We start from the raw sequence: 72,089 nt of genomic DNA, 5'->3' as shown, positions 1-72,089 counted from the left end.
TTCTAGTAATAGTAAAAAATATAAGCCAGGACAGGTATGATCTAGAAAAAAGTTATTTTCTGCAATTTTTCCTTGTATGTTACATGGTTGACAGCATAGCTAATTCAACATTGCTACTAAAGCATCTTTCAATAAGTTACCTTGAATATTATACATTAATTTTTGCTGTATTCACCTCACAGAGCTATAAGATGAAATAAAGCATGTGAAAGTGATTTATAAACTTTGAAGAACTGTATAGATATCAAGTATTTTTTTAATACTATCAATCAATCATTAATTACTGAGTATCCACTGTGTACAAGTTGACAGGCTAAGTATAAATACAAAGATATAAAAAGTCCATCTCTGCTCTTAAGTAATTTATAGACAATTTTGGGGAAACCAAGCAGAGAAATGATAAACTATCAGCAAAACTCAGTGTGCAGTGGGGAGCCAGGAGCTGGCCTAGCCTGCCAGAATGGGAGCGCCAGTTATGACAGCTTCTTCAAGGAATTAGAGCTCCTGCTCTTAAAACAAATGGGATATAGACAGTATTTATCTGTGGTCTAGCATATGGAATTCTAAGATGGTCCCCAAGACCCCAGTCCTCTGGTGTCGTCTACACCCTGTACGGTCTCCTATCCTTGAGTATGGAGGGGCTCTGATTAAGAAGGCACATCACTCCTGTGATTAGGGTCTGTGATAGGGCAAAGGTGAGGGATTCTGAAAATGTAAGTAAAGCCCCAGGTCACTTGGGACCTTGATCAAGTTTGAGATTATCCTGGGTGGGCCTGGCCTAATCAGGTGAAACCCCCTTCCTAAAGAGAGACCCTTCAGTGGGCCTTAAGGAAGCAAGCAACCATGAGCTCCACAACGCCCAGGACTGAATTAGGAGGGAGCTCGGAAACAGATCTCTTCCGATGTAAGCAGCTAATGAGAAAGCAGCCTGGCTGACATTTTGGATACAGCCTTGTGAGATGTGGAGCAGAGGGCTCAACTTAGCTCTACCTGGATTGCTGATGCACAGAAACTGTGAGATAAGAAATGCCAATTATGAAGTTTGTGGTAGTTTGTTATGCAGCCATAGAAAGCAAGTACAACCACAATTGCTCAGGATTCTTCAACTTGAAATTGTCCCAGAGCTACTGTTTCGGGCTTCACAAGCCAGCATTCTCTACAGAACGCCTTCATCATCTGAGCTGCTCAGAGACAGGCAGAAGGAGTTGCTGTCAGTCAAATCCTGCAGGAGTGGGCATCTTCCCCTAGAAGATGGTCAGGCTGTGGGCCCAGAGGAGAGACTGTGGAATGTAATACAGTGCGCACCCAGGTTTCCACCTCTCCGGAGAATCACAGACTCCATCTCTGGAAGGGACCTTCAGGTTTCCATTTCCTTCCTCTCCACTTACCCTTGAGGCTCAGGGTGGCCCAGCTGGCTACTGGAAGAGCTGGAAGTCGACGCCAAGTCTTCTGACACCCACACCAGCATTCTCAGCACTATCTGAATGTCCGCTGAGTGAAGGCAAGATCCCACCCATGGACTACAATCATTATAATCACATCCCCTCGGTATCCCCTCAAGGTCCAAAAGAACAACATGAGAAATTACCCAGCTTTCCTTGCTTATATCACACTGGTGGTTGCTTTTTTCATGATAAATTAGTAATAACTCTCAGGCACATTTGGCAAGCCGAGGAAAAATGGATTTTTTTGCAGTGCATTGAATAAGCATCTTCTGCTTGAATATCTCCTATACTTCACTGGCTTCAATACACTGGAAGTTTATTGACGTATGTACTGCAAGCTATGTTTGAATGATTGCTTCATATACTATGCTGTACTACATTGCATTGTGTTCCTCTTCTGCTTCCATAGCCCAAAGACTTATTGGCATCAGTAGTTTCAGACTCATAAAATATATATGACTTAGAAAAAACAAAGATTATTGTACTAAGAATTCCACCAGTCTTTAGAAACTGCATCCTTAATTATTTGTTGAAATTCATTTCATTTTTTTATCATCATCCCAGTGCATGTCAGGTCCTACCATAGATTATAAACATACAACCTGCTCAGGGAAGCAGTCTGTAACAAGACAGCATGAAACAACATTTTCTGTGTTATGGTTTGTTGACTTTTTTTTTTTTTTAAAGAAATGAGCACCCATAAAGCAGAAAGTTTGTTTGAAAGTGTGAATTCTAAAATGAGCCTTTTTCCAAAGCAATTCCGTCTAAAATTTAATTAACCTTCCCTGTCTTTATCTATAAACCATCTACATTCGACGGAGCAGACATTTTTAACAGGAAGATTTATGAGTCTGTTGAAGCTGCAGGGTTGAGGAGAAAATGCAAACAATTGGAGGCTGGAATAAATGCCTGGGATGTCTTCCTTTAGCCCTTCCAGACCTGCTCCCCAGCCTCTCCACTCTGCGCTGTGCCGGAGGCCCATGTACGTGGTCCTGAGAATGGGCTCCTTCATCTCCTGCCTTCCAGCTAAGTTTGACAACTGGGAGGTGAGAGTAAGAGATGAGGGTTGGGGGGATGGGTGGTGAGATGGGGGAATTCACATGTCCAGCTCCCTTCCTGGCAGGTGGCTGCAGGGTGCTAACTCCTTCTACCAAGGTCCAGAGCTCTTCTCAGGGGGCTCTCTCCACATGGTGACTTCTCAGGGTTTAGCATCCACTCCAGTGTGGTATAGTTCCTCACCCCAGGGTCTGCTTCATCCTTGTTTTCCCTAGACACTACCCACATCATTGTAAACAGTCCCTTTGTAAACTCTCCTCGATATCCAATTGGAATGCACCAATTATTTTTTGCCGTGACCCAAGATGGAGCAGTTATGGTTCTTGAATGTGCCATTTGCAATTCCTGTATGTGTGTCCTCTTTTTCCTCTTCTAAAAATAAGGGGGGATATTCCTGCTCAAACTGCTTCATAAGCCTTTTAGGAATATAAAATGTGAAAATATATGCTTAAATGCTTTTCAAGGTTTAACATTTTCACTGAATACATGTCTACTGAAGAGTTAGTTTGTGCTAGGAGGGTGGAGGTCACTACATAAGATACAACAATGAATCAGGCATAATCTTTGTGAACTGATAACTGTAATAGGAAGACCATGGTGAAACTGATGCTGAGACTAATAAGATGCCTTGAGAGTTGAGCATAGCTCGAATTCCAGCTGGGGGAAGAGGGATAGTGGACATTTCCAACAGAGGGTGCCATTTGAATTGGATGTCAAAGACGGAAGGGATTTGGATGCAGGACTGGATTTGCCAGTCCAGGATGAGACAGGATGGTGAGTAAGAGCAGGGGGCTTTGATAAGCCTGGGAGTTATGCAACCAGAGTATTTGAGGCACTTCTGCATATGTCAGATTTCAAAAACTTGAGCCACACTCATCACACCATTTTCTGTGCTCTGGCTCGGTAGCTGATAGCTGGTTCTCAGAGTGTGGTCCTGGGGCCAGTAGTGACAGCATCACCTGAGAATTTTTTAGAAATGCAAATCCTCAGCCCCATCCAGACCGGCTGAATCACAAACTCTGGGGGTGGAGCCCAGCAATCTTTGAACTAGTCGTCCAGGCAATGCCCATGCTTGGGGAAGTTGGAAAGCTACCTGTGCAGCTGTGCAGCGATTGGCTGCAGGTTGGGAACAGTGTAGCCTGAAACTGGTGGAGGCGTGCTGGACCACAAAGGACACTGATATGGAGGCAGGAAATCACGCTGCTTCTGTCCCAAACTCCATGTGTGACTGAAACCCATTCCTCTTTGATCTTAGTTCTTTCATTTCTACACATAACGTGAGGAAGTTAAACTATTTCTTCTTTAAGATCTCTTCCAGTTCAGACACCTGTCGCCCAAATCACTTTTCTCATACAAAATAATGATGAGGTAGTCAAGATAGAGATCTGGACTCACCAAAGACCAAGGTATGAATCCAATCTGCTACTTCCTGCTTTATGACCCTTAGCTTCAGCTTCCCCCTCTAAATTGCTAATAATGCCATCCACCTTGCAGGGTCACTGGGAGTATGAAATGGGATCTACTGCTCCAAGGGTGAAAACAAAACACTTCTTCTGCGTTAGTTACATCCTAGTCATTGTCATGGTCTCAGTGCACAGGGCGAATTTCACAGACCTTCTCTCTAACTGCCTCATCTGGGTGAGATTTCTCTATTACCCATTGTGGTAGTCTCACACGGCCGTCCTCCATAGCCCACTGGTCATTTCACCTAGCTGGGAGATTATGTGGTTAATGTCTATTCACCTATTTGACAAAAGGCCCCGTGATGGAAACACCATGGCATTTTTTTTTTTTATCCACGGCATAAGTAGTGACTACAACATAGAATCACTCAGTAAATACTTCTTGAATGAATGCATGAGAAGTCCTTGAAAACAATTTCCAAGCTTTTAAAACAATCCTACAAACAGAAACCAAAGGGCAGTAACAAAATACCTCCTAAGTCTTTACAAATGAACATTTCTGAGTACCTGGAATGAAGAAGGCTGCATCTTAAGTCACTTTCCTCAGGGAATTTTTCACCAATAAAACATGTGAAGGGGAGAGCCTTGGTCTTTACATACTGCTTCAGCCAGCCAAGCTGTCTTGTCATCATTTAATCACAGCGCCCTGTGTTTTATCCTTGTCTCTATCTCCCTGCCACCTTGTCTCTATCTCTCTGCCACCCGAGGTGTCTTGCCGAGCTCCGGCTTTAACTCTGGGATCATCGCACCTGTTCTGCCACCTGCCCCCACTGTGGGTTTACTGTTTCTAAGGTCCTAAAGCCTGAGCCTGCCTTGATTTGGACCTTTCTGTTTTATCTTTGGCTGCCATGGAACATTCTCAAATTCTCTCTCATATTAATACAGATATATAACAATATCAATATATATATCACTATATATTGATGTATCTTATCTATCAATATATATTATTATCTATCATCTATCTATCTGCTTCTCTGTATCAGTAAAAAATGTCCATGTCCATGTTTCCATTTTTTCTCTCAGTGGTAGAAAAGCCAGGACTTCCCAGTTCACTTCTGTGTGTTGGGAGATGCCTGTCACATATTAGTAATGAGCAAAAGGCATTTGCATCATTTGACTATCACTGACTTCAAAATGCCCAGGGCTTGAGAAATCAGATGTGACGTGGAACCGCAAGACTGCACATCAGTGCTGATAATATATGCTTAGGACAGTCAGGCTTTGGCGCTTCCCGGGGAAGTACCAACCCGTGCAGAGCTGCCAGAGGCTTGGAGTTGGTACACGCCCAGCCTGGCGGTTCTCTCGATGTGGCCCTAGATGAGCCACACCAGCATCACCCAAAATTGTCAGAAGTGCAGGCTCGGAGAGAGCACGGGGAACTAGATTCAATATCTTGTAATAACTATAAGGGAAAAGAATCTGAAAACGAATAGACATATATATGTATATGTATAACTGAATCACTTTGCTGTACACATGAAACATTGTAAATCAACTATACTTCAATTTAAAAAAATAAAATTAAAAAAAATAAGAAGTGCAGGCTCTGGACCCTTCTCCAGACCTGATGAATCAGACACTGTAGGGCTGGGACCAGCCTTGAAGGGTTGCATCTGCAGACAATGCTGATGCTGATGCAGACTGTCCCAGCAGTGTTTGGTCCTGGAGAGTGTCCCACTGGTCTTGTCGATTGCAGAGCAGAAGCTGCATGCACACCATCTAGCTAATTAGCTATGCCAGGGTGAGAGAGATAAACTGACATCAGCAGGACCCTCAGCAGATTTGGTCCTGATCTCACGGTCACCACCCCTGCACAGAGCAGGTGTGTGGACCACTAGGATGGGCAGGGGACCCAGTCCACATCTGCGCGTGGCCTCCTCGGGACCCTCGGTGACTCTATGTCAGGGGTGGCACCCAGTTGTCCGTATCAGTGGATGAACATTTACTCATCCATGGGAGAGCTACTTAGAAAGGGAATCAGAGCTCACTGTGCAACCATCCAGAGAGGACACAGCCCTCTGTACTCACACGCCCAGGCCCTCATTTGTTCCTCACCACACTGTGGGTAGAACAGTTCTCACTCCTTTTATGCCCCATCGGCTCTCCTGACTGGTTTATATAAGAGACAGACAAATGGTCAAAAGGCACATGAAAAGATGCTTAACCTCGTTAATTATTAGAGAAATGCAAATCAAAACTACAGTGAGGTATCACCTCACACGGGTCAGAATGGCCGTCATTAGGAGTTCCCTGGTGGCCTAGTGGTTAGGATTCCAGGCTTTCACTGCTGTGGCCCGGGTTCAGCCCCTGGTTGGGGAACTGAGGTCCCGCAAACCACGCAGCATCACCAAAAATGAAATAAAATAAAAAGAATGACTATCATCAAAAAGTCTACAAATGATAAATGCTGGGGAGGGCATGGAGAAAAAGGGGCCCTCCTACACTGTTGGTGGGAATGTAAGTTGGTGTACCCACTATGCAGAACAGTATGGAGATTCCTTAAAAAGCTAAAAATAGAGCTGCCGTACAATCCTGCAATCCCACTACTGGGCATATATCTGGAGAAAACCATAATTTGAAAAGATACATGTACCACAATGTTCATTGCAGAACTCTTTACAATAGCTAAGACATGGAAGCAACCTAAATGTCCAACGCAGATGAATGGATAAAGATGTGGTACATGTATACAATGGAGTATTAGCCATGGAAAGAATGAAATAATGTCATTTGCAGCAACAGGGATGGACCTAGAGATTATCATACTAAGTGAAGTAAGCCAGACAAAGACAAATACCATATGATATCGCTTGTATGTGGAATCTAAAAAAAAAAAAAATGATATAAATAAACTTACATGCAAAACATAAATAGACTCACAGACATAGAAAACAAACTTATGGTTACCAAAGGGGAAGGGGGGAGGGATAAATTAGGAGTTGGAATTGACATATACACACTACTATATATAAAATATTGATAGATAACCAACAAGGACCTACTGTATAGCACAGGGAACTATACTCAATATTTTGTAATAACCTATAAGGGAAAAGAATCTGAAAAAGAGTTACATATTTATAAACTACTGAATCACTTTGCTGTACACCTGAAACTAACACAACATTGTAAATCAACTACTTCAATTAAAAAAGTTAAGGTGGGAACTTTCCTGGTGGTACAGTGGTTAAGACTCCATGCTTCCACTGCAGGGGACATGGGTTTTATCCCTGGTTGGGGAAATAACATCCTACGTGCCTCACAGTGCAGCAAAAAAAAAAAAAAAAAAAAAAAGTTAAGGTGCAGTCCCCTTGCTGTCAGAGCCCTGACCTTTCTCCCACTCCCACTCGCACCAGGCTGACACCTTCTAAACTGTAGTCTTGGCCTCGGGGAAGGGCTGACATGGCGGCGGGGAGGCAGGAAGAAGCACGTTTCCCCCCAGCACCAGAGTCATGGGGCCTCTAAACTCTGAAAGGATAGCAATCAACTTAACTAGAATGCAGACCCATTGCCACTTCTGAACTCCCTGCTTCCTGGGAACTTCAGCCCAAAGACAGCTGGACCTGGGCACATTAGGCAGGTCTGGATTTCACAGTCTCTCCCTTTAAGAGCCGTGTGAAATCAGGCAGTTTGCTGGCCTCCTTGAGTCTCAGTTTTCTCATCTGTGAAATGGAGACAATATACAGCTCGGAGGGTGAGTGTGACATGATTGACAGGGCCTGGGAACAACTCTGCCATTGCAGTAGGAGCACATAAATGTCACCTTCCCTCTCTTTCAGAAGTTACCTGATCGCTATACAAACGAGGTAGGAGTTGATCAAATCACTTCCAAATATTTTCTCTCATGTTGCAAGCAGCCGATTCTAACCAAATCAGTGAATCATCTGTTCCTTCATCTACCCGTTCATCATCCACCAATCCACCCATCCTTTCACCTGTCTCTAAAGGGTGGACGCAGCATGTACTGTGTGTCTGAGGGGTCTCAGGAGAGGGACACAGGTGAAAACTCTCCTCTCCCACATCTGTCACCCTGCCTTTCAGATTTTCCCTTTCCCCTTAGGGTTTATCTCCCATACGCCATCTCATGAGTCCCCAGACAGAATTTATATAGAGACAGAATTTTTTGTACTCAGTAGTCTCTAATGAAAATAGAATATATTATAATTAAATTTTTAAGACATTTACCTGTGTATATGTTTTAATACATTTATCTGTGCACATCTCTCTCCCCTACTAGAAACCAATAAACCTCCCCCTCTCTTTCTCTCCCTCTCCCCCCTACACACAACATCTAATAGAATGCTCTGCATTTAGGAAGCCATCAGTTTTTTTTTTCATTATAATGTGGATTACAAAACTGAGAAATGGGGTTCACCTGCTGCCCTGAAAAATTCAACAATCTGGTTGAAAAGATACAAGTATGAAGTTGTTCACTCCCTCAGGCTGGTGGTTGTCCTTTTCTAAGCCTTGCTTGCAACTGTCACCTGTAACCCATCACAAAACCTCCACTTGTTGGATAGTTTTAGCTTTATGTTAAGTTTAAAGTGCTACATTTTCCTTTAAAAATACTTAAAGTAAATGCAGAGAAGGATCCAGAAGTTGCAAAGTTTATTAGAACATCGGATCTTAAAGTTGGAGCAGTTTTAAGGACGCCCTGAATGGCTGCAGCTCTATCCCCCAGCCCGCTGCCCCTGTGCTCATGGAAGTCCTGGCATGAAGTTGTCATACTACTTGGTCACACTGATAAGGGTTCATTGGACCAGGATATGGAAGATGGGTAATAACAGATCATTTGGGAGAGCATAAGGTTTCATTGCTTCAAACTCATAAATGTGAACAGTTCGCAGAGTGAAGCAGTAAATTCATGTACCTTCAGAGACCCCATTCCTGGTTAGAGAATTTCTCCCAGCGGGAACTTTGGGGTGCAGTCACATTTCTGCTTTGTCTGCTGTACATGGTCACCTTATGTCCACAATATTTTTCTCCTGAGGTTGAGCACAGCAAATGCTGGATAATGCAAGATGGACTTCATGTTTAATCAATATATCCTTCAATGCCCCAACCCATGTGCCAGACCAACAGAAGTACAGTTTCCAAGTGGCTACCAAGAATTTGCATATTCGGTTTCGACATCCTACAACTTTTTTGTTTGTATTAATTTGATGAGCTGTTTCTTGGTCCATAAGATACTGTGCGGAAGTCCTCCATTTCAGGAAGATCCAGCACCCACCCTCCCACATCAGCCAGACTCAAGGCACTTTCTTCTCAGGCTCTCCGGTGTCTTTCATAGCGATTGTCACACTGTATCATGTCACCATTTACATTTATGTCTATCCAACTAGACTATGAACCTCATGAAGGCAGAGAATAGAATTCTCTTGTCATCTTATCCCCGGTAAATTCTTAATGAATGATGAACAAATAAAAGGGAGTTTAAACTCATAGCTGGTGATATTCAAATGGCCATTTTCAGCACAGGTCAAGAAGACCCAAATGTTTCATCAAAGAGCGTTATTTGTCATTCCTAAGTGGTTTTCAGTCTTGTTCCTTCCATCTGAGTGATCCATCTGGTCACAGATTCTACAGAAACGTAGGTAATATAGGAAGCTAGCCTTCCACGTACAGGAACAGGAAGGCAAGACATGATTTGAAGGATTCCTCAGCTGTCTCATTCAATGTCCTGCACATCTCTCCTCTCGCCTATCTTTTCATCATTAGATCCTCAGTGCTTGGTGTGAAATTCCCTGCACACTGGGGAAGAAGACCTGGACACTCCAGCAGTGAAGGAGTTAGAATCACAGCAGGGCAGTTGGAAATCATGCCCCACCCCCCTTACCCTAAAAATATCATCTCTCAGTGTTGCCCCTTTCCCAAAAATACCACTCAACCTCTCTCCTTTCTCATTTTCAGCTTTTGGTAGGATTAATAATAGCTACCACGAGTTGAGTTTACCATTGGGGAGACAATGTCTCAAGCACTTTGCATATATTTACTTATTTACTGTTTGCAAAAACCTAGGAAATAAATTATCATTATCATAATTGTCATCATGGTTTTTGTCACTTTACAGATGAGGACACTGGGTCACAGAGAGGTTAAGTAATTTGCTAAAGGTTACAGAACTAAAAATTGACAGAGCCAAGATTACACATAGGCAGCTCAACTTGAGAGCTCATAATCACTACACTCTGCTTATAAAATTCTCTGACTCTGTTTCATCTAGATTCTTCTATTCTTTACCAAAATTCTTGAAAAAATGGTTTTTATTACTTCTCCCATTTCTCACATCTGATTATTCTGTAATCAACCCCAATGTAGGCAATTTCAGCTCCTCTTGCTTTGGGGCTCCATAGTGCCCAATCCTGTGGGCAACACCCACCAGGCCATTGGGTATCACCATCTTCATTTGTGACAGTTAAGGCACACTCGACATGAGAGAAATTGAGAGTGCCATTTCCCCCCAAGCCTACTGCTGTTTATCCACCCCTATCTCTAAGGATGGTGCCCTTGTCCACCAGGTACCTGGGCCAGGCACTGGAGAACATGATCTTCATCCACTTCTAATGATGTCAAGACTGAGGCTAGGAGACTTCCCTGGTGGTCCAGTGGTAAAGAATCCACCTTCCAATGCAGGGGATGCGGGTTCTATGCCTGGTTGTGGAACTAGTCACACAGGCTGCAGTAAAACTAAGCCCGCACGCCACAACTACTGAGCCCGTGCACCTCAGTGAGAGAGAAGCCCAAGCGCCACAACTAGAGAGAAACCCGAGCAGACTGTGTGCCGTAATGGAAGGATCCCACACGCCTCAACAAAGATCCCATGTGCTGCACCTACGACCCGACGCAGCCAAAAGAAGAAAGGAAAATAAATAAATAAGATAAATATTAAAGGAAAAACACGGAGGCTAATGATTTTCAAGCTTGCAAACATAATTTTTACCTTCCCACTTAGTTTCACTTTCTTTTTTTCTTTGTTTTAGAGAAGACTGAAATTTAGTAATTTGTTCAAAACGTCACGGGTTGTTATTTTCTGTCCATGCTCTTCCAGAGACAGAAGCATTAATTCAGTTCTCAGATTGTTATCCTGGGAGAACACACAAAAGGAGATGTTTATAAAAGATGTGTGACCTTCCAGGTGTGCCCCAAAGGTGGACCATTACTTCCCTGGCTGGGAACCACGTCCCTCTACTTGAAGGCAGTACTGTGGCATGGAGAGAGCTCTCCCCTGTGACCCAGAGAGCTGGATTCCAAACCCCACCCTTCTGCTGTGACTAGCAGGGGGAAGTCCAGCTGGCCATCGGTCTCTCTGAACTTCAGTTCCCTTTTCTGTGACATGTGGGCACTAACTCTCATGAATGCTTCACTGCAGGCTATACTAAGTGTTTTGTGAATTTCAAGGAGAACTCCAAGTGTAGGGGGTTCCTTGATGGAAGGCTGTGGACTGCTGGCAGTGTCCAGGACTGCCATCTCCTCAGGTGGGAGTGATAAGAACAAGGCTGTGGACACCCGGCAGAATAGTGGATTTTTCTCTCCCATTTTCCTAATGACTTGTCCTAATACAGAGGGAAACCAAGGAACATGTGGGGAATTTGCTGAGATCTTTCCTCTGCTGATGGAGATCTGTGCTTTCCTGTTCTCCCATGTCCCCTTATGCACTCACAAGTACACTTAGATTAAAGATTAAAGACTAAAGAAAATGTGAGTCCCTTCTCCTGGGAGTCACCCTGCAGGTGATGCCCTCAGCCCCCTGCTCTCCACCCCTTTCACTCTCATCATTCCTACTTCTGTGTAAAGCTTTCCAGGTCACCGTAGTTTAAGTCATTGCTATGGATGGAATTGTACCTGCCCCCTGCCCCAAGTTCATATGTTGAAGCCCAAACCCCCATTGTGATGGTATGTAGAGGTGGGGCCTTTGGGAGGTGATTAGAGTTAAATGAGGTGATGAGGGTGGGAGCCCCTTGATGGGATTAGTGTCCTGATAAGAAGAAACATCAGACAGCCTGCTCTCTGAGGGACGCTGAAAACACACCAAAGGAAGGCCACGGAAGCACATGGTGAAATGGCAGCATCTAGTTACTCAGAAGAGATCCTCTCACCAGAACCCAAACCAGGCTGGCACCCTGAGCTTGGGCTTCCAGCCTCCAGAGCTGCAAGAAATAAATTTCTGTTGTTTAAGCCACCCAGTATATGGCATTTTGTTATGCCAGCTGGAGCTGAGTAAGACAGTCATCATTCTCTTGAAACCAGATGTCACTGATGTATACATCTACACATTGCTCTGTGAAAGCCCTGTAGCATGTGTTTTGAACAGAACAGAAGTTTTATGGGTGCTTATGTTCACAGAAAGTTCTGAGTACCTGCTTTCTGCTGGCCACTGGGTTAGGCACCGAGGATAATGAGATGAACCCACCAACGAGAGTCCCTGCTTCATACTAAGAACTAGAAAATGATCTATTGAATGCCACGTATCCTCCACTATGTGTGCTGGGAAGAGACTGAGCCACAGAAGCTCCTTATTAAGTTTGCTTTATTGATTGAGAAATAAGCTAGAATACCAGTCTTTTTAAAAAATGATTTAGGGATACATGAGAGTTTCAGCTGACAGAAAGTCGAGGGCACAGTCCCCAAAGTCTCCCTCACTTCTGACACCAACTGCAAGGTTGGGGGTTCCCAAAGTTACCCTCAGTTTCAATAATTCCCTAGAAGGACTCAGAACTCACTGATAGCTGTTATACTCACAGTTATAGTTTATTGAAGAAAAGGATACAGATTAAAATCAGCCAGGAAAGAGATGCACAGGGCAGAATCTGAGAGGGTTTCAAGGCAAAGCTTCCATTCCCCTCTCCCCATGGACTCAGGACATGTTACCCGCTGACATGGATACGTGTTGATACACAAGTATTGTCAATCAGGTAAGCTCCCCGAGACCCACATTTCAGAGCTGTCATTGATGCTTCATTAAGTAACCATGATTGATTAATCACCCACATGTTTGATCTCAGCTTCCAGGTCTAGTGCTACTCTGTGGTCCAAAGCTCCACCCTACATTGCATGGTCATCTTCTTGTGTGGCTAGTTCCCATCCTAAGACTATCAGGTGTAGCTGTCCCACCCTCAGGCCAGACTGTGCCCTGATCAATAAAGATCCTATCAAATATAACACAGGTTACCTCCCAAAAGCCAAGGGCAAAGACCAGACCTATCTTTGGGCAAGACCAAATTCTTTACTTCACAGAGAACATTGCAGCAGCCAGTAGCTACGGGGCTCAAGGATGATTTGACACAACCTGGAGAATATAAAGTGGTGGAAATAATATTGCATTCAGTGCCAGACAGACCGAGATTTGAGATGCAGGTCAGCCAGTCAGTGACTGCAAAATTCTAGACTGGCCACTTCCTTTCTCTGAACCTCAGTTTCCTCATCTACAAAGTGGAGAAAATTTTTTATGTCAAAGTTGGGGATTAGCTTAGAAACTGATTTTTCAGCATCTATCATCCTCCCCAGCACCAAGCAGGTGGCTAATAAATGACAATGTCCTCCCACTTCTTTCTTTCTCTGCACCTTACTCTTCACTGACAAGAAGCGGCTGCTGAGGCCCCTCTCCTTTATCGAGCAGCTGCTCCTGTCTCCAGCAGGATGGTTCTAACAGGAGAGATCATTTTTTTAAAAACACACACTTTAAAAAAAAATCCACTCTCCCAGGCTATGTTAGTGATTTCAACAGCTGTGAGTCAAAAGAAACTATCACAGGGTGTGATTTCCATGGCAACTGCCATGGTTACAGAGGAGAAAGGAAGGGAACAAGGGAGACTGCCTTCTTGTCCGCTGTCCTCCCATGGTGTCCACCAAGGGTCATTCCACACCCCTTACAGAATGATGACCTGCTTACTGCTTTTAGTGAGATGATCCTTAAGTGATGTTGCTGGGCCACTTGGATGAAGACTTGGAAGCCTCTGGTTTTCCCTGCCTGTTCTCTCAATTTAGAAAACCAACAATGAAATGAATCACTTCAAGTGGTGATTGTTTTATCACTGAATCACAGGATCTGGATGACCAGCTACCAAAAATGCTGAAGGGAGTGGGGAGTGGATATGTGGGAGAGGCGTGGGGTAGGGAGGTTGAGGGGGTGATTTTGATGAGTTTGAGGTATGATTCAATTGCCTTTTAAGGCTCATCCCACCCCAAGTCAAGAATAATCATTGTCAGGGGTGTATCTACGCCTGTAGTAGGGTAAATCCAATAGGCTAGATGAAGAAACAGGCTTTACTTCCCAGAGTTCAAGTACTCTTGAAGTAGGCACAAAATACAACTATTTAACTAAGTGTTCTAGATATATAGTAAAAAAAAAAAAAAAAAAAAGATGTAAAATATTTTAAGTCTAGAAAGGAAGTCAGGACATTTATGCAACCAGAGAAACATGGGAACACGACAACAGTCACAGAAGCCTCCACTCTATTAGAAAAGGCTCGCCATGAGCTCCACAAAGATCCAGACAATTTATGTTCCCCCTGAAGACTTTCATGATCTGGCCTCTGCTCACTCTTGCTGAGGGCTGCTTGCTTTCTCTTGCCTCTCTGCTTCTTTTTATTCTTTTTTTTTTTTCATTTTATCTAAAATGAAATGGCAGCCAACACTACCACCACCATCTTCTACCTTCAACTGTCACGTCTTCTTAAGTGTTGGTTCAAGCGTCTCTCATTTGTAAGCCATCCCTCATTTATCCAGGTTGTCTTGGGCACCTGTCCCTATATAGATGTTCTCAATCTACTTTCCCCAACCTCCATGGAGTCAACTGCCACCTCTGGCATGTCCAATACCACCCCTTCCCTGAAGCCCCCATGGTTTTCCCAGCCGGCACTCCTGTCACACTTGGTCTGTGCCTCTCCTGACTACTTAATACTCTCTCCCATGTGAACTCCTTTATACAGAGGGCTTAACTCCACTGCCAGCCTGTGATTCTTGAGAATAAATGTAGATACTTGACTTACTGTTGTATGCCCTTAATGACTGGCACCTGATAAGAAAACAATCTTTTGTTCAAAGATAGAGCAATTTGGGAAAAATACATGTGGAATAAGTATTTGTTGGATGAATAATATAATATTATCAAAGAATATACATTTTACAGCTATTTATAGAGAGGATATTTTATTGTGGTTGTACTCGCATTACACAAGTTTCCTACAGTTGCCTTAACAAAAAACCACAGGCTGGGTGGTTTCAAACAACAGATTTCATCTCTCACGATGTTAGAGGCCAGAAGTCTGAAATCGAAGTGTTTGCTGGGTCATGCTCTCTCCGAGACCTCTAGAGGATACACCCTTGTCTCTTCTACCTTCTGGCAGCTCCAGGCTTTCCTTACCTTGTGATGCATCATCCAAGTCTCATCTTCCATTGGCACAAGTCCACCTTCACCCAGTGTCTTCACATGGCCTTCTCTCTGTGCATGTCTGTGTCCAAATGTCCCTCCTCTTATACGGACACTCATTATATTGGATTAGGGGCGCACCTGCTCCAGTACGATCTCATTTTAACTCAATCCATTATCTACATCAATGACCCTATTTCCAATACGATTACATTTTGAGGTAGTGGCGGTTAGGACTTCAGTGTATATTTCTGGGGGACACAATTTGACCTATAACATGCTCACGTCCTGTGCAAGAACACAGTGATTTGTCTGTACTTGTAGCAATTTGGGAACTCAAAGCCTTAATCCCTAAGGATTGGGAGCATGTTGTTTTGTGGTTTTATTTTCCTCTACTTGTTTTTCTTTGGTTACTTTAAAAATGTATTTTAAAGTTGGATTTTAATCTATTTTAAGTCGTTCCTTTAAGATGTAGTGTATTGTATTGTAAATGTAGTTTAAATGTAGCCCCCAGTTCAGGTGGCCTCTTGGCCCTTCAGATGGGCAGGTGTCAGCGGTGATGCCAAGAGAAGGCGGGCTCACACGCGCGTGCCCGCCCAGCCTCGTATCGGAGCAGGAGAGGCAGGAATATCTTCATGGCAGATGGAGAGCGGGGAGATGCAGAGGTGTCCAGGGAGCTGGGATGCAGCGAGAGCTTGTTGGGGCTTTGGCTTGCAGGGAAGGGGACAGAAATAGCCAGCAAATCCCTTCTCTGTGGAGAACCACCCGGGAGAAGGCTCGACAGACAAGGGACAGGAGCCAACAGGACACGGATCCAGGCTTGCAAACCGGACAGGTTGTGGCTCCAGATGGCAGAAAAAGAAGAAAAGGAACCATGAACGACCACACTTTTATTCAGTTTGAACATTTTCAAAGTTCTCTTGAGTGATTACTCCCTTCTGGGACTCCAGCTGTGCAGAGTCGAGGGGTGGACTCAGGAGAGAGGCTGAGAGCTGGCATCCAGCTGACCCTGGGCCTGGACGCTTGGGCTCCAGGCCGGGAGGCATGTCCTGGCTGTGTTCTCCAAGGGGCTCAGGCTGTCAGGCGTGTGGCCTGGGTTTCTCTCCCTCCAGGTATGAGTGCTTTGAGCTCTGGTGACGAGACAGCTGTGCTGGGAGTGTCTAGTTCCTCGGTCAGTCCCCACCCTTGGGTGCAGCTGAGGGAACAGCCTGGCAGGACGGTCCATGGTGCTGGCCAAGAGCCAGAGCCTGAGCCTGCTGGGAGGGAGTGTGGGCAGAGCAATGGAGGATGTTTTCAAAATATCCTTCTGCAAAGACGGAACCGTCCAGGGTAACATCATCTCCCTCATGTGGAGTTCAGTCCGTGTGTGTTGAAATGTAGGAAGTGTGCCTTGAAAGAAGCAGACCGGGGAGGGCAGGATTGGGAAGCCAGCCATGGCCTGGCAAGTCCCTGCTGTGGACCAGGGAAAGGCGCTGGACCTGTCTGAGCCTTGCTTGCTCTTAGACCCGGCGCGTCCCTTCCTTCTCTGGAGGGAGGTCTGAGGTGCACATGTACATGCAAAGGACACAGCTGTTGCAGGCACATACTGAGAGCACATTCCTCGCCACCCACGTGGTGGGTCTCCTGACAGGCCTGGGCTTCTCTCCTAGTGGAGAGAAAGACAAGTCATGTTCACAGGGGTGGATGCCAACACACTCTAAACCAACGAGAGAGTCCTTCTCTCCCTGTCAGCTTTACAAGGAACTGTGATCACCCCGTGCAACTTCTGATGGGATAAAAATTGGCTCTGTCTCTGAGAAGAGAGGTGTGTACCACACTATTACCTGAGCGCTGCACCGAGCTCTCCTCGGGAAAGAGATCGTAGACACACTTTCTTCTTGCGTGTTTTTTCTTTAAGACTTCATAGAATTCGTTTAAGCAATCCAGTAAATATAACAACAAACTTTCTAAATCCATTTTGCCTTAAATACAAAAAAAAAAAAGAAAAAAATTATAACAGTGGATCTGAGGTGACCAGTAGCTGCAGGGCAGTGAGGGCCAGTAGCAACGGTATGGATGGACATCAGGAAGGCTGGCAGAAATTCTTGGTCTCTTTTTGGGGGGACCTTAGGACTTTCTTCACTTGCTGGCCACCTCTGTGGCCCTGTGGCCCCAACTTGAGTATGAAGCCTCAAGGAAAAAGTGGCTTTGAGGCCAAATGGATACACTGATGAAACAAAATGCTTTGACTTGCTTAAAATGCTGCTCTCCGTACACCTTTGATGTAAGCATGCATGGGCACATGCATGCACGTCCATCGGCAGGGGTGCACCTCTTCTTTGTCACAGAACAGACTTCTGTGGTATAAAATGATGTTATCCTTGAGTAACTATGCCTTGATTTAACTGAGTGTGCTTGTTTGAGAGGCCAAAGATTCCAGTTCCTTAAGGGAATTATTTCCTGGGTTAGATGAGTTCCTGAAGAATATTCTTGTTTCTCCCCAGCACCTGTAGATGTGTCACTACCCGTGAGAGCCTTGAAAATATGGCCCAACCTTAGCTCGCTCTGCCTCTGCCTCACCCAGACAGGCCCGGTACACAGGACGCGTCGGTGGTTCTTTGTGGGACTGTCACAGCGAATGTGAGAAGACCAAGGGAAGTCCCCGGGGGTGAAGTGGACAAGACTTCAGAAGTGAAGTTGATGCTGTGAGTGGTCACACCACCTCTGGGAGTCTCAGAGAGTGCCAGGTAAGCTCGGCAGCCTGAGGGCAGGCAGGGCCTGAGTTCCCTGAGTCTCCACGGGGCGCGGCCGGTGCAGTGCTCGGCCCTGGGAAATACTGGCTGAGTGGAGAGTGGGAGCGAGGAGGGAAGCCAGGGGGTCCTCCTGGATGGGTGTGGCTGGCAGCCATGCCTGTCCCCAGTGACAGAGTCGGTGATCTGGGGTACATCTCCTGGTCCATCAGGAAAGACGTCCCAGGGGGAGAGTCTCCCAGGACAAAATTCAAGAGGCATCATTTCTGATTAGTCGATGGGGAGACCGATTTGCAAGAGTAAAAGTACTTTGGGAAAGGAGCATGTCAGCTTCCAGCAGAATCTTCTCCACCGACTAGGGCAGATGCCTCAGAGCTTCGGCTGGAAGCAGCAGGCTGTTGGACCCTCCTGATGGAATAAACAAAATCACCACCTTAGTGAGGCTCATTATCTTTCAGCTGAAAAAAAAAAAGCGGAATGAGATTTTAAGAAAGGTGTTGTATGTGACGAACCGTTCGGGCTGTTATCACATCAAGCCTCCGGGGGCCTCTGGGAATGTCGAGTGGTCTTAGGAGCAGAGCACGAGCAGCCGTGCTCTCCACACAGGTTGTTTAGAGAAAAGAGAGAAACACTCCCACAGGCCACCAGGATGCACCTGCCATGGAGCAGCGTTCATGGGCAGGCGAGTCGATTCCAGTGTGGCCTCTGTGGTGTCCTGTCTCTCACACGCCCTGGAACCCAAGCCCTGTTGATCACGGGACCTCCCGTACTGACCTCCCTTCGGCCTTCCCCACAGACCAGCAGGGGTGTAGGCTCAGAGGTCTGCTCTCCCACAGTTACGTCAAACAAGCTGGAGTCCCATCAGATTAAATTCCCCAGAAATGATGGATGCATTCTCCAGGCCAGCCCATCAGCTTCTCTGTCAGCAAATAGATGGATGAAGGTTAGAAGCTGTGTCTTCACAAAGGAAACGGAGGCCTTGGAGGGGTGGGATGCACCAGGATTACGCTGAACGGAAGGCAAGGCAGCATCTGGAAGGCAGGGCAGCCAGTCTTGCTGGCTCCCAATGCAGTGGCTTTGACTCCAGATCACACCAACCACATGTTCACTGGGAGGGCACCGCTTCCCAGGAAAGGCTCGCAGGCATCACAACTAATTAAAGGTTCACATGAGGTTGGGGCGTTGGCATTGAGCCTCTAATGTTTTCGACATTTGTCCAGATTAAACATAATCCACCCTTCATTGTATCAGAGATTTTCCCAGGGCTGCCTGTTCTCACGGTGATCCCAGTTTTGATCTCACTTTTGCTAGACTAGCAGCATTTTGGCCCAAAGTAAAACCTGGCAAACGATGCGATTGGAATGGATTGGATTGACAGGCAGCCTCTCATCAGATTCTTTCTCAACCCTGGGTACTCAGGAGATGGAGCTTCTGAGTCTGCAGAACTGAAGGCCAGACCCCAGCAGAGCCAGTGAGATACTTGGAGGTCTGAGGGCTCTGCAGACACCCACCCCACATCACTCCTTCACCTTCAGATGTCTACCTGCTAAGATGGCCAGGGTGCTCAAGTCATCTTCCTCTATTCATTTTCCAACTTCTTTACGACTGTAAGGAAAGAAAATGTGTATTTATCTAGGTTGCATAATATGATCATTTCTTATATTCTTAAAATTAACACACACACTCACACACACACTTTAGGTGCCAGGCACCGTGCCATATGATTGTGATTCAAAGATGTAAAAGACAGAACCCCCACCTTCAAAACTTACGCAAGTTAGTATAGAAAATGGCATGAAACGGATCATTACAATGCCATTTACTAGGTAAATGGGGGGAAGGGACTTTTCCAGGAAAAGAAGTACATTGCTGCCAGCGGGAAAATGGCCAAGAAAACTGGGTGATCGAGACCTCCTGGTCCTTGGTGCAGAGGGGTGTGCTGTGGGCCCGGAGTCTCAGAGCTTCCTTGACTGGCTCCATGAGGTCTGTGATTCTGCGGGAAGGCAGACGGTGGACGCTTTGGGGTTCTTTCCAGCTCCAAGAATTGTGACCATCTTTGGCCTAGACCTAGCATCACAGGGCTAGAATGCACCTGAAATTATTCCATCCAATTCCAAGCTTCGTGTGACTTCTCAGAGAGGGGAATGGTTCGCCCGAGCTGATCAGCTGGTCAGTGACAGAGCTGAGACAGTCTGGCTTCCTGCCCAAGGCTTCTTCCTTTGTAACTCTTCATTTGGTGGACGCTGGTGCTATGAGTTCAGAATGACAGCATTTAGTGGACACTGTCTGATAACACATCATCATAGACACTGTCTGATAACACATCATAGTGTTTGAATGCTGACTGCTTACTTCTGGGTTCTGCAGTGCACTGTCAGCTTGTCAAGGCAGAGATGATGGGTTACTCATCTTCATATACTTAGTACTCAGTGTAGCATCCAGACGAGAAGAGGTATCTAAAGATGTCTAATGAATGAACGAATGAAGCATCAAATTGTGCTCTTGCAAAACTGAGAACAGGGTAGATTTATCTTAGAAGCTACCTGGAAGTTGAAAATCTCATTATAACCTGCATTCTTTCAAGTAGAAAGGACTCTTAAGTTGCCAAAATATTTTGTAATTGCCACTGCCATGTTTACTATTTGCACTCTGATTTTCAGAGTCTCCTCCTTCTGTGTTTGTCTTCCTACTGTTGGTGTCCTATGCCTTCCACTTCCTCCAGCTTCCTCTGATTAACTTCTCTCTGGGCTTGGCCCTCTCACGTGGAGTGCCGTGGAATACATTAATCATGCCCTTCCTTTAGCTTGAGTCCCTACCTATGTGAAACCATACTCATCTATTTCTCCTTGGAACCCAAAAGACATGCACTGTTTTCACCTGTAATTGGCTGCTCTGCTTCACTTACATGTACTGTTCATTCATCAGCTGGGCTGCTTACTTCATCATAATAAAGCAAACCTGCAGTAGCTTATTGTAGCTATTGGGTGTATAGCAAAGAGTTCAGAAGTTCTTATAGGCTAGTGACTCTCAAAGGTGAATCTGAAAACTATAAGGGCCTCAAAGGGAGGCTTGTGGGGAGGCTTGTGGGCAAAGTCATATGACCCTTTGCCCTTGACCATCCTGTTACCAGGAAGTCTAAGAACTGAATGAACTATACTGGGTTTCTAAATGGTTCAGGTCATGATAAGGATTTCTGACCCTCTAACTTTACCAGGAATTCCTGTGGTCTCCCCTGCTGCCCAGAACTGGATTCTTTAGGGAATAAGAGAGAGACAGGGGGAGAAACACTATTTCTCATCTCAGGGTGACTGCACAGTAATGTGTACGCATTGATTCCTTGTCAGACTTTGTAATGCACCAGGTCCCTACCCCAGTGGCAAGAGAGACAGTGCCATCCAAGCACTGTGCTGGTGGAGGTTTGCCTAAGGCACAAAGGGAGCTGAGAGCAAGGAAGCTTAGGGAATAGAGAGCACCAGGGAAGGTTGCCCTGGGGTGGGGTGGGCATGGGGCAGGGCAGTGCTTGGCTGAGCCTTGAAGGGAAAATGAGCTTCTATCAGGAGGCACAGCACAAGCAGGGTGGCAAGCAACATGGGCTGGACCTATGGGCAAGAAATGGCACATTCTTGGAAAATCAAGTAGCTCTGTTTCCTGGATAATAAAGGACATTGGGTGGGTGGGGAAAAGATGAGCCATGCGGGTGGGAAAGACACATCGCAAACCTTGTTTGCCATGTTCAGGGGCCTGAATTTTATTCTGAAGGCTGTGAACGACACTGAAAAGATTACCTCAGAGGAGGAAGGCTTTCATGTTTGGGAGTTAGGAAGTGCAATCAGGCACCTGTGTAAGGGTAGCTTAAAAGGCTTCCATTTGGAGTCACACACCGTTTGGAGCGGGGCAATGGGGTAGAGGCTCCTAAGAATAGGGACCCCTCCAGCCACCTCCAACTGTGTTGGCAGCCTCAACGGAGCCCACAATTTTCCTGGTTCATTTATGTTTTTGCTCATTGATCTTTGTTTTCTGTTTTACTCATCTGTTTCCATATTCCTGCACAAACACTACACTTACAAGGTAATATTTCTATACTTGAGAATTTTCTCTTTATTGATTTAACTTTTCTTCCACAATACTTCAGAAATTTATTTTTTTAAAAAAATTATATTTAGTTCAGATATTTTGCCTTCCCCCTTTCTCATGGTTTATTACTGTGGTAGGGAAGTGCATTTGACTTTTATATAGTGATTTTGAATCCAACAGTATCACTAAGCTCTGATAGTAATGCCAATGATTGATGTATAAACAGTTTGGTGTGTTTATAGGAACACATCATCAGCAAATGATAACAATTTTGATTGTGACTTTTCAGTCCGTATTTCTTCTTGTCTTATTGCTCTGGACAGGACATTCAATATGACGTTGAATAGAAGTGTGAGTGAGCATTCTTGTCTTTTTCTGAGCTCAGAGTGAAAAATTTAATATTTTCCCCTTATTAAAATACTATTAATAATATTAAGACAGTTCCCTCTCTTCTAATTCTGCTAACCATTTTAATGTTAAGAAAATTTTCTGCGTATATTTAGATTATTTTTTTTCTTAAAGGTATTAATATTGTAAGTTGCACTAATAGTTTTTTGCAGTGTTGAACTAAGCCATGCATTCCTGGAATAAACTAAATTTATTTATCATATATTATCTTTCTATAAATTACTAGATTTGATTTGCTATTACTCACTTTTGATTTTTTTCAATAATTTAGATTTTTTTTTCAAACTGACTTTGACTATTTTGTCCTTGTACTGACTTTATCTGTTTTTTTTTTTTTTCAAAATTCTACTGTCCTTAAAAAAAAAAAAACTGAGTAGGAAAATGTTTTCTTGTCTTCAGTTCCCTAGAAGCTTCATCTGTGGTTAGAATTGGTCATTCCTAGAATGGTAGAGATTGTTTTCAAAACTCTCTAGGCCTGGTGTTTCCCTTGTGGAAATTTTTTTATCTAATAATTCATTCCCTTTAATGGATTCAAAACTATTTTCTCTATTTCTTATTGAGTCTGACTTGGAAAGTTATTTGTTCTAGAAAGTTTTCCATTTTGTCTAAGTTTTGTCTAAACTTATTGGTTTAAGGTGGTCGTAATGTTGTCTTATGTTTTTAATCTCTGTTAGCTATTTAGCAATATCTTCTATTCTTCAATATTTGAAATCCTCAATATTCCTAATATGTTGTCATACTTTCTTTTTTCCTATTAAATCTTACAGGTATTCAACAATTTGATTGCTGTACTCAAGAAATTATAACATTATTGGTGCAACTATTATATCCTGTTTTCTCTTGCATTCATTTCTGGTCATGCCTTTATTAGGTCTTCCCTTCCATTTTTATATTTTTTTATGCTATACTTATCTTTAAAATATAATTATTTGTCTGTAGCTTTTTATCTAAAATCACTAAGATAAATCTTTAAGTTTGACATGTTTGATTTTTGTCATTGTGCACTCAGTTCTTATTTTTCCTATAAATTATGATTTCATCTTTAACCTGTGAGTTGGTATAATATTAGATAACTTTGACAACTTTACTCCCCAAAAATTGTCAGTAGCAACTAGAAGGATAAAGAGTCCTCAAATTCCTTTTGTATAAGGCAAAAAGACCATAACACGTCTCACTGTTATAAATATTTTATATCCTATACACATGAACCAAACAGGAATATATGTAGGACAAAAGTAATGTTTTTAACTAAACTATTTGGCATAAAACCTATGATATTAAAATCGCTTGTGTTCTGCTTTATAGTTCACTAAAAGACTTTTGTACACATTCCACCCTTTGGAACATTTGATAATTTCTAGATCAATGCATGACACATGGCTAATCAGTTGTAAAGTAAGGACTAGAATGAGGATATTTTCATTTCAATTCTTATTCTCTTTAACAGCTACTTTTCTCCTTATTCCATACCATTGACCACATTTGGATGGGAACCAATAGTAATAATATTGTTCTGGTACTTTTAATAACTAGTTATCTTTCCTTAGAGAAGAGTTCAAGATGGATTTTGCTATATTGTTACATTATAGATAATAAGTGATAAGTTACTTTAACTTTGCAATAATATCTTGCCACTATAAATAGTAAAGCCAAATCATTGCCTTTCATCTCTTTATACATAATGCTAATTCCCGTGACATACATTTCTATTTCCATAGTATTTCTCATGCCACAGCATATTGGCCGTAAGATTAAGACAATCTCTTCCCTTGAAATTATGTTTTTCACCTCCATTACCAAATTGATTATTGCTTTCAACATTCCAATTCAGTTGTATTGCTCAATTCCACCAACTGTGTTAGAATGACAAGCTAAAAAAGTATTGCTAGAATCAGGGTAGTGTATAAAATCTGTAGAAAAAACTGGAAATATTGATAGAATGGGGTTTCATACTCTATGTCACTTTCCTCCTCATAATCAATTCCCAGTTGATGTCGTGTTGCCACATATTCTAGGAAGGTGCCAATATTTGTATTTCATGCCTTAGAGTAAGATCTTCTCCTATGGTTTAGGCTAGATATAGACATAAATCTCATATTCTTAGATATTTTTAGAAAGTTGTATTTAAAAGCTTTCTGTTTTCATTTTTCTCATCTTAGATGTCATGAGTGCAAAATTGGATAAACCTTTGTTGGCATTGCACTTGAGGTTTTTTTGTTGTTGTTGTTGTTTTTCCAATATGGGATCTGCACATACACACTTGGAAAGAACCTATGTAAAATTCTTATCATCTATTGTTCAAAATGGGGGTCGAGTGTAGCTTTTCCATAAAGGCATTTGGGGCTATTTTACTGTGTTTTCCTTTAATCTCACCAGAAGTAAACATTATCCATTATAAAGGCTTAATCAGTTGCACTGAGAAAAACATGAATAAGAAAACCATTAGCAGGTAAGATATCCTGACTTTGGGGCTTCCCTCATGGCGCAGTGGTTGAGAGTCCGCCTGCCGATGCAGGGGACACAGGTTCGTGCCCGTGTCCGGTAGGATCCCACATGCCGCGGAGCGGCTGGGCCTGTGAGCCATGGCCGCTGAGCCTGCGCGTCCGGAGCCTGTGCTCCGCAACGGGAGAGGCCACAACAGTGAGAGGCCCGTGTACCGCAAAAAAAAAAAAAAAAAAAAAAAAAAATAGATATCCTGACTTTGGATTCATATAAATTCAGAGACTGTGCTTATCCAAATTCAGTTTTAAGCTACTAGTAATGTATATAATGGAACTTAATAAAGTTCAGGAGGAACTAAATGCATAATTGACCAGAAAGGGAAATCTTAGGTTCTGCCTCTAAAACATCTCATTTTTAAGATTTCCACTATCTGTAATTCAAACTTTCTAAAGTCCGTATCTAGTACCTTGATATAAATAATCTAACTCCATATCTCCACTTTCTCTTAATTTGCTTGATCATAAGCCTCAAGTATACCAACAGTCATTTATTGTTCCAAGACTATAACCAAGCAGAAACTCACCCAAAACATTAAGATCAAATCTCTGAAGGTCGAATCTCTTCTGGAGATGACCAGAATCTTCGATGATGGCAGAATGTTCTGCTTCAAAGTGCCTGCAATAGGCTTTGTTCATAGGAGATACTCTCAGGTTTACCCTTTCAAAGCTATATGATTTTAGCCACGTTTCTCAGATAATGTAAGTAAATTTCCATCAATCTGAAATGCTGCTCTCTCTTCTCCCAGAGTTGTTGTGAGGAATAAATACATCATTGAAAATGTTACACAGAGTGCAGAGTACATAATGGTCAACAAATGTGTACTGAATAAAGAAATAAGGAATGAATGAACGGAATGCTTGTATATATGATCCTTTCTTCTTGTGACAAGGCTGTGACTTTCCTAGGAACCCCTATAAGCCCATTAAGCTGCTGTTGAACAAAGCACCAGTAACAAGAATTTATAGAATGCCTTATTGGTTAGAAATTCCGATCTGATTTTCACTCTTCACAAACAGATAGAGGTTAAGATGGATTTAGTTTCATGCTTTACAAACTTGTTGCAATAACTTTATTGAGAAGTCTGGGGGTGGGAAATGGAAACTTTGAATGTTCCCGATATATATGTGCATGTATTTTTAAATTGTATGTAAGGCCGACAGAACGTTTCATTATAATTATTTTCATAACTAAACTTCTTGCACTATAGATTCTGTTCTTTATAGATGGGTAATTTAAACTCCAATTATCGCTCATATACATCAAAATAACACATTTGATATTTATATTTATCACAGATCTGCCATTTAACACCTCCATATTATGCTCTGCTTTCCTCCCATGGTCACATTCCAAAATACACTCTACAGTCCAATTTTTTTTCTTTTTTATCATGGATATGACATTCATATTGGAAAATAAGTATGTTCGATAGAATGCCAGTTACCCGTACAGTCTAGATTCATCTGCACAGCCTAGGAGAGAGAAGGGGCTTAACATACATCTTCACTGCTGCTATTATTATTCTCATATTGACCTTGACGATAACCACCCCCAAATAACTGAAGAGTTGGTCCTAATTAACAGACCCATGTTGCTTAACTATTGTCTGTTCATTGATACCAAAGAAAGCTGAAACAGAATAAAGTTAGAAAAAATGAGGGGAAAAAAATCCTTCTCTAGAAATATCTCCACTAGCTAATTAAGTACTCACCCAAAAGGCTTCATGTATTAGATGCTCTCGTGTGAAGCCCATGGTACTGGATAAGAGGTGTGGACACACAGCCTCTGCCTTCTAAGAGATTACAACCCTGTTTATTCACCTTTGTTTTAGAATGTGCTGGTTTGGTTTTATAACACCTATCCCGACCAGAAGGGATAAGAACTATAAGAACTATGGAAGAACTATAAGAATTTTTTTTTTTCCATGATGGTTTGGAGACTGTCACAACACTACTTGAAATAATTGAATTTCAGACGAAATCTAGGTCCTTAGGTAGCACGTCACTCAGATTTCAAGCTCACATTTGTCTTTATGTCATGTGGGGATTCGGAAGCCAAAAGGTGTAACCAGAGGGCCGACTTGGCTTGGATTTGTTTCCTGCACTGCTTTTCAAAAATCAGTACTTTATAGTAATCTTCTCTTGTTTAGCTCTTAAATCTCCAACATACTTCACAGCTACTCTCCTCTGTTTTTTCCTAAAGTTTAAGACATGTCCTGTGATCAGCTTTCAATCAAGATCTATGACTGAGAATCCAGGGATGTCCACCTTTAAAATGTAACTTGACTAGTGACCAAAAGATCTGAATAATGGCAAAGATGAGACTTATAAAAAGACCTAAACCCAAATCGCTGTAAACGTACATGACTCATACCCCTAAAGAGCTGTCATGTGCAATCCTGTCCAGAAGGAAAAATATATAGTAAACTGACAATACCTGTATAAAAAAAAATTTTGTGCCCTATAATAAATTGTTAACTTTCTTTCTAAATGGCCCTTTGACTCTGCAAGCATCCTTAAAAAAAAACATTGTCTGTCTCCAGACACAAGAGTATCTTCTTAATAACCTTCCTTTCAATAGAGTAAATTACTAATATCCAGAGATAAAAGTTGGGGTCTGCACCTGTGTCTAATGAGTTTTCAGAGATTCTGTCCCTGTCAGGACCACTCTCAGACTAAGGCTTCTAGATTCACCCGGGTTCTGGAAATACTAGAATTTGCCCTCCTCTGTCTTTTCACAGCTCTCTCATTTGAAGTAAGTTGTAGAAGGTCTGTGATCCTCTGTTTCTTGTATCAGTAAAATGGAGATCATGGTGTCTCCCATGTCTATTTCACTTTGAGTTGGCTAGTTACTACCCGCAGAGACCCTTTTGTCTTTACTTCTGTGGATTCCAAAAGGGCGAGATTTCCAGAAACCCGACATCCATAAGCAGGAGGTAGGTATATGTGTGAGATGCAACGTGTTTATGCATTCTAAATGCATATGTATATTCAGGCATACATATATTCTTTAAAATTAATTTTTCAAAAATGTTCCATAAAATGCTGTTCCTTTCTGCTCTCTCACCTTGTAAATCTGTCAGGAGCTTGGTCCCTTCACAATTGATAAATCACCCACATTAATCTGTCTTCCACCTTCTCCCTTCAAACCGTTTCCTTAGCCACAATAAGATTTGAATGTGTGCCTGTACACATGGCTTCCCAAATTATAACCTCCCCAGTCTCGGGATTGTTTTCAAAGGGCTAAAAATTGCCATGCTCATAAAAACAAAACAAAACAAAAATGGCAACCTTGTTTGCCTTGCCCGTCTGTCAGAGCTTGAAAAACAAACTTCATCCCAGAAAGACAAACACACACACAGCAAACATGGAGAAGGCGCTGCTAGGAGGCAAGAGAATCTCCAGACCAGGGAGCAATGAAAGAGAATACAGCCTGGCAGGGAGGGGAAAGGCACATCCTGCCAACAGCGTGAGCAAGAAGGAAAGGACATACCACCCCTCTCTGCGGACCTTAGCGGGGTTGGAGAGAGAACTTTCTCTTTTGTACACACCCTCCTCCAAACCCCCAGACATCCCCACCATCAAAGCTCATACATGTGAAGCTACATCTGAATTTGGCTCTTCTCATCCCTTCCTCTCATATTATTTCCAGTTGAAAGGCATCAGTGACCTGAGTTAAATGGAAGCGCATTTACCTAGCCTAACTCCCCCTGGTATGTCACGTCAGGTGTCTAAATATAAAGATCCAAACAGACACTGAAATCCCAATTTCACAAATCATTGTTGGAATGAATCAAAGCCAATCAACTGCATATTTCCTGGAAGGCTTCATTTTACAACCTCTGATGAGATATAAAATAAAAAGGCGACTTTGGCGGGTTTCTATAATAACAGTTTATATTAATATTCTACAGGAATCCTTTCTTCCAAGGAATCTAAAGTACTTGCAAGGAGATTGGATTCTGCCCCAGCTCTGGTTCCAGCAGGAATAAATGGCAGTGCTTGGCAGCTGCAGTGCAAACCTTAGCGATGTCTCCGCAGATGTGTGTGCTGAGCGGTACACGTTACACGTTTCAGTCTTTGTTCACACACACTCTGGTCTGTCAGAGTTTAGCAGCTGTTGACCCCGAGAGGATGAGGACAGATCTATGCCCAGTCAAAGGGTTAAGTCAGTCTCTGTGCAATTAAGTCCTTAAGGTGACAGTGGACTTAGCCCAGCCTGGAGGTGCCCATTAGTGAAGCTCTTCTATTTGACACGTGCAGTACCAGACCCTTTCACTAAGTCAGTAATTCTCACTGCAACCCTCTCAGGTTGGTAATTATGATCATGCCCATTGCTCATGTGAGAAACAAAGACTCAGGGTCCAGCTTGTCCAGTGACACAGCCTATCAATGGTAGAGTCAGATGTATACCCAGTTACTTCTGGTTCCAAAGTACACGCCTAGTTGTTCCATTGTTTTTGATGCAGCCTGATCTCAATGATGGCATGAGGTAGAGCCACAGTGCTTGCTTACAAGTATGCGTTCTTTTCACTTCCCTGTGCCAAGGGAATGGGACTGCGAATTGTTAGAGTTCCTAGTTTCTAACCTGCTCCCAATAGTTCAAGTTCCCCTTGAACTTGAACTTCAAGTTCCCTTACTCCATCAGTGCAAGTCCCGGGGTCCCATTGGTGCTAAGATGCCCTACGGGCTGGGACCTCTTGACACTGTATCTCTGGAACCTAAGCACCGGATTAAGACTGTTTGTAGGATGTAGTGTTTCCCTACATTGCCCTGATGGGCACAGTTCTCTCTTTGATTTTGTATCTAAGTTTCTAATTAACAAACACGTATTGAGCCCTTGTTGCATGCTAGGCCAGGGTGTGGACCAGGTTGACCAGGTGACTCATTTTCTTCAGGTGCAAAATTTAAAGGGATGCCCCAAACCATTCATTATTATTAATAATATTAACATTTTTAGAAATTAAAGTGAATGCAAAAATCATAATGAAAACAACATTTAATATAAAGGTAGAATAAGTATTAGCAACACTTTTTTTTGCCTCAAGCTCAGTAGTGCTCCCTGCTAGGCACTGGGCACCCAGAGACCCACCTGGGCCTTGGGATAAGGACCTGTTAGAAATACGATTCTAGTATATGATGCGAATACCATCAGGTTCCTCACCTTCAAGGTGGGAAATATAATTTCTACTTCAGAAGAAAAACGCTAGAAAGTTACTGGATCAACTGAGTTGAATACATTGAATTAAACTTAATTTTCTTGCTTTTGAGCTAGAACGGGGTTTGGCATGAGTTCCCTTTTACAGAATATAGAGTCTCATGTTTTTGCAAAAGCCAGTGGTGACTATTACTCACAGTAGCCACACATAGCGCGGCAATTTAAAGCCTCTGTAAACCTACCATCTCTTCTGTCAACCAAACCCTCAGCCTGGCTAAGAACTCACCCTAAGCCAGCTTCCTCGCATGGACTGGGGTATCAAGTGTCACTGATAAAAAACTTAAATAAAATAAAATACGTTAAATAAAAACTTAAATAAAATAAAAAATAAATAAAAATAAAATAAATAAATAAACTTAAATAAAAAACGTTATCATCGCTCACTTTGTTCCAAGCCCTCTTCTAATCAACAGCGATACAAATGGGACAGAGAGGAACTGAAGGGCTGTGACTGCCAGTGGGGGACAGCATGAGGGGAAGGAAGACCCTTCATGGGGGATGTGGAAATAAGGACAAATAGACAAAAGCCAGGTCCTCCTTCCTGTCGCTCATGTCAACCTGGATGTTTGTGGCATGCATTGAAGTAAACCTTCCCGAGTCCATTCTGCAAAGACACGAGTTTTAACTCAGCAAATATCAAATCATCAAAGGAAATTCATTGCACTCACAATGCCATTACTTCATTGCAGGATGGCAAAAAAAATGTGAGGGATGGATGTCATGCCCACCTCATTTTACAGGCGAGGAAAATGCTTCCAGGGAATTATATGACACATCCAAAGTCATCACCCTTTGCGAGAAGACCAAATTATTGTGTCAACCCTGCCACTGAGTCCAGGGCTTCAGGCAGATGGGAGACGTGGAGGACACCTGCCTATAGTGGACAGAATCTCTGCACATTATACACAAGGATTCCTGCGGTGGGCAGTCCCGGGCGGGTGGAGCTCGGTCCCACAGCAACAGCAGCTAATCCTCAAGGGTACGGAGGGCCACCTCTGTCCCTTAGGGGGAGATGGGGCAGGGGTATCCCCTGGGGCACGTGGTCATCACAAAATTTAGTGGGGCAATGCAGATCCCTGCAGTTTCACTCAGTAGTTGAGGTTTTCTAAGAGGCTCCCATCCTGCCTTCTTGGACCACCTTCCACCACTCATAGATAAGCCCTTTGTCCAGGACAGTCTAGAACCTTCCAACTCTTCTTTCCCCCGTGCCTTTGTCCATGGTGTCCCTACCTATAAATAGAAACACACAAATGTTCTTGCTAAACGGGGGCCCTGGCCACACTTAGGGGACTGCATTCAACTATCAGATACACAGTTATGATGAATGCAGAAATATTAAAGGAATCCAATAAATGCAACAGAAACTATTCGAGTTCAGTGTTTAATTCGGGGGGCATAATAGAAGAGGGTTTCCTATGAATTATATTCGCTTCATTAAGTTATTACCATAATATTAACATGTCATAGGGTGTCTGAATCTCTTTCCACAGACCCAGCATCTGTTTAGTTCTCCTAGAACTCCACATTTTAATCCAGATCAGGGGAGGAAGGGGAGGTGGAAACAATCTCATTTCATCAGAACCTCCCTCTCTGTTTCTCCCAGGCTGTGTCTAAGTTGTAGGAGCTCATGATTTGCACAGCATCAAGGCAGATGGGGGACACGAGACAGGATCTTGATGTTGTTGTCTAGGTAATGTGCACCCTGGGTTCCTGGACTTTGTTTCACTGAAGGGCAGCACTGAAGTGACCTCTCCACCCATCTACGGGCTCCCCGCAGGTCCAGCTTTTTTCTGCTGATTGAACCATGTGGCGGGTGGACATCTTTCCTCTGCAAAGTATTTGGGGGGATCCGTGGGGGGGTCTGCCTGCCTACCACATGGTCTTCCCACCTCTTCACATTCAGATCAGAGGGCATGAGATCCCCCTGCCCCGAGATCCACACAAGTCCAGGACCTGCTGCTTTTTTTTTGGCTGCTTCCAGAATGCAGAAAACAGAGGTTTTATTTTCCCCTCCGAAAATCATTCTATTGTCTTTTTACTTCTCATTTTACTGTCCTCCTTCAGGAATCCATTTCAGGGGAGTCCACAGACTTGGCACGTTCCTTCCTAAATGTCTCTGCTATGAATCTTTCCTGCTCCTCTAAAGACCTAGTATTTGAAACCAAAGAACTGGAATAATACACTTTCCCCTTCTGCTCTCTGATGTTAAGTTCCTTCTTTGAGGCAGTTACTGAGATTAGATTAGCTGGGGCCTTGGGTGCACTGCAGAGAAATATCAGGGGACGAAATAAAGAAAAGCACCAAGTAGTATTTCCCAGTGATATCCTGCCCTGGTGGTTTGTAACACATGGCAATTCACAAAGTACTGATATGTTTACTCTCATTTAATTTTTCAGTGAGTCTTATGGAGTGAATGCTATTATCCTATTTATAAATGAGGAAGCAGAGGGCTTAATAGTCATTCGTTCCCTCAAGAATGTTTATGAGATGACAGATACCACTCTAAAGAGCAAGTGGGTTACAGATTTGTAGCTAAACTGGATTGTGAGCAGGGGCTGTGTCCTCCTTCCTTTTCCTTTTCCACATTATCTTCTAGGAGTGTAATTATGTCCCCCCAAAGCTTATATGTTGAAGCCCCAACATATAGTTCCTTAGGATGTGGCTGTATTTGGAGAGAGGGTCTTTAAAGAGGTAATTAAGGTAAAATGAGGGCTCTGGGATATGCGCTAATCCGATTTTACTGGTGTCCGTATAAGAAAATGAGCTTAGGACACACACAGGAGGGCAATGATGTGAGGACACCAGGAGAAGACGGCCTACTGCAAACCAAGGAGAGAGGCCTCAGGAAAGATCAACCCTGCCTACTCTTGATCTCAGATTTCTAGCCTCAAGAACTATGAGAAAATACATTTTTCTTGTTTAGGCCTCACAGTCTGTGGTATTTTGTTATGGCAGCCCTAGCATACTAATACACTAGCTTACTGCTTTGGTTAATAAATGTCTGTTAGATTATGGAACTACAGAGAAATAAAAACTGCTTTATTTTTTTCATTCCATAAGTGCCTCTGACTTGCTAGGCCTTCTGCTCGGCTCTGGGCAACAGAGATGGAAAGAGTCCCTTCCTGCCTCTGATGAGGCCCTCAGTCCCGGGCAATGCATGTGCCAGGGTGATGGTCACATGTCAGTGGCGTGGGCTGGTTGGGGGGTGAGCCCACCATGTGGTCATCTGAAAGAAGCATGACTGCTCAGTCTGGGTCAGATTCGTATGGAGGCTGATTTCTGACAACCGAGGAGGAATTGTGAATTATATAAGAGCTTAAGGGAATCTGGGGGTTGAAACCCTGTAGAAACTGCTACTGACTACCAAAAAAAAAAATCTAAATCCCTCAGTATGGCTTAAAAGACTCTCAATGGCTTAACCCCTGCCTTCTACCCCCATCATATCTTTGACTCAGCCTCACTCCTGGATCTCTCCCTATAGCCCCATTGAATCACTTACAACTTGTCAAACTCCCTAGGATGCCCCATGCCTTGGCCTTTGCTTGAGATATTTTTTCTGTAGGTAAAGTCCTCCCAGCCAAGCTCTCTAATGAATAGCCTCTCAATTCCTTAAAATTTTACTCAAAGGTTACCTCTTCTATGGTATCTTTCCATATATCCCTAAATGGAATGAACTCCTCCCTCTTTGGTCTCCATTGTAGTCTGTGCAGACAATTCTTCATAGTCCATATGACACTGTGCTCCCCTGATTTATTTATAGCTCTGACATCCCTCACTATACTGTAAGCCTCTTAATCATAGCAGCCAAGACTTACTCCTGCTGTATCATCTGTGCCCTTAGTAGATGCTTAAGACATTTGTTGGCTAAATGTATAGTCAAAGACACCAGGGTTTCAAAGAACACTGCAGAAAGACAGCCACTTGTCTCGTGTGGAAGTGGTGTAGAAAGTCTGTAGTCAAGGGCTGGGAACCAGTGCTTGAAAAGTAAGCTGACCTCTTATGTAGGTCTGCCAGATTTAGTATAGACAAGTACAGATACCTGGCTAAATTTGAGTTTCATATGAGCAGCCATTAATACTTTTTAAGTATAAGATGCCTCATGCAATATTTTGAATGCATTTATATTAAAAATTTTTCATTTTTTGTCTAAACTTGAAATTTGACTTGATGTCCTATATTTCATCTGGCAACCCTACTCATATGTCATGCTGAGAAGCTTCCAGGGCTAAATGCATATATAATTTAAACAAAGACTTTATTATTTGGTTCTAATAGATCCATAGTTTGGGTTGTACCTCTTTTCCAAGTGGTAGTTTAGGCAAGGGTGTGGCTGTTTCCTTCCTTATATTCTCAACTCTGTAATCAGCACTAAAGTCAGATAAAGTAGAATTAACCTCTGAGACTAAGCGAGATTCTGCACAATGGAATCGTAAATGCATAAATGCTAGACAACATGGAGAAAAGAGAGAAGAGGGTGGGGGAGATTAAAAAAAAAAGAAAAAAACAGCCAATATGGTCTTGGCCCTCATCAGAGACTCACACAGCTTTGGGGATATATTTCCAAAGCTGAAACTTGAAGGGAAATCACATGGATATTATGCCACCCTTCCCAGAATTTTAAGCAGAGGCCAAATGAATGTTTCCCCAGAATCCCCTATCAATTGCAACTACTGACATTCACGTCGGTCTCGTGGCACCTGCTTCCACCAAATGCTAGTGTTTAACATTTCTCACAGTGTTTCTAAACTTGAATTTGTTCACTGCTACCAGCTAGGAACAGATGCACCAGAGAGAACCTATTTGAAAGTGGGTGGCTTATTATGAACAACTTAAGGTCTATAAAAAAAAAATCCCAACAAGAGCTGGAAGAAAAAAAAATAAAAACTGCCAGAAGCTCTAAAAAATCTCTTCAGAAGAGAACAGAATAGTTATCTGGAAATTCTGCAAATATGTAAAGGAAACTTGTTTTAGCACCACTTTGCACTTTAGCATAATTTCCTAAAAGTTACCTCTAACTTGGGCTCTCTCACAGAATTGAGTCACCACCCTCCCAAAAGGACTTCTTCTTAAGGCTAGTAAAGAGATCTTGTAGCACAAATCTAAAAAGAGTGCCCTTATACTGGATGAAAATATCCATCATTTGCTTACTTCTAACTATCTATGGACAGTGACATTATAATTCCTACACTTCAGTTGATTTTGTAAAATTGTTTCCCACATTTATGGAGCATCTAGTCCAAAATGGTAGCCATTAGACACATAGGGCTATGGTGCACTTGAAATGTGGCTGGTTTGAATTGACAAGAGCTAGTTTGAATTGATAAGAGCTTATAAAGACACAAACCAGATTTTGAAGACTTAATTAGAAAGGAACACATGAGATTACTAATGATTTTTATATTGGTTACATGTTGAAGTGATAAAGTTTGGATAATTTGGTTAATAAAATACATTGTTAAAAGTAATTTCATCTGTTTCTTTCTTTAATGTGACTACAAAATTTTTTTCAATTATATTTTTGGCTCATCTGCACGCCTCCCATTAAAACCCAAGGCACTTTTTAGTCAAAGTCTAACAATTGTTTTAACTCAGTAAAGAAACTCTCTGATACTCAAATTTTTCTACCTTTGACATGGGCTCCAGGAGTCTCTGGTGTAATCGAAATGCCACAATGTCAAGGCGGAGGGAGCAGACCTGGCAGGAAATGCTGTGAGATTTTTATCAACCACTTAACCATTCAGCAAGTGAAGGAAAAATGCAAAGGACTGTTTAAATTATACACTTGGCCTGACCTTGTATTTTGACTTGTACTACCCGAACTCAGATTCCTTAAACATTCTCATGAAATTCATTGAACAACTTGTGTGCTTCATGCAGAGATTTTCATCTCAGTGAGGCAAGAGGACACGATTTCAACATGAGCAAGAGCAAATTTTTAACATGTTTTGTTCACTGGTTTATCCAGGGAACATTCCCTGAGCCTTGCCTGAGTGCCAGGAACTGGGTAGTGATTATAGTGGAACTGGGAGGGAGGGTGGTGGCAGGGGTTGAATGAGGCTGGTGAGGAAGCGGACAAGTGCAGTATAGCACAGCGCTGGGACAATTGCAGAGCCACATGCAAAAGAATGAAGTTGGACCCAAATCTCACACCATACAAAAACAAACTCAAAATGAGTCAGCGATATACGAACCAAATTCTAAAACTCGTATAAGAAAATAAAGGCATAAATTTTCATCACCTTGGATTAGACAATGGTTTCTCAGGTATGACACCAAAAGCACAAGTGACAAAAGAAAATGATAAATTTTTGGCCTTCAAAGGGCACTACCAAGACAGTGAAAAAACAACCCACAGAAAGGGAGAAAATACTTGCAATTCATAAGTCTGTTAAGAGAATTGTATCCAGAATATATAAAGAGCACTTACAACTTATTAAACAGACAAATAGCCCAATTTGAAAGTGAGCAAAGGATATTAATAGATATTTCTCCAAAGTGATGCACAAATAGCTAATAAGCACATGAAAACATACTCAACATCATTAGTCATGAGAAAAATGCAAATACAGACCACAGGGGGATACCATGTACCACCCACTAGGATGGCTATAATCAAAAAAAAAGAAAAAAGAAAACAATAAAGAATGTTGGGGATGAGATAGAAGAGTTATAAACTTTATATGCTGCTGGTGGGAATGTAAAATGGTGTAGCCACTTTGTAAAAACAGCTTGGCAGTTCCTCAAATTTTTAAACATGGAGTTACCATGTGGCCCAGTAATTTAACTTCTAGGTATATACTTAAAAGAATTGAAAATATATGTCTATATAAAAACTTGTACACAAATGTTCATAGCAGCATTATTCACAATAGCCAAAAAGTGGAAACGACCCATTAACTGATAAATGGATAAAGAAATGTGATCTATCCGTACAAGGGAATGCTATTCAGCCACAAAAAGGAATGCAGTGCTGACACATGCTACAGCATGGATAAAGCCTGAAAATATTATATTAAGCGAAAGAAGCCCGATGCAAAGGGCCACATGGTGTATGATTCTGTTTATATGAAATATTCAGAATAGGAATATCCACCATGACAGAATGTAGATTAGTGGTTGCCAGGGGCTGCCAGGGGTGGTGGGTAGGGAGGGTGGAGAGTAGCTCAAGTGTATGGGATTCCTTTTGTGGGTGATAAAAACATTCTGGAGTTAGATAGTAGTGACAGTTTCACAACTTTGTGGCTGTTCTTAAAGACACTGAATTGTAAGTTTATAAAGGCAACTTTATGGTATGTGATTATATCTCTATGTTAAAAAATGTGACTCCAGAAAGTTTGAGGTTTGGGGGGTCCCTCCACAAACTGAAATGTGTTTATATATCAAATATATACACATTTTGAACATCTGCTATAAACTATGGCCCTTTCTGAGCTTCTCCCATATACTCTTGATCCAATTTATTCTGCACAATATTGTGGAAATTAGGTTAGTGGCCACATTTCGAAAATGAGAAAACTAAGATTCAGAGACCTAGCTCTATGGAGGATAAATGAATGAGTAAATAAATATTAAATTTGTGTAGAAAATGTTCTTATTCCTATATGGTTCTGAATCCAGTTCAAACAGTTCTTGATGATAATAACACAGATCTCATTCCATCAGAACCTGCACAAGGTGGCTTCTATCACGGCCCGTTACCTAAGCATCTCTGCTATGGGAAGCCCACATACAGGCATCTCCCTGTTTCCTCCCTGTTTCTGACTGAGCTGATCTACATTCTGACCACAATGTGCCACCATCCTTCTTTTCCATCAATTTGCCGGGATGGGGCATGCATGCTGGCCACTGTCAGGTCCCGAAAAGGAAAGCCCCCCTCTCCATGTCTAGGAGCCCAGGGAGGGCCCCTGAGGAACCATGTCTGCTGGGGGAGGGGGAAGGTACGGCAGGGGTGGTGCATCTTCTAACACGGGACCTCAGGTCCCGAGCCATCGTACCTCTTCTCTCCTTATCTCCTGGGCTCTTCCCTGGCTGCTAGGTAACCACTCATCTCCCTGCTGCCACCCCATCTCCTGTCACTGGCACTGACCACTCCCCCCTGATTGTCGGTCCTGACTCTGTTTCAGCGGGTCCCTCACTGATGACTCTGCCCGAGGTTCCTCTCTGCTGACTCGCCTCGAAGACCGAGTTCTCAAATATAGTTGATGTCCCCTGGCCACACGCCTGCCGAGAGACCACCTTCCCACACTGAGGCTCTGCATCCAGAGACAGCAACTCACACCATCAATCAAATGTTTTCCCGAAAGGAGCTCCTGACGACTTGAAACTGTGCAGCCCAAAGAATGAATGCCACGTGCCTTAATAACAATGTTAGAATGTTTGTTTTTCCATAGAGCTTAAATTAAATGCAGCACTTCCTATAAACCATTTCATTTGGCACTCATAATGATTCCGAGAGAAAGGCATTTTATTTCCATTTTACAGTTTTGCGATTTGAGGCTAAGACAGGTGATGAGACATCCTGGGGACCCTTAATTCACTCGATCCATCTGGTCAAGGCATGAGTGAAGGCAGTTCTGAACGAGGGAATGAGCAGGCATTAAGTGACCTGGGGAGGTCTCTAAAAAGGAAATCCTTAGGGACTGAAAAGGAATGAAATTATTTAAATAAATGAAAATATGTTTTAATGATAAAAGAAAGATATTGTAAATCAGATAAAATATTTGTCAGTGCCAGGCTTGATGCTTTGGGGAAATAGGAAAGTAAAAGAGAAAAACCATGCTGGTCAGTGCAGTTTGGTTCCTGAGCACCTCAAACATGTAGAAAGACCTCACAGATTCAGAAAAATAATGTAGTGGGAAAAGAATAAAAAGGAAAGGCAATCAGAATGAAGAAAACTTGCTACACAACTGTGTTTCTCTGTGTATGTGGTGGTTGCAGTAGGGGACAGAGCGGGTTTCACTTTTTTGTTAACTTCATATCTCGTGGCCACTGGTGAATGAGGTCCAGGAAGAGTCCTTTGGGCCTCCCTCTGTTTAATGAATTGTAATGAATGGTTGGCAATTAGTGGATCAATATTTGTATCATAATAACAGTCTCTCAAGTATTTGAGAACAGTCTGTTCTATATGCTACAATGAACATTTCCATGCCTGTCATTATTAATTTTCATAGCAAATTATCTTTTTGTTTTTGATGCAAAGGTAAGCTTAGCTCAGCCTTGTCAGAATTAAATTTAATTAAACAATAGTAGTGCCATTATGTGCCAGGCCCTAAGCTAAGTGAGGGGGGGACACAGAAATTAATACTCCGTCTTTACCCTGTAAGGTATAGTTTTTTAAGGAAACTCTGCATACTGAAATTTAAATGAAAGGAAAATTGAAAATTAAAGGATTGTTATTAATATTATGAAAGAAGTTACAGGTGTGTGTGTGTTTTTGTATTTAACAGGAACATTCATTGTAAGGTTATTTCAAATAATGAAACACTGTTGATTAAATTTTCACAGAGCTGCTTAATATAGATCTTTTCAAAAATTCAGCTATTATGTCACTTCCACACTTAAGGAATTTTTTAAAGGAATTTAAGGTTCATTAAGGAATTTTACTGTATATTCAAAATTGAAAACTCTTGTCTATTTGGACATATACCTATATATTGAAAATGACTGCTAGAATACCAGGCAAAAATAGAGTATTAACACTAACAAGAGAAAGTTATCCAATTACTTTATATTGATTCTTTTATTATAGCCATCAGAAAATATTGTATGTTAAAAAAAAAAAAACTCAAAGGTGAAATACTCAAAGGAAACTGCTATATCTCTAGAATGGAGTCTACTTGTACAACTTTGGTACAATGCAAAAATGATTAAGTAAGACATCTCTATCAATTTAAAATAAAAAGTATTTTGCATATTACATGTAATCTACATATATATTTACACATATGTAAATAGAGTCCAAAAATCCACCTAGAAATATGTATGGATAGATCCATACACACATATATATACATGGCACACGGTATAGTTCTAAGCGCTGCCAAAGAAACGAAAAGTCACATTTCATCTGTTTGAGAAGCTTATGGTTAATGTGGGAGGTGAGACCCATCATGGGGACAGGCATGGGCTCCCTGTCAAGCAACTCAGCTGTATTCATTTCACCTGTCAGTTCTAGGTGAGAGTCACCAGGTAACAATCCAACTTTCCCACATCACACCTCACTAGAGCCCAGGCCCCTGGACCCATTCGCAAGACATTTCTTGTCTATTCATTTGTTTTGTTTTTAAGCATGTATTTATTCATTTTTTCTTTGCAAATCTCCAGCTTCTAGGTTTGCCAACTTCAAGACCATCTCATCTGTGGGTCTTAAGCTCTGATTCCACCAAACACTTTAAACTGGCCATCAGCACCGCATGGCGACCCTGTTTTTCTGGTCACTCACCGGCTCAGAGTCCACGATAGGAACTTCCCTCTCTTACCTCTCAGCCCTCCACCCCCAGCATCTCCTCCCCAGCCCCACACAGTAGCCCTGGGCCAGTGCCCTAGTCTCCCACTGTAGGGAAAATGTAAACTATCAGGAAGTTTCCCATATTCCTAATTTTTTAAATTGTAATATAAACATATTAGTATCATTCTTGCTGTGTTCTTCTTCTTTTCATTAGAGAGGTTGTACCTTCCTCCTTGTAAAATTGATCCCTGTACCAAAGGTTTGGATTTTATGCCTGGCTGCCTCATTTAATGTTTGTACTATAATGTTTCTTTTTCTTTTACATTAAACCTTACCCTCTCAGCTGGATTCTTCCCACTGGCTTTTATGCATACTTGAATCTCCTTTCTTAAGAAACCCCCTCACCGCTTCCAGTTGCCTTGTTCACACTCACTGTCTCTGTTCACTCACCTCTCTTTCTAAATCCAGGTCACTGGGGCTTCAGGTGTCATCTTTCTTTACCTCTCAGGATCGTCTGACACTCTTGATCTGAACCTCTCTTGTTGATTAAAACTGTGTCCCCAAAAGGCGTGTTGAAGTCCTAACCTCCATACCTGTGAAAATCACCTTATTTGGAAATTGGGTCTTCACAGGTGTAATACTATGGCCTGAATCTCCTGTCACCTCTGGAAGAATTCATGGGGGGCTATTCCTTAACACTTTGAACCTTAAATTAGTGCATACTTGAGTCTACTTTGTAGAATAATTCCTTTCTTAAAGGGAAGGCAGGGAATTTTTTTTTATCACTAATTTTCTCTTTCCCCAGCACAGTACCTGGCACACAATAATTACTTAATAAATGTTTGTCGGGCTTCCCTGGTGGCTCAGTGGTTGAGAGTCCACCTGCCGATGCAGGGGACACGGGTCGTGTCCCGGTCTGGGAGGATCTGGCGTGCTACAGAGTGGCTGGGCCCGTGAGCCATGGCCGCTGAGCCTGCACGTCCGGAGCCTGTGCTCCACAACAGGAGAGGCCACAACAGTGAGAGACCCACGTACCACAAAAAAAAAAAAAAAAAAAAAGAAGAAGAAAGAAATATAAGGCAGCTGGATAAAATCAGTTGGTGAGTTTATTTAAAATACCCACCACTTCTCTGGCTCCCTAAGATTTTAATTCAGGTTATCTCAGAGTAGGGTAAGAAAAATCAATGAACGTTTTAACAAACACAAAATGTTATTATCATATGGAGCCAAGTTGAGAAACCATAAGCCTGATCCCACCACCCATGGAACCAGCCTCTGATATAGTGCTTGACATCCTCAACAAGCTACCAGATAAATGATCCAGGAACTTTGATCATTTCTAATGATGAGTGACTCACTACCTCTCAAGGCAATCCAGCCAACTCTGAAGCTCTGGTGTAAGATAGTTCTGCTTCCTGAAGCAGAATATTCTGAATTATTAAACAGGTTCCCTGTGTGCAGAAAAACACCCCACTCAGGAAGCTGCCAGGGATTTCCAGGTTTAGTCCCAAAGAGAAAATATAACTCAGAAGAATTTGGTGAGAAGGACTGTGGGAAAGTTAATACTCAACCTTATTTTTCAAAAATAAGTTTGAGGGCTTCCCTGGTGGTGCAGTGGTTGGGGGTCCACCTGCTGATGCAGGGGACACGGGTTTGCGCCCTGGTCCAGGAGGATCCCACATGCCGTGGAGCAGCTGGGCCCATGAGCTATGGCCACTGAGCCTGCATGTCCAGAGCCTGTCCTCTGCAACAGGAGAGGCCACAACTGTGAGAGACCCGCATACCAAAAAAAAAAAAAAAAATCTGGGCTATAACAAAAGATGAATAAAGAAACACACGTGAGACTGCTTGCTGTGCGGAACATCATTTCCTAGACATCACTATGCAACCCCACTCCCAGGCTGAGGGCAACTGAAAAACAAAACTGAGATGAGCCTGAATTCAGGGAGATTTTCCCAGACTGGAGACAAGCCTGCACAAGAAATGAGCTGGCAGGCCTGGGAAGTCTGGCCATTGACACAAGATGGGGACAAACAGCAGGGTCCCCTGCTGGTGACCACATGGCAGATGAGAATGAGGTCGTTAAAACTGGTCAGTATGGATGGAATGACCAGACAACCCATTCCCATCTGCACTTGCCCAGCGCCTTGGAAACAGGTAAAGCCCACACCCAACCTAGACGCATCGTGTAGGAGGGTGGTGATGCTGAAATGAGTGAAAATAAGTCCCCACCATTCAGTGGGGAGGGGAGGCTGAAATAAAAATTAAGTTCTGAGATCAAAGGAAGACATCATTATTGCTTATCTGAGAATGTGATCCAGCATTCAACCCAAGCACTTTTTCAGGGAATGGAATCTATTCCTCTGTAGACATCTCTACCTTCTTCTACCAGCTAGGCCACTCAAAGTCAATCTTTCTTCTGTATGTTTCCTTCTGGCTGATGGAAGCTAGAGCTGATGTGTTTTTCTTCTCCTGACTAAATATTCTCAATCCCACCTCACTTCATTCAGCATAGCTGTGACCTACCATTCCAGGTACATTTGGATGTGTCACATTTTCCATAACATGGGTGACTGAATTATTATTATTTATTACACAAACATGAGCCCAGCTATTATTTTTCTCCAAGCATGATTTGATGAATGCAACCTGAAACATCAAGTGTTAGTAATAGTTTTAATGATAATATAAAATAATAAACCAGGCAGAAACATAATTTAAGCACTTACTATGTGTACAACACATTCTAGGTATCACAGAGGATACTAATGGATATAGATGTGATTATGTCCTAGAGAGTCTATGGCATAAATTTTATTAATTGATCTGGTTGATCATGAAGTTCTCCTAAGAAACAATTTTATTTTATTTTTATTTTACTTTTTGATTTTCCATTTATTCAATTTTAGGGTAAGGATAGGCTTCTGTAGCAAAGACTCTTGTAAACTTATACCTTAAAGGGTAGAAAATGTTGCTTCTCTCTTAATGCTAGCAGAACAAGAGTTTAGGGCAGGCTTGCCCCTCAGGGTCCATCATAGGACCAGATTCTTTCCAAAGCTTTGCTCCTCCATCCTCTGCTCCTCCATCCCCAGGGCAGGGGTCAGCATATAGGTTTGCCCTCTGCTTCTGTAAATAAAGTTTTGTTGGAATACAGCTGTTTGTTGCATATTGTCTATGACTTCTCTCTTGTGGCAACAACAGAAATGATTAGTAACCATAGAGAACGTACATCCCACAAAGTCTAAAATATTTACGTTCTGGCTCTTTACAGTAAACGTTTGCTGACCCTTGCCCTAGTGTGTTGCGATTGTCTTCTTGACTGAAGTCTGATTACCACCATATCTGGGTTCAGTTTGTGCAAACAGGAAGTTAGGCTGAGAAAGGTCCTCCCAACAGGGCCAGAGGCAAACATGGCACAAGTCCCTTCTGCTCACACAGGCTAGGAGAGAACTTGATCACTTGGTGAAGCCAACCCCAGCAGTCTCTCCATGCCTAACAGAAACGTGGTGAGTGTGGTTCCACTTTCGTACACAAGCACTTCAGCCCTCTCCAACAAAATACCTTCTGTCAATCAAATTTTCCCCTTTGATTTAATGTCTGTGTTTATTTTAAGGAAAACTCTATCCATATGTATCCGCATCACTTATACCTCTTATCAAAATGCTGTTTTTCAACAGCTGTTTGTCACCCAAAATTCCTGGTAGAAAATAAATAAGCAAGTTTTGTTTGGTGGTAGGAAGCTTTGAAGTACATGGGGCATCTGAGCTCAGCATGTCACCATGTACCTAATTATTCCCTAAAGAAAGTAGGGTTTGTACCAATATACAGTGAGCCAGTGATGGCTATGACAACCTTGTTAGTCAGGTAGATATTGAGGGGCTGGAGGAGAGAGATGTGCTGCCCACGGCCCATCTGCAAGGGAGATGGGACTTGGATGTGTTCTGATAGGATTTGAGAGCAATGGGCTGTAGGGGACAGATGGCACTGAAAGAAGCAGAGCAAAGAGCAGAGCTGTGCAAGGACAGGCGTAGACATGAGGGAGATGCACACAGAAAGGTACAGTAAGAGACACCAAAGACAAAATGCCTGAGGTTTTCTCCCAAAATAGACAGGATAGGTTTTCCCAACTTCTCTGAAATGGTTCCCAGAATTCTATGTCCCAGTGTTCATCAGGGATGAACACTTCCCAGGTGCCAAGCTGGATCCATGGAGAGAGAATTTGTTTTCTAGAGTAGCTAAGTCAAAGAGTTCACATGAAAGACAGAAGAATTTTACAGGCTTGAGTGAGATAATTAAACACAGAATAGAAGTCGGCTCCTACAACACATGTGTGGCAGTGAACTACAGGTGTCATCAGCTAGACGTGCCTGTCCTTTCCTACCTCCACTACTCCCAGCCCCCCAATATCCAGGCTTAAAGTTGTGCTATGACAGACAGAAATGTGGTTCATGGTACCCTGGTGATTGTTATGCTATGTAAGACTCTGTCTTCCTTGAAGACTCGCTCTAGAGCTCCTTGGCCATCTCAATGACTTGAGCAGCCATGTTTTGGAAGCCACATGGAAAGAAACTGTGAGGAGTCTCTAGGAACCTCAGGCAGCCTCTTGATGCTGAGACTAGCTTCTGACCCACAGCTAGTAAAACATACCAAAGCTGTCAGTCCTACAACCACAAGGAACTGCATGCTGGCAACAACCATGTGAGCAAGGAGACTCTTCCCCGGTGGAGTCTCCAGAGGAGAACCCAGCCCTGGCCAGCAACTTGATGGCAGCCTGGTGAGATCCTAAACTAAGGAAGCAGCTAAGCCACGTGTGGCTTTAAGCCACTGAACTTGAGTTCTACAACAACAGAAGGCTAACACCATGGTGCAGCTGGTATTCTAACAAAATCTTAGTGCATAATTTTTTTATGATCCACGTCTCAGATTCCTACTGAAAAGAAGTAAGAATGAGTGGAGTACAGCCGAAAGAGCATTTCTACTCTTGGAGAAAGACAGATGTGGATTTGAATGGAAACATCATCTCTAGCTAGCTGTGTGATCTTGCACAAATCGCTTACCTTCTCTGTACCTCACATTCTTCTCCAGAAAAATGGAAAAGATGTCTTCTATGGGATATTGGATTGATATCAAATAATATACAGGTAGGGCAGGAAAATCTGGTGGTGCTAATTGCTAGATTCACATAATCATTTATTTAAAAATAGCAGTAGCTAGTATTTGTTGAGTACTTACTATGGGCCAGTGTTCTAAATACATTTTATATATATACTCCATTAATTTTTACAGCAACCTTAAGAAGTAGTTACCATTAGGACTGACAGCTTCCATTGGCAGACTTCTTCCATCCCGGGAGCAGTAGATATGACAAAGGATCCCCACAGCAAGGCAAACATAAATTAATTCTTGTGCCTGAGCATCGATGTGCCTTTATAAAAACATTGCCAGCACAGCAGTTTGGCCAGCAGGAGTCGGCAGGCACACTCTGGGTTAGCTGGGCTTCCAGGAGGTAATCCAAGAGCGTATCAGCCACCTACAAAATCACTGCTGGGAAACAATTTCCACATCCCAAACAGCTGACGTACAGCTGATTTTCTGAATATATATTGTTTGAGAAGTGAGTCTACTTTTGCACATGTGTTTGTAAAATTACATGACTTCCTTTCACCAGGTCTTTATATATAAATCTCAGCGAAAGAATTGAAAAGATACATGAACCCCAGTGTTCACTGCAGCACTATTTACAATAGTCAAGGCATGGAAGCAACCTAAATGTCCATCGACAGGTGAATGGATAAAGAAGATGTAGTACATATACACAATGGAATACTACTCAGCCATAAAAAAGAACAGAATAATGCCATTTGAAGCCTCATGGATGAACCTAGAGATTACCATACTAAGTGAAGTAAGTCAGACAAAGACAAATATCATATGATATCACTTTTATGTGGAATCCAAAAAAATGATACAAATGAACTTATTTACAAAACAGAAACAGACTCATGGACTTAGAAAACAAACTTACAGTTACCAAAGGGGAAAGAGGGGGAGGAATAAATTAGGAATTTGGGATTAACAGATACAGACTACAGATAAAATAGATAAACAACAAAACCTACTTGTTGAGCTATATATCAATTTAAAAAAATCATTGGGTTGGAGTCCTAAGTAGTGACCAGGTCACTGCAGCCAGGAGAGGGTCGTGGAGGAGACATATCAGTTCTTGTGCTGTGTTTCCTAAAGGCAGAGGAGACAACAGTCTCCCACTTCCCGGGTCCCCCATACTGGGGAGAACTGGCCAGGAGCTCCTCAGAAGAGTAGAGGTGACGTGAAAGAACAGCCAGACTTCCGAGAGGCCCCAGAGATCACAGGTATGTGTCTGGCTGCCCAAACCCTTTCAAGAAACAAAACCCATGTCACCCCCCCCCCCAGTAAAAATGAATTATCCTTGAGAATTTTAGGATGTCTCAGGTGAGGTAGAGCAGTTATGGCCTCCAGGAGGAGGAAGTGAATTTAGATCTGCACTTTCTCTGATTTTGCATGAAGTGGAGCAGAATCCATCACAAGAGTCACTGAGATCACTGCCGCACTGAGAACAGCATCGCAGGAGAGCATGGCAGGTCCTGCTACTTTCTCGAGGCAGCCACTGTCCACTTGTTATGTGGGATGGTTTGCCATGGGCTGGAAACTGACATCAGAACACAGAGGTGCCTATTTGCAGGGCAGAAATAGAGATGCAGACGTAGAGAATGGATATGTGGACATGGGGGGGAAGAGGAAGGTGGGATGAATTGGGAGATTAGGATCGACATATATAGACTACCATGTGTAAAATAGATAGGTGGTGGGAACCTGCTGTACAGCACAGGGAGATCAGCTCGGTGCTCTGGGATGACCTAGATGGGTGGGATGCGTGGGCGGGAGACACAGAGGGAAGGGATATATGTATACAAATAGCTGGTTCTCTTCGTTGTACAGCAGAAACTGACACAACATCATAAAGCAATTTTACTCTAAAAAAAAAAAAAAAAGAACACATAGGTGTTCAATTTAGGTCAACTGTGACCTCAACCAGACATCAACCTGATGAAGGATCCCAGAAGGAAGCTGAGGCAGCTGGTGTGTGAGGACAGAGCATACAGGCCACTGTATCACCATAGAGAGAGAAAATGTAGGGAAAGGGAGGTCAACCCAAGGACCCTCACTTTGCAGTTGATTGTTTTTCCAAGGAAATTATCTATCATTCTTCTGGGGGATTTTCCACTGAAGCACGTTGTTCCATAGGAAAGTACGTGAAATGAAACTTGTCTGTCTTGCTTTTATTGAGCTCTGAGAAGGAGGATCTTAAGGACAGTCACTTTCCCCTACTCAGCTTTGTTTCCCCACTTTCTTGCACAGGGGTTGGCAGACTGTGGCCTGCTGCTAGGTTTTGTATGGCTTCAGGCTAAGGGTGGTAAAAAATGTTCAACTAGTTGAAAAATCAGCAAAAGAAGATTGATATTTCTTGTCTGTGAAATTACATAAAATTCAAATGTTAGTGTCCATAAGTAAAATTTTCTTCTTCGACTTTGGTACTATGGACATTGTGGGTCAGATACGTCTTTGGTGGGCTTGGAGGCTGCTCTGTGCACTGAGGGACGCTCAGCAGCATCCCGGCCTGCACCCCTGCGATGCCAGCAGCACCGCTCTCCATCTGCGACAAACAAAACTGTCTCCAGATATTTTGGAATGTCTCCTGGAAGGCAAAATTGCCCCAATGAGAACTGCATTTTCATTAAAGCACACCACGTTCATTCATGCATTCATTTCGCTGTTGTAGATCTGCTTTTGTGAGACAACAGCAGCGCTGAGGAGGTACATAAAGGCCATCTGCCCTGCAAAGCTTAAATATTTACACCTGGCCCTTTACGGAAAAAGTTCTCTATGGTCTAACACATAGAAGGAACTCAGTGTTTGAAAAAGTAATGAAAAAGGGAAGGGAGAGAGAATCAGAGAACAGGTCGGTCAGGCAAACACTTTCAGGGAAAAATGAGTTTTTGTTTTTTTAACAAAGACCAATCAATGCACAAATGTCAGGCTGCAGCTCAGCCTTTTCCACAGAATATTCTACTAAGTACAAGTTTATTTCTAAAGCAACACTATCTGACTTCCTACGACCAGCCTCTTCTGTTAAACTAGGAAGCTACCGTCTATCACAGAAATTGTAAGTCAGCTAAAAAGAGCCAAATGGGAGAACGTGTAAGTATTGACCCTAATAGCTCCGCTCTCTGAATATATTAGCAGCATGTAATGGTTCAACAAGTTCCAAGTCGACAGACTAAACACCATTCTTTGAAACCCATGGAAGAGAAAGAAATTGATACTGAGTGAACATTCACCATGTGTCAGGCACGCACAGAGAATTTATACATATACGTTGCCCTCCCAAAAGCCCTTTGAGGCACTATTTCCTTATTTCTGACATGAGGAAACTGAAGGTCATAAACATGAGGGGACTTGTCCAAGATCTTGTGGCATCAGGAGCAGAGCTGGGACTCTGATCAGACCTGGATCCTGCAGAGCCTTTACCCCTGTCACTGCCGTGCGACATGTACAGTAAAACTTATTTGAATCAGCTGCATCCACAAAGACAGCAAATTCTCTGGAGTGAGTTGACATTTCTAGAAATTCTGGGCACAATGGAAACCGAGTCAGAAAGAGTCAGGATCATTGAGTAGAGCCCATGGCCACAGTGCAAAGCCCCTGAAGGGTAGCTGGGGCTTGGCTCCTTCCGCTTCCAGGGAGCACGAACTGACGTTTCCTGGGGTGGCCTGCCCTGTCTAAGGTTTGGGGAGAGTGTCAGTGTCTCCATAAAGCATGCTGAGGGATGTTAGAAAGACACTTTCAGACACCTCGAGAAAGTAATTGGCCTGAGAAGTCCTATGTGTAGAAGCAGGCAGTATAAAGAGAGATTTATCGCTTGTGCTGATAAATGGACAGTAAAATTAAAAAGCTTAATTATTTCAGCATGAAATTTGAGAGGCTTCTTTTCCCACTGAACATATGAAAACGTTTCAAAGCATTCTGCAGCCATAAAACATCTGTGATCCAATTTACCAAAAAAAAAAAAAAAAAAAAAGAAAGCAGCAACAACAACAAAAAAGCAGAATAAAACCAAGAGTTGTTAAGGTAGCAAAGAACAGCAAGATGGTCGTGAACACTTATTCCACCTTCCATCAATAAAGCAACATCTTGTGCATGTAGCAGGCCTTCAGAAGTGTGTCCTTATGAATCCTGAGCGTGTGGGGAGATGCGGAGACTTCCTGAGGACGCAAAACGCCACCAAGAAGAATGTATGAAGGTTCATAACAGATCAAAGACCAAAGGAAGAGATGCCCTGAGTTCACTAATGGAAAGATAATGGCCTTCAGGAGCTGGTGAGGAGGACAAAATAGAATGAATGAATTTTAAGGACAAAAACACACTTGAAAAAAATATGACACAATTACATTATCTGAAAACAATGACATAATAATTCTAAGATGTTTCTTTCATTTCATGTTGTGTGCTGCTAATGGAAGGTATAGTCTGAAGGGTATAACGGTTAGTTTTAAAAGGGTTTTGGTGATGTCTGGAGCTTACTTACAGTAGATCAGGCAGAACTTTCAAAAAAAAGTATCTTTTGAAGAAAACTGAGGTCAAATCCAATACACTCAATAAATATTCACGGTTCTTGAATGATTTGAAGTAGATTATTGTAAACTGTTGTAAAACGTGACAAAAATCTGTTCTAAAGAATGTATAGAATATTGACATATGGTAATTCACTAATCGGATAAAAAATTAAGCAGCACTTACTTATCTAAGATGTGAAACTTAAATTGTGCAAAGGCTTAGCTGGATTGAACCAATGGAGCAAAAAAATTGACTTTGTGTTTTTATCGTTATTTCATTTGGATGCCCCAGTGCCCAGGCAATTTTATATGAAGTAGCCACTTTTGTCAGCATATTCATTTTTAGCAAGGTTCCATTTGGTAGAGAAAATTTAAGATACCCCAAAATAAATACACACCTGAAAGTATTTTCTGAGGGAACTATTTGGCTAACCAGCCTTAATTAACAGAATATGGATTTCAAAACCACAATTGGTTGCATATACCTTTTAATGAACACTTTTACATAAAAAGTTAATTCATTATACACTAAGCAGTGACTCTCAAAGGATAGTACCATTTGTTAGCTGGTGGAATGGGAATATATCATCCTTTTAGGACTTTTCAAAATATAGCACTACCCACCACCCTACTCCCCCTACCCAACCTTGGAAGAAAGTTCTATTCTATATCTCCAAAGTGACATTCTTTGCCAACAATCCTGAACCCCATTCTCATTAGAAATCAGGGCCTTGTCGAGTCACCGTTATTGGTGAGAACAGGTCATTTCTCCCAAGGGTGTGTGGAGCATAAAGCAGGAACAAACTCAACGGTTTAACACTCTAGTCAACACAAGCCTTGCTGAGGACTAGATTCCACCAGCTCATCTGAAGCTGAGAACAGAGGTTCATACTTGGCTGGCAATAGGCCTGAGAGCTGAAGCAGGAGTGATCTTAGACTCAGTGTTGTTCAAAACATTTACAGAATTGGGCAGAGAGAAACAATATCAATAAAAGGTCATCAGCATGAAGATGAATTTGGGCAGAGTCCACATGGATGAGTGACATGAGTCTGCTCTCTACTAGGCATGATGTGGTGGCCCCTGGGCCAACGGGGCAGAGCATGCCAGCCCAATGTGACAGGAGATGCTCTCCACCAGGGATTCCTCTGTGGGGACAAAAATAGTGTTGTCAGTGTTCACAACAGTTAATTTTTATGCGAACTTGCCTAATTTTTATTTTAGAATCTAATTTTTAAAAATGGACACTGTGAGAACCAATCTTGTAGCAGAAATACACCCTATCTGTGGGTTCGATGAAACCCTTAAGTTTGTGTCCTCAGCTCCAGGTACCCTGGAGTCCATGAAGGTGTAGAGCCAGATACTGAGAGCAATTTGCCTGGGTGCCATCATGCTTTACCTCCTCTACCTCCTCCCAACATCCCACAGATTGTTTTTTCTGATTCTTTGGGCTTTTTGTTTTATTTTTCATGCAGTGGGAACAATTGTAATATATTATTAAAATTAGGCCTGTGAAACTCATCCCCATGTTTACTGTAAGGATGTCATCATGGACATTGCTGATTATGTGAAACCGTGTGATCTATAAGAACAATGGTGAAATGTCTGCTTAAGTTTCATTATCAGAAATAATTGTGGTTTTAAGGGGCAAAGACTTTGTCTTTATACTTTATGGACTCTGTGACTTGCATCTTGGCATTGGATGCTAGGAAGCTTAAATGTGAATCTGTGTGTGAACACTTCTGGATCTGTCCTGCTTTCCTTCACTCACTTTCCTTTTGTTTAACCCAATTCACATTCTTACTCATTCTTGTTCAGTATATCTTGTTATACTGGACTGGGTTCCTGGTGAGATGAGTCACATCCATTTCAAAACAGAGCAGAAAAGGAATATGGGACAGGTATCTTGAAAACAAATTTTACGTATTTATAGTCTGCCTTCTTCTAAGGAGCAAGTTGGTTTTTACATTAAGTGCGACGAAGAGGGGGGGAGTTATTATACAGCCTCATTCTGGACTGAGGGCCTGGAATTGGACAGATTCAAACTCAAAATTACCATATAGGGAGGGAAAGAGTTAAGGGGGACGGGAAGCAGGAGAGGGAGAGCAAGACAGATACCACCAAAGCCTCCAGATTCATCCACTCACTCACTGAAGGACATCTTGTTTGCTCTAAGTTTTGGCAATTATGGGTAAAGCTGCTATAAACATCTGTGTGCTGGTTTTTGTGTGGACATAAGTTTTTAACTCCTTTGGGTAAATACCAAGAAACACAATTGCTGATCATATGGTAAAATTATATTTAGTTTTGTCAGAAACTGCTAAACTGTCTTTTAAAGTGGCTGTACCATTTTACAGCCTCATGATGTTGGCTTGCGATGAGAATCTTTCAAATAGGCACTAAACACCCTTAGGTTGTATATTCACAATTAAGATACTTCTAATACTAACAACTACTGCTAGCATATGGATTAAAATATACCTGTAAATACATATTTATATATATATATTTATATATCATGTATAATTGTTTATCTTGAGGTATTCTAGAAAATGTTACATAACCAAATTTCAAGGATAAGTGAGACAAATCTTAATTATAGAAAAAAGTTAATAACCGTTTCTCAAGGATAGCTTTAGCTAAATATCAAGTATGAAAATTTTCAACGGCATAATTTATAAATGTTATCCCATATATGTATGTAGTTGTATATATATGCCCTCAAACTATAGAATACATATTCTACTTAAGCCAACATTAAATATTTTTTATTTGCACACATTACAAAGAAAGTCTCAACAAAGTTTAAAAAAATATGTATAGTAACATCGATTTTTCTGAATTTCCAATCACTTGATGCTTCAAAACATGGGAGGAGTCATATATATCTTATGAGAGTAATCACTGAGGGCAATAGTATTAAAATCATCTTTTGTTTTGCTGCATTAAAAATGGGTCTCATATTTTCAAGCAATGTGATCTATGATTTATTTGGATCATCTAAGTGAATTTCCACAGCAGCCCCGCGTCGTTGGAAATAATGAGAAACTGGAGCTGAGAGTAGTTAGCTTAGGAGAACCTGACAAGGCGCTATATGAGAACTCACCACAATAGTCCTAACAACAATGGCAGCAGCAGAAATAACGTCTTCACCTGCACTGCTTTGTTTCTGGAAAAGGAATCCAAGACACCCTTAAGCACCATTAATCTTCACAGTAAAAGAGGCAGTGATCAAGGGTCTAGTTGTATTTTAAAATGAATTAGTTCAAATACTGCATTGTGATCTAATTTTTGAAATGATCGAAAATTTGTTTACTTTGACTGTCACATTTACCTCAGGGTCAGATAGTCAAATTCATTTTATTTCACGTGACTTTTTTTAGTAAATATCTTATATTTGACTTTCTTCCTTAAAAACTATCAAAGAATCACAGATGCCTTTTCTCAGAAAGTAAAATATTGCATATTGCTATCTGAACAGGACAGAGGTTTTCTTTTCTAAAGAAAAATGAGACTGGTGCCCATGAGGATGGCAAGAGAATGGCAAGTGACTCCTGGAATAATCTCCTTAGAAACCAATGTCAGGTACTGGGTGCAGACCTACCATCCAAGACAAGACATTTGAGAAAGAGAAACCCAGCATCCCACACTCAGAGTTAGCTGGGCCCCCTGATTGGTACCTAATCCAGATGTTTTCACATCCTCTTACGTGCACTTGGCAAAACAGTTTTGGGAAACCGTCTTCCCATTCTAGTAGTGCTTCAGCTTTTTTTCAAGAAATGTTGATTTTACTGAGTTGAATGATGCCCATTTGAAGTCACTGATTTCTTGTCCTTTCTGATTTATTATTTTCTTCCATAACCTTGGAATCTTCCTTAACATCACAAAACTGTGGTTTTCCTAATTTTCTTTATTTCATTCTATCATATTCCTTCTATGTGCTTCTAATTCACGGTTTGTGAACGAGTCCTGTGAGAAAAAAACTGATTATCGCTGTACTTTGAAGAGCTATGGGAAGGTGGGTATAACTTGTAATATGAATATCTTGCATTTAAACTGAGCTAAAACTTGAGCTGCTTTATAACTGACCCTTTTTCTTAAGTGGAGACAATCTGACCATTTTGAAGTCAGCCCACCTATCTGTCCAAGTTCAAGCTTTCACATATTGATGATAACATGGATAAATTACAGTTTCTACTCACTGAGCAGTGTGTCAGGCCACAAATCCAGCAATTGTAGCAATATGTGTTATAGTCTAGCTTGCCACCATTTGTTGACAAACTAATCTGTCTGGGAAACTTATTCGTTTCTGGAAACGCGATGGAAGAAGATCAGCACAAAACAAATATATTTATATACACAGTGCATGGTTTGGGGTTAAGATGGTGATTTAGAATATCATAGTGGAAATACATCTATCACACATAATTTCAATTCACTCCAATTATTATAGGTTTGTTTTATTTTTGTAAACTATAAGAACTGCAAAAATCTCATTACTGGCTACTCACCGGGGCTTAGCAATTCACACTTGGGATATTTAAAAAAAATACTTTTCCATCCAGTCAACTAAATTTAAAGAAAGCATGTTTAGGGACTGCCCTGGTGGCATAGTGGTTAAGAATTTGCCTGCCAATGCAGGGGACATGGTTTTCGAGCCCTGGCCTGGGAAGATCCCACATGCCGAAGCAACTAAGCCCGTGTGCCACAACTACTGAGCCTGTGCTCTAAAGCCCATGAGCCACAACCCCTAAAGACCACGCGCCGCAACTACTGAAGCCCGTGCACCTAGAGCCCGTGCTCCACAACAAAAGAAGCCACCGCAATGAGAAGCCCGTGCACCACAAAGAAGAGTAGCCCCCGCTCGCCACAACTAGAGAAAGCCCGTGCAACCAAAAATAAATAAATAAATTTATTTTTAAAAAGAAAGCATGCTTAGCTAAGAAAGACAAATGAGACACAGACCCACCTGCTTGCTACAGCAAATCTGGTCACCATGATGAAAATTTTGCAAGGTGGAAGCTAATGAAGGAGAATGCCAGTGCCATAGACAAAGAGTGAGCTTGGGAAAGTTTGCTGGTGCCATGAAATGGACATAGAAACAAAGAGTACATGATTCAGAGATTATGTGCTAGGGTGCAGGTCCAGAGAAAAACAGCAACACAAAATACAGAGTTAATTAAAGGGACCATGGTCTCATAAGAGCATAGAGGCAGACATTTGGACTGGGTATATCTTGGAAAGAAACACTCCATCATAGAAAAGTGACTCATGCTAGACCCTTTCCTAAATAGAGTTGGTGTCAACAGTTTTTCTATTCATCTTGTACCTCAGAAGTCTACATTGCTCCTGATTCACTATAAGCCTCAAAACTTGTCTGATTCTCAATGATCTGATGATTTGATGGAAAGCAAGGGACTCAGGAAAAAACTGGAAGACTGCTTCAGGGAGAGATGGGTCCATCATTACCATCATATGCTTCCAGGAGAAGAAAAACAGACCAGTTTTGATGCAGCAATATTCATCATTTTAAAATCCCTTGTATTTCTCTGACAACAAAGAAATGCTATTTTGTATGTATTAAGATGTTAACCCTTCATCCTGATACTATAAGATAAGTGGGCTTGGACAGAGACAATCTAGGAAATATCAACCATGTTAAAAAAAAATAAAACAAACAACAAACAAAACCTTCCTGAACTTACACCCTAATGGTCACTGGACTCTGAGCTGATCAAATATTCACTTTTATTAGTAACGTCTGAACCCTCTGGGTGACCTTCCATGGACCTCCACCTCTAGAATCATCTCCATAGTCTGTTGTCAGGTCACCATATTTGGCTACAGGCCCTTCAGCTACTCCTGCTTTTTCTGCTACTCTCATACATATCCCTTTATTTTTTTCTCCATTCTTCCTCATGATAACCCTACTCTGAAGCAAACAAGCCACATCCATACCTGGGTGCCCTTAGCCAGTACAGTGGTATAATCACAAGGATATCATAGAGTTTTTGAGTTTTCAAAGCACTCTCCTATTCTATTCCATACAACATGGTCACACCACACCAGAAAAGGAGATGTCCTTCCCACTTTGCTGGTGAAGACTGTGAGATCCAGTGACTTGAACTGATGTGCTCACAGACACATAATTAACAGTAACGGGAGTAAGACTTACATCAGAGACAAGCATCCAGGAACAGCTGTGTGAAATATTTGGAATCCACTGAATCTTGTGTTTGGCCTCCTCGTATTAAATTACTAGACTTAAATTTGCATCAAATATTCTGACAATAACCACTACCCATGCCATGTAAACAATACTTTATTGTACAGAAAAACAGAAAATACCCATGAACACACATGCTAAAACATTTGCACACACCTCTATTAGACAAATTTATACTAAGAGTTGACTCTTGTATCACTTGAAGATGCCATTTATTTCTGAGGGAAGGAGGGAGTGGGCAAGAGAAAAAAGAAGTCTGCAGTTTACAAACAGAGCTGGATGCTCTGAAGCCTTGGCTTTCTCATACCACTGTATTTCTGCTGGACAGCACTGTAAAAACCCATGGACAAGTGAGCTGAGCTGCCTCTGAGACAGAGAGTGATCAGTTCAGGGTGATCATCTAAAGGTCCTACTACAGAACTTATAGAAAGGCCAGGATGAAGCTCTTCCTATAAAGAATAATTTAGGCTACATTTCTGCAAAGCCAGCAAATCTAATAGTTACATTAAATTATACTTTTTTGAGGCTTACAGGTATACCCAATTTCTTCTACCAAAACCAAATTAAGCCAAACAAACAAAAGCCTTGGTCTACTGAGTTCTATGTAAATGACAATTGTCATAGGTGATAAATGACAGGAATCTAAAGAAACTGAGGTTGGGGGAAGGGAAGAGTCTATTTATTCCAATGACTGTTTAAATTGAAGTATAGTTGATTTACAATGTTGTATTAGGTTCAGGTGTACAGCAACGTGATTCAGTTATATATATATATATATATTATTTTTCAGATTCTTTCCCTTTATAGATTATTACAAGATATTGAGTATAGTTCCCTGTTCTCTACAGTGGGTCTTTGTTGGTTATCTATTTTATATATAGTAGTGTGTATATGTTAATCCCAAACTCCTAATTTATCTCTCCCCTCTTTCCCCCTTTGGTAACCATAAATTTGTTCTCCATGTCTGTGGGTCTATTTCTGTTTTACATATAATTTCAGTTGTACCATTTTCTTAAGATTCCACATATAAGTGATATATGATATCTGTCTTTCTCTGTCTGGCTTACTTGACTTCGTATGATCATCTCTAGATCCATTCATATTCCAATGACTCTTAATATGTCTGTTGTTTCTCTTCTTATCTGGGGTTAATAGGGTGAATTGAGAAAGACTCGTAGGAGTCAGTAGGATATATACATATAAATGCACACACATAATTCATGAATTGTTACTAATTTATTCAATACTATTAATTACACATTATTAATATATAAGTATGTATAACAGATAATTATATCTATTAAATGTAAGGTAGTGTGCAAAACAGTGTAGGGGTTCACACTCCAGTCCTCTAGGGACACTTTAGACAGCAGGAAAGCTCAAATATGCTTCCAAATCCATACAACACAGTAAAGATGGGGTAGTCACCGTAACGGAAGACAGAGTGCTTCAAGTCTACAGGGGAAAAGTAATTTTTGTTTTGCTGGAAATAATTGTGGACATTATGGAGGGCTGGAAATAATTGTGGACATTATTGAGGGCGGAAATTTGTGTTCTTTAATTTCTTATTTGCATATAAGAGAATTATGAATTTAGCATAAATTTTACATGATGAAAAGGCTTAGATTTGGAAAATTGGTGAGTTTTGCACCACCTAAGGTAAACTGAGTCTGAGAAAAGCCATTTCTTTGATGACGAACCTGGTGGCATGTCTTACAATAAAACACACTCTCTTCTTGTGGTGAAAGGCCATTAAGGTTCCTGTGAAATAGCACGTTCTTGAGAGGTAACTGCAAATTTCCTTCCCAAGCTGAAATTTAGGAATAAGCAAGCAGGCCTTGAAATCAAAAGCGTCCGTCGGCTCCAGAAGTAAGTAATTGTTACTGGCTGAAATGACATTCAGCCAAGGCAACATGGTTCTTCTGAGGCCCGGTGGGGTGCTGATGGTCAGATCATACGTCCTTAACTTGCGGGATGTAGAGCAGTGCACTGAATCTCGCCCATTCTATTTGAAACACTTAGCTTTTCAATAGGGAGTGCTCAGAAGGAGATGAAAATTGTGCTGACATCCAAATGAAAACAAAGAGGAGCAAATAGAAACAAAATTGGTGAGCATCGCTCTCAGACGCTGAGGCTTATTTCTCCATTGTTAAAATTTCAGGAATTTGTTTTCAAAAATTTCTATAGTAAAATACCAGGTTCAGTCATGAACAATGGTATGTTTAGTGACTGTAAGTCAACAATACAGAAGAATAGATGTGTTTCAGAATGGAGAAGGCAGAAGGAAGGGAGGAAGGGAGGGAAGGAAAGAGGAAGGGAGGGAGGGAGGAGGGAAGGAAGAAGGGAGGGAGGAAAGGAAGGAGGAAGAAAGGAGAAAAATAAAAGTGAAATGCCTACCAAAAGCAAAATAACACCATTAGTTCAAAAGCGAATTCCTTCTATTCATCAAAACAAGTCAGGAAAATGGTGTTGAATTATTATGGAGCTTCACCTGCCAAAGCATGACTGATACAGTGCCATCTCTGGGTTTCTCAGCTAGGAGTCCTTGGTCTAAATGCCTCTCTAGATGGGATCATTTGCCCCTTGGAAATGAAGCAGGCAATGAGGGAGGTCTCCCTCACCTGAAGAAATGTCCGTCTGTTTTCATGACCATCCCATTGTGATTCCACTTCACCACTGTTAATCCCAAGAGCCAACGAATTGCCGAGAAGGACCTGCTGCTCTCCATCTAAGTTGCTTCATTTCTTCTCAAGTTTATTCTCAGCAGGAGCCCTCAAAGGCAAAGTCACTCCCTAGGGCAGTAAACAGAGAAGTGCAGGGAAAACAACATCGGCGTTACCTTCCAGATACTGAGCAACCCTAAGGAGACAGACGCCCACTACACACTGTCACAGCAGTTCTTGCATGGAGGACTTTTGGAGGGAAGACACCACGATTCACCGACTACCTACAACATGCCAAACCTGTTCAAGATATCAAATTGATCAATGCTACAATTATTACAAGAACTCTTTGTGAATGAGGAAGATGAGACATCAGGAGGGAACATTTTCTTGTCCGTGCACACCTGGTAGGTAAGCCGTGGGTTTTAGGCTTAATCTCATCCCCCAAATTTCTGCCCTGTGGGAAGTGGTGTGAACTTGGCTTCTTCTTCTGTTGGGTTCTTGGAGGCTGACACTCAGCTGTTTGCTGCCCATTTTCCCAGCCTGGTTCTCTGACTAGATATTCTGTTAATTCTTTGAGTGACACTGAATCCTTCCAATAAATTTATTTTCTGCTTCAAGCATCTAGTTCTGCTTCAGATACCTATTCAGCTGTCTATTGTTTACATTCAAGAACTCTGGTACAGAGAATTATGGTTCAGGATGATAGTGAATTATTCCAGAAGAAGGGCTACCACAGCTGTCTGGAAGGATGATGCCAGCAGTTTCATGCAGAAGGGTTGGGTCTGAAAGGATCAGAAAGTCAGGGGAAGGGAAAGAGAGACAGTAGTCCCAGACAGAGGGAATAGCATTAGCAAAGGCATGGAGGCAGGAAAGGAACTGTTTCAGTGCTCTGAAACACTTCCCTGGTTTCAGAATTCCTGTAACTAGTTCTGCTGATTTCCTGTTGTCTTTTTAATTGAGCTTCAGTGATTTTTCTGTTAAAAATGGATGAGGGCACCTCCTAATTTCTCTATTTTCACTTTCCATGGGGTTGAATTTGTTATAAGCAATCTTTAGTCTATTTGCCCCACACTCAGAAATCACTGAGTAAAAGGTTATGTGTGCAGCCAAAAGAACACAGTAAGATTTTTCTATGCACTTATTTTGTTGTTGCACCTATAAGACCTTTTCAGAAAAAGGAACTTTTGAAGCAAAAGTGTTTTTAAAATTCTGTTCAAAGATATTGGTGGGAAACTAGTCAAAAGCTGGTATGATATTGAACAAGAAAATAACTTTAAAAAGAAAGAGGGAGAAGAAAGAAAAGAAAAGAAGGAAGGAAAAGAAAAGAAGGAAGAAAAGGAGGAAGGAAGGAAGGAAAGAAGGAAGAAAAGAAGAAAGGGAGGGAGGGAGGAAGGAAGGAAGGAAAGAAGGAAGAAAAGAAGAAAGGGAGGGAGGGAGGAAGGGAGGAAGGAAGGGAGAGAGGGAGACCTACACTTGCCCAGAGTCAGGATGTCCACCCAGCCCTTCTTTCTCTTTGCCGACACCTTCACTTCTACCTTCAGGTTGAATAGTTCATGGGTAGGCAACTGATGTAAAAGAAACCCACCCACAGGCTTCCAGAAACCTGTGGATTTTAAGAAAAGATGTGGGGATCATCAATTCCTCTGTCAGGACTTGGGAATTAAGTAGTCAGAGAATGATCTGGAAACTGTGTCCAGAGAGGGAGACAGAGAGAGACAGAGAGGAGGATTCCAAGTTGGAAGGACACCACAGGTAAGATTATAAAGTGTTGGGGGATCAGAGCCATGTTGAGAATGTTCCCATAACCTGAGAAATTAGATTTTTTCCCTTAGGCACTAAAAAGCCATCTGAGATTATTAATCAAAGCAATCTGTCAGCCAATTTTATGTTTTGAATAAATTACTCTGAACGAAGAACAAATGGATGAGAGGACAACTGATTAGAGCCAGAGGGTCAGTAATGAGGTTCCTGCAGTGATCAAAGGCAGGATTGGAGCCTTGTGCTGGGCACTGGGTTGGGGGTTGGAGAGAGGAGGGACAGATGGAAGACACACATTTAGGAGGTGGAATTGGCAGAGTTCAGACAACCCATGGTCGCATTTTGAGAATTTCCCAAAGACACTCCCAAGTTTAATCCTCTGATTGCCAGTTTCACACATGGCCGTTGACATGTGTATCATTATCTTCTCATGGCTCTCCTGAGATGGAGCAAAATACAGGATTAATGTCATCAACACAGCTCTCTGTGCCTCAGAGGTTAAGAAGGTGGAACAGATTTACAGCGATCTTGACAATCACTGATGCCTAGCTTTCTTCTTGCTCATTACCTCTGGTAAGGACCCGTGGGCTGGCCCAGAAAACATAAGTAGTATAACGAGGCCCCAGAGTGCGATCTTTTGTGCTGCTCCTAGACAGTCAAATGGCTCTGGCTTTGATAGTTTTGTTCACTTGGATCCAGCCTGGACCACAGACAAGCTGCATACCATCTTCGGAAGGATTCTCAACTGCTACTCAACCTGTATCCCTGTTCGTGGGACTTATCAGAGGTCTTAAGCAGGACTCCTGGCAGAGTGACATGAAGATGCATGAGATGATGGCTGTAAAACATTAAAGTCGTTGCTGGTCAACAGGAGGGACTATCATTTTGTCCCCTTTCCTAACCCCTGGCTTGATGTCGGCCCTGGTCCTTTCCGTCCTAAATATTCAGGCCACAGGATCATCTGGTCTCCATCCTGATGTACTGTAGGTCCCACTGAACTTTCCTCTCTGGCTAGCTATGGAGCACTCTGCCAGCTTCCTGCTGCTGCTCAGAGAGTTTCTGCCAGCCACACAAAAAGAGCTGGTAGATCTGACCCTCGACTTCATGACTAACCACCTTTGCTCATAGCCTGCCCGCCAGAGATAGGAACTGTCACGTGACAATAACTCAACAAATAGTGATTCACCTCAATTCAATTCAATAAGTATCTGTGAAGAATCTACTGTTAGAGGCACTGAAGATGAAACAATAAGTAAAACTGTTCTAAGAATCTAGAAGTTTACCATCAAAATGGGGCATGTATATAAAACAAATTAATTACAGAAACATACAATGACACCACTGCTAAATAGAATACAAACACCATGCTAAGGCAGCATCAAGGGTGGAGTGTATCATTCTGATTAGCAAAAGTGTGAGAAGAATGGATTAAGGAGGCTTCATTTGTCTTTGTTTTTAATCAGGTTTACCGAGGCATAATTTACAAGCAATGAAACATATTTTAGACATAGAGTTCAGTAAATTCTGATGCAACAAAAATCACAGTCAAGATATACAAGGCCACTATTACCCCAAAAGTTTCTCTGTGCTCTTCTTAATCAATTATTACCCTACAGCCAAGATACCACTGATCTACTTACTAGAAATACAAATTAGATTTGTCTTTTCTAGATTGTGTACAAATGGAATCATATAGTATGCTCTCTTTTGTTTGGCTTCTTTTGTTCAGTGTAATATTTCTGAGGTTTATTCATATTCACAAAACAGTACTTAATTTCTTGTTATTGTCAATATCATTCCATTGTACACATATATTGTATCTTGTTTATCCATTCACATGATGATGGACATTTGGGTTGTTTCCAATTCTAGGCTATAATGAATAAAGCTGTTATGCACATTTGTGTGCATATGGATATGTCTTTTGTGGATTGTGTATTTGTGGATGTATATATTTTGAGGATATGTATTTTTATTTCTCTTGTGTAAATACGTAGGTGTAGACTGGTTGGGTCAAGCAGTAAGTTTCTGATTAAACTTATACGAAACTGCTAAATAATTTTCCAAAGCAGCTGTAACCATTTTATGTTCTCATCAACAATGTGTGAGAGTTCCATTGGTCCACATCTTTGATAACACTTGGAACTGTCAGTTATATTTACATTTTAGCCATCCAAGTGGGTGTGTAGTCATAGTTTGTTGTGATTTTAATTTGAATTTCCCTGATGATGAATGATGTTTAACAGTTATTCATGTGTTTATTGACCATTCACATATCTTTTGTCAGATTAGTGTCTGTTCAACTTATTTTAATTGGGTTATTTGCCTCTTTATTATTGAATTGTAAGGGTATTTTCACATATTCTATGGATAAGTCTTTTGGAAAAAAATATATATAGCTATTATTTTCTCCCAATATGTGGCTTATTTTTGTTTTGTTTTGTTTTTGTAACATGTCTTTTAAAAAGCAGAACTTTAAATCATTTTATTCATTTTTATTTAATTGGTATTGCCTATTGCATCCTATCTAAATATCTTTGTCAACCCCAAGTCACAAGGTTTGTTTCTTAAGCTCTCTCTAAAAGTATTATAGTTTGTTTTTTGTTTTTTTTGTGTGTGTGTGTGATATGCAGGCCTCTCACTGTTGTGGCCTCTCCCGTCGCGGAGCACAAGCTCCGGACACGCAGGCTCAGCAGCCATGGCTCACGGGCCCAGCCGCTATGCAGCACGTAGGATCTTCCCGGACCAGGGCACGAACCCGTGTCCCCTGCATCGGCAGGCGGACTCTCAACCACTGCGCCACCAGGGAAGCCCTAAAAGTATTATAGTTTTAACTTTAGTTTAACAATATATTTTGTGTTATTTTTTGTGTGCGTATCATATGGTGCTGAAAGTTATCTATTTTCATATCACTATCCAGTTTTTCCAACCCAATTTCTTAAAAAAGACTATCTATTCTCCATTAAATTATTTTTACCCGTTTGTTGAAAATCAATTAACCATATATGAGTGGTTTATTTCTGGATTCTCCTTTTGGTTTCACTGCGCTCTCTCTCTCTCTCTCTCTCTCTCTCTCTCCACTATGTATATTCATACTATTTTGATTGCAGGAGCTCTATAGTATTTAATTTAAGTACTTTAAGTTCTCCAATTTGTCCTGCCTAAAATAAGCACCTCCGAATTTGCAATATAAATGTTAGCATTTGCTTATCAATGTCTACAAGAGATTTTCACTGGGTTCATATTGAATCAATAGATCACTTTGCTGAGAGCTAGCATCTTAACAGTATTGAATCTTTTAATACATAAGTATACATATATATATCTTAGTTTGCAAGGGTTGCCATAACAAAATATCACATACTGAGTGCTTATAACAGTGAAACTTTGTTTTCTCACAGTTCTGGAGCGTAGAAGTCCAAGATCAAGATGTTGGCTGGCTTGGTTTCTTCCGAGGCTTCTCCTCATGTTTTGTAAATGTCCACCTTCTTCCTGTCTCCTCACATGGTCTTTTCTCTGTGAACACTTATCTTTGGTGTCTCTTTTTCTTCTTACAAGGGAACCAGTCCTATTGGACTAGGACCCCACCCTAATGGCCTCATTTTAACCTCTTTAAAGACTCTAACTCCAAATACAGTCATGTTCTGAGGTATTGAAGGTTAGAGCTTCAACATATGAATTTTAGAGAACACAGTTTGTCCATAACTATACATAATCCATTTATTTACAGTTAATTTTTCTTAGCAATATTTTTCAGTTTTCAATGTATAGATCTTACACATCATTTGGCTAAATTTGTCCCAAATTATTCACATTTTAAGGAATCATATGTATTTTAAAATTTCAACCCCTAGTTGTTCATTGCTAGTATATAGAAATATAACTTTTTATATTGTCCTATCTTATGACACTGCTTAATTCACTTTTTATTTCTAGAAGCTTTTTTTTAGATTCCTTAAAATTTGCTACCTAGATTATTGTGTTGCCTGAAAACAAAGGTGTTTTTAATTTGTCTTTTCTAATCTACATGAATTTTAGTTTTTGTTCTTTCCTTACCGAACTTTACTTTTTACTGTCAGGGAACTTGCATTCTACTGTAAACCACAAGACATATGCTCAAATAGATACAACAGTTTTAAATATAAGCAATGCTATAAAATAGCATTTTACAGCTATTCCATGGTTTCCAAGGGAAACCATGGAAATGTATAATAAAATATCTGGTCTGGGCTGTGGACAGGGGGTGCATTACATAGAACATTCCAGTCAAGGAAAACAGCAACTGCCAGGTCCAGTCAACAATAAGTAAAATGTTCAAAAAATAAAAAAGCCAATGTGCTTGGAACATATGAAACAAGAGAAAGAGTGGCAGGTGAATTCAGAGGTAGGCAGTTCTTGTATCCAGGTTTTATTTGAAAAGCATAACCTAGCAAATAACATAAAAATAGCATTTTCAAATTTAATAAGAATATTGTGTCCCTTCTGGAAAACCACATCTCTTCCCTACAAATAACTATAAATATATAGGTGTGTACATGTTCATTATAATACTATAAGTAGAGACCACAAACATTAATATAACATTATTATGTTCCAGGTGTTACTGTAAACACTTTATATACGTGTCTGTTTAAATATGCACATACACATATAGAACACTTTTCCTGTATGTAATAACGTTTATTTATGTATAATATATGTATTCGTTCTCCTTATATTTATATTTCTTTCATCATATTAGAGTCATCATATATTTTCTCCACACTCAAGTTTGGACTGTTGGTGTATTAAACACTCATTATTAGGCTCAAGTGTAAAGATGAAGGAAAGAAACAGGCACATTCTGCTTATCTGTTCCTTCAGGTCACAGACAGCAAACCCACACATGAGAACAGAATCCTGTCATTGGAAAGGATGTCTCTGTAACAGGGGACTCAGAGTCACCTCACAATTGACCTGGTGGTGCTATTTAACTGGGTTACAAAGAGATGTACAGAACAAATTACAGAAGAATGTAAGACAAATGGGGTATCTCCAAATTGCAGACAGGAAAAAAAATGCCTGCAAGTGTTTTTACCATCTTTTGTTTGCAGTGTTTCTGTACTTATCTGATTATTCATTGCAGGCAAGGTAAAAATGAATATTCTGAGTAAGAATGCCCTTGCCAAAGAATAAGAACAGAATCTGTGATGCCACAAAACCCTGCAGGTCTGATATTCTCTGGTGAATTCAGATGGCAGCCCTAAGTAGGCATCAGACTGTCAAGACTTTACTTCCCCCAGGACAAAGGGGCTGTTGAATCAGTATGGCTGACTTTTGTCATTACCTCACATTCTACAGTTGTCCAAATGTATTTTTGGTAGAGAGCTAAAGTATAAGAGATTCTTCCTATAAACATTAATAGCATCCTGAAAAAGCAATCCAACCCACACAATCATTTGTTCATTCAGATAACACAAAGCTGTTGATGGTGTCTCTTTACCAGGTACCTTGCTCGCAGTATCCATAAAAAGGGTTTGCCAGTAAGAGCTTACCTCTGCCTTCCTGTGACATACAGTTGAGCAGGAAAAGCATAATTAGGGAAGCAATGGCAATAAAACACTACAAGTGTTAAGGGAGGTGAAGTACCAAGCACAGTGATTGCACATATCCACCGTAACAACACAACCTTCTCTAGAAGTCAGAAAGAGAGCTCCACAGCAAGTGATATTTGAGCTAAGCCCTGAATGAGAGATAGAATGTTGGCACATTAAGAGTAAAGGAAGATGGTCCCAGACACAAAGGACAAATAAAACAGCCTGGAGGTGAAGGGTCCAGGTTTTGAAAGAATATGAAAAGCTAGAGCTTACAATTGGGGGTTTGTGGGAGTAGGAAGGGAGGTGAAGATGTACTGAAGACAGTCATCCACCTGAGCTTAGTTTTAATGTAGAAAAAAATATATCAAGTCTAAATGTTGATGGAATGGAGATGTTATAGAAGGAAAGGTTGAAGATCCAAGGTAAAGAAGGGTGCTGGGAAGAAGTATAGTGTTTGAGAATGTGGGACACGGGGAATTCAGAGGCAGACAGAGGCAATATTTTTACATCTTTGGAGGAGAAGAGAATGGAGTAAAATTCAGTCTGGAGGCTTTAAATGTGTAGAATTTGTGCAAGAATTTGGGAGGGTTCATATATGCTGAACTTTCTATGTACAATAATAAAGGAACTAAAGTCATTTGATGACATGATGGAAGTGGGGTGGAGAGGAGAAAAGAGAAAAAAATGCTTGAAATAGTCCCAATGGGGAATTGGAATGAGACTGTACTATGGGAATACAGAAGGCTATTGAGCAGGACTGATGGCCCAAGGGGAGCTGGTGCTCCTTTGGTCTGCAGGCCCATCTCCATGGTCACGGCACATCTCCTGCAGTCTCAATGCCCTGGCACAGTCAGGAAGAGCCCTCCCAGTTTCACATCTCTCCAGGGGTGAGGACAGGATAAAGAGCCACATGGTGATTATATTAATAAAGGTAGTTGTTGAGAGATAAACCAAGGAATTTAAGCTGAAGAGAAAAAGAAGATAGGATGTAACTGGTGTGTTGGGAGAAATACCCTCATCTATGATCTGGAGCGTCAGATAACAATTGAACCATCATGTCAGGTAGAGTCTACAAAAAGAGGGAAGTACAGGGTTCTGCAGAAACAGAGTGGAATAACTGAGTTTATGATTCAGAGGTCACGGTCCTGGGGGACAGAGGTCCAGAGTGGGTAGCAGGACTTTGAGCATCATGTAATTAGAGGCGCAGGATTATCTAACAGGCCAGAGAGTGAGATGGGCATCACTGTGGATGCTGAAATTACCCATGGAATTGAAAAGTGTGGGGTAGAGAAAAAGGTTGAGTCAGGTGCTCAAACTTTTGGTGGATGAACAGTTAGAGGAGAGGTGCTATCACTCCCCAGATGCAGGGAACTTGGCTCATGCATGTGGAGAATCAGAAAGGGGGCTGTACAGGATTGGTGACTTATTGAAACTTGGGGTAAGGTCTAAGATTAAGCCATCTATGCATTCTTACAAAACTCATTTGTTATGATGAATCATCCTTTTTTATCAAACAATTTTGTAATGTTTTATTTAGAAGTTTAGATCTATCTTCACAAGACAAAATGCTCTGTAAATTTCTTCCTGGTAATGTCATTGTCAGCTTTAGTTTTGAAGGTTAAATTAGCCTCATAAGTGAGTTGGGAAGTGAGTTGGAAATGCTTCCTTCTTCTTGTCTCTAAAATAATTTATATAAAATTGCTACTTTTTAATGTCCTTAAATTTTTGGAAGAAATCCCTGATAAAGCTATCTAGTTTTTGTATTTTCTTTATGAGGAGCATTTAAGAACACATTCAATTTGTCAAATAGCTGTGAACTATTAATATCTTCTATTTTTTTTCCCTTGGGTCAGGTATGGTGTGTAGTGCCTTGTTTGGAGAATCTTAAACACTTTAGTTAGAAAATTTAGTCCTTTTTACATGTAATGTAATTTTTTAATATATTTGGGTATTTATTATTTTCCAATTTGTTTCTATTGCTTCTTAATTAATTAATTAATTTGGTTGCATCGGGTCTTAGTTGCAGCATGCGGCCTCCTTAGTTGTGGCATGCAAACTCTTAGTTGTGGCATGCATGTGGGATCTAGCTCCCTGACTAGGGATCGAACCCAGACCCCCTGCTTTGGGAGCATGGAGTCTTAACCACTGTGCCACCAGGGAAGTCATCCAATTTGTTCCTATTTAATCTAGCTGATTTAGATTCTCTTTTCTCTCCTTTTTTGACATCTTTAGGAATTAACACATGTAGTTTTTATTCAATTCCCCCTTCATTAACTTGTCAGTTATACATTAGGTACTATTTTAATAGTTATCCTCATGGTGACCTCATGCAGCCTCGACTTATTACAACCTAATACAAATTTTTACTGTGATCACCTCCTCAATAATGCTAGAAACATACTACTTTTGAACTTCATGTACGTATCTTCTGGTTTTTGAATTTTTGCTTTCAAGTGTTTTAATATCACACATATTTTGAGCTCCACAAGACGTGTTACTGTTTGGTGTAGTCAGTATTTACTTACAATTGCTCACTTCTTCACATTTCTGTTACTGTGTGTTGTCTTGTGCATTTTTCATTTCTTTCTGAGGTAGTTTCCTTCTCCCTTATGTGCTTATTTTAATGAAGGTATTCTGGCAAACAATTCTCTCAACGTTTGTTTGTGGAAAATGACTTTATTTAGCTTTCATTTTTAGGATGTTTTAATTAGCTGTGGAATTCTAGGTTAGCAAGTTTTTGCTTTTTTCATTTCTTTACAAGTATCTTCCCATTGATTTCTGCATTCATTCATTTTCTTTGAGAAGTCATCTCTCAGTCTTATATCACTGCTTTGGGAAAAAAAAGTATTTTCCTCTTCTGTTTTTAAATTGTTCATAACTATTTAGTTTTACTATAATATGCACAGAGTTTTTTCCTACATAGGGCTATCCAAGCCTCATAAATCTGTAAGTTGAAGTTGCTTATCTATATTGAAAATTCTCAATCAATTTTCTCTATATTCTCTGTCTTTTTTCCCTCAGAAACTTCAGTTGCATCATTGTGAAATCTTTTCAATGTGTTTTGCATTTGTCTTATGGTTTATTACTATATATTTATTCCTTTCTACTCTATTTGTTGTCATTTGGATATTTTTTTTAATTCACTTATATTCTGGGAGACTAATCCTGCCATTAAACTCACTGTTGAATTCCTAATTTCAGATAATGTATATTTTATTTGTATTTGATTTTTATCTTAATTAGAAATTCTGGTACTCTGTTGAAATTCTCTCTTCTCATTTACTTTCTTTTTCTATTTTCTTGTATGTATTAATCATAGTTGTATTAAAGCCATTTTCTACTACTTCTAATATCAGAATGATTTGTAGCTCTCTTTCCAGTATCTGCTTTTTCTCTTGATTCCAGTCTACTTTCAGCAACTTTCTTGTCAGTGCTTTTTAGTCTCTTACTCTGTGCAGTTTCTTTATTAGGCAAAAAACTTGCAGCCACACAAATCCCTCCTTTTGTATCTCCAGCCCCACAGTACCGCCAAAATCTATGCTGTATTTCTAGTCCTTAAGCTCCAGGCCCCTGTCTGGGCAAACCCCAGATCCTCAGCCTCTGGCTCCATAAATGTACTTGGCAAAGCACCCCAGGGAAAAATGGTTCCAGAGCATCAGCTTAGCCCTGAGATTCTCTCCTCCCTGAAATCTTGGCCCCTTCAGGCTTCATGGCATCAGTACTTCACTGATAACCTTAAGCATAAGATATTTATATTTTACTTGGTATTTCTTACTGTTTTCAGCAGACACATTGATCTACATACACAGCCCCATCTAATCCAGAAGAGCTCTGTTCTTGTGTTTTTCTCCATGTGGTGAATGTGGATGGGAAACCCTTTGACAATGACAGCACAGTCCTTTTATTTAGCTCTGTTTAAGACCTTTAATCACCCTGCATATTAACTATAACTAGCAAAGCTGACTTCAACATACCAGGGGTATAAAAAAGGTCCCATCTTAATGTCCAAATAATTTTAAACAGAAACTCCTTTTGTATTATGGTTATGCTAACCCAGGTTCTCAGATCAGGCAAAGAGAGGACTGCAGGCACAGCCACCTGGTAATTCTTTTAGGCTGGAAATAACCCATTTTATTTTTGCTCTCTTTCCATTGACCCAAACTAGCCACATGGTCTCACCTAAATGCAAGGAACGTTGGGGAAAGTAGTCCTTGGCTAGGAAGCTGCTTCTCAGAAATATCTCCACGGTCTGGAAGGGGCCCATGAATTTTCTACTTTCAGGGCACTATCCCCACTACAGCAGACACTTAGGAAAAGGGACCACTCTCTAGGGATAACGTGGGAAGGAGACACAGATGAATGTGAAGGATAAGGGAGAAGATATGAGAGAACTTGTTCATTTAGAATGAAAGAGAAATCGAATAGATAAATTAGAAATCAGGCTTATAAGATAAAATACTTTTGGCAAATTTAAGATGTCATGTATGAAATCTGTACCAATAACAAGAAAGAAAAATGTTACCAATTAGGTAATAATATAATGCATTCTAATAATATCAGTTATAATAAGCTTACCAATTTCAAAGTTATTAAAATGTAAATAAACTACTCATTTTTGAATAGATAAAGTACGGTATAAGAGAGCTTAAAAAGTTTTACCTTCCTTCTCCCCCAGTAGGCCACCTAGACAGCCGAGGGTTGCAGTAAATTTTAGAATAAATCATGAAGTCCTATCACTGGTTCTCACGAAGCCTGAGAGAGAGGGATATTCTGCTTCATTTATTGTGACCCTGATTATGATTTCCTTTGAAGTGCTTAACTTTGGGCTTTGCATTTATCTGATTTGTTTGCTGGGTTTGGTCTAAATTACACAGTTGGGTTTTTTTGCCTTGTGTCCCTACTGCTCAATGCACAAAGCTCTGTAGAAGTCTCCTCTAACCCCTGAAGGTAGGAATTTTAAACTCACCCAGTCATCTTCTCTCTCTTGGGTTAAAGCAAGACATATAACAGCTTTGCAGAGCAAATCTAGACCCTTACTTTTAAATACAGCCTGCAATTAAGCACCCTACATTTAAATATTCCGTGATGAAGAAATGTAAATCCCTTAATCATTTTACATATGTGTTAATTCCTTGGCTTTTAAATATTGGAAATTTTGACAGGACTCTTGAATTCAGTTTGATTTTTAGTTAGTGTAGGATAAGGGAAAGAAAGAAGGATATGAAAATCTTACTGTTGAGACAAATTTGGTGGGCCACAATATAGGACAGTGTTGCTATTATCACAGCTAGTATTAAAATCCAAATGAATGTGCTATCAATCAATAAGCATATTTTTCTGAATATATGCATAATGAATATGAACTCACTATAACCATATGGACTCCAAGGGTCAAAATCATTACAATCCTCTGTCCTCAGGAGACAGAAATGTCTTGGTGATGTAACACATGTTTGGAAATTCTGCATTCTTATTTTGTTGCAAAAATATGTTATTATAA

This window comes from Grampus griseus (genome assembly GCF_964374135.1).
Source record: "Grampus griseus genome assembly, chromosome: 15".
In the NCBI taxonomy this organism is placed as follows: domain Eukaryota; kingdom Metazoa; phylum Chordata; class Mammalia; order Artiodactyla; family Delphinidae; genus Grampus; species Grampus griseus.
Note: the sequence above shows the minus strand (reverse complement) of the source record.